Genomic DNA, 72089 nt, shown 5'->3' on the forward strand with positions numbered 1-72089 from the left:
AAAAAGAAAAAACAGAAAAAGAATAAAAGATCCTTGGGTGAAAACCTCTTGGAGGTGCCCAGGGCAGGTAGTGAGGGTGAAAACCTCCTGGAGGTGCCCCGGATGTCTCAAAAAAAAGAAGAGAAAAAAACAAAAAACAAAAAAAAGAAAGAAAAAACACAGAAAAATAAACCCGACTTCTGTTGAACAAATTGCAGGTTAGGAGGATCGCACAAAACAAGGACAGAGGTCAGCACCAGGCTGCAAGCATCCCTCATAATCAATTCCTCCATGACCACTACCCTTTCCTAAGATTTGATCTCATTCGGGCCAAGATTTCACCTTCTACAGGAAGTTTTGTGTCTTCTACAGGAAGATCCTGTAGAACCCAGACGAGCAAAATTGATCTCAGAAGGGAATCTGAAGGTTGGGAATCTTCCTATCAGACCTGCAAACATACCTGTTTCCATCCATCGCCATATGTCACCCTCTTCCATCTCTATACACCTCCATTGCACCCATTTTTATTTTGTTCCTTCACAGTCACACACAGAAAACCCTGTTTTCGTCATACTGCCAGCAAAAAAACTTTTATTGACAAATCAAGCAACAGTTTCTCACTCACCATACTTGTCAATATCCATCTCGACTCCTCATCAGCCGAAATCCTCATCAGTGGTATAGCCCTGCTCATTCTAGCTTGCATTCCAGGAGGAGAAGCAGCTACAGGACATCCTACGGGAATCCTGTAGGAGCTGATCCCTGTGGAAGACATACTCTGGAGATAGGGACAGCCAAGAATGGAAAAAGAGACATGCAAAGAGCTCTTCTTGAATTTCATAATATCAGCAGCAGCCTAAGCCAAGCATGCATCATGCATGCAGCGACAACAAACGAAGGAATGGGTTCCAAAACTCGTGCATGCAGCAACAACACACGAAGGAATGGGTTCCAAAACCTGAAATCTGCATAACGTGGCCGTGACCACGCAGGTAAGTGCCTAAACTCATTCTTCAATTGCATAAATCATATTTTAAAAGTTGCATGCCTATGGGAATGGTTTGGATTGAGTGGAATTGGTGACTAGTCAACTGACCACCCTCGGCCAATTACATATCCTCGTGTGATCCAAACGAGCCCCGTTAAATTCAAAATTGCTGACGAGATGTGCAACCAGCACATGTGGAGTGTCCATTCAGGGAGAAATCATCGGGACTAGTAGTGGTGGCAGCGAATAACAACAGAGAGGAGGTGATAGCGGTTAGAAGCACGCCAAAACATTATGGCTGTGACGTCGAACCAATAGTCCAGTCCAGCCACCTCATCCCCTCACCACAAATCACACCACAGTTAAAAGATGTCCGGCCGAAACATGCACCACCTTCTGTTCACTCTGCACTCACAACGTCCTCGACTGGAGTATGCATCCACCACTTCCAAAAATAGTGAACCAATCGTCCTCCACCAGTTTTTCTACCTATGTTCGAAAATATCCCGCGTATCGGGCTCGCTCAAAAGTACATTGTCATTCTATAGGAACCAAGGGCCTTCTACAGGAAGGATTCTACAAGAAAGGCATAATAGCTTGACGGAGCAGGAAAACCTGGGATTTTCACTGAATTTGGAGCTCCAACCGAGGTAGGCTCGAAAAAACTCCTTTATGCATGGTGTGTTTATGCAAGGTGGAGAATTGAATGGCATCAGATTGAAAAATCAAAGGAAAAGTCTGCCTGTGTACTGGAAGTAAAATATTTTCCTGCATATTGCATTGATTTTCCTCAGTTTCTCTACATCAAAAATCTCCTCCACGTTTTCTTTTTAAATTCTCCTGTAAGAAAGATATATACAGCCGTAGAGGCTAGACTGTGTGTGAAAAGTTTGAATTTGCATATCTATGTGTGTGTTGAGAAGGGAACCTGATCCTTATGCTATGTTTGTAAAAACAAAATTCTTCCTTTCATAAACAGACAGTCGAGTTCTAGGTGACAGCGGTCGTAAAACAAGGGAATTGTTGCTAGTTGATATTGAACATGAGAAATTCTTTCTTGAGTTCAGGAGAGACCAAATTCAGCTATCCTCTGTTTCAGAATGACTGTTTGGTTGCCTAATCATTTCCTTTTTTGATTAAAACATAAAAAGAGCACTCTCACCATGCTAAGAGGATTCATAAGGAAAGAACCATCGGACTCTAGCAAACTTCATGAGCATCCTGAGGTGGTGGACCTTTTCACCCGAGCAAATTTGGTATCCTTCTTTGACAAAATTCAAGGTCATGATGAGGAGATAACTGAGGAGTTTTTAATGTCCCTGAGACCATAGTCAAAAACACATGCCACAGTTAGTTTTAGGGGTTTGACCCTAGAACTCACCCCTGCGCTCATCAGTGTAGTTACTGGTCTACCATTCGGGCTCCCTTGGAGCAAAGAAGAGAGATCATTAGGCCAAATTGCTAAGAAGTCATTCTTTCTGCCCTCGGAGCATCTTGTAAAAGACAAAAACGAGGTTAGAAGAACTAGCTTGCCTCCTCTCTGGAGTGAAGTCAGTTCCAAATTATGAAGTACTTCACATGTGAAGGGAGGTTTAGCATCATCTATGGATATCATTTCAAGTTGTTGTGTGAACTAAGGCATGGGATTGACTTGCCTCCAGCCAAGAAACTGAGCATCCCCTATTTCCTTCCTCAGTCACTAATTGAATGTGGTACAAAGCTTAATGAGGGGATCCCAGATCAGTTGGCCCATCATGGGCTCATCAAACTATTGGTGGAAGATGCTTTGCACACCTACATTGTCCCCATATCTTGGGAAATCTTCCAAAACATGTCCAGGGATGACAACATTAGAACTTTGGCCGAAAAAATCACCCCATCTAGCAGTGAGGAGGGAGAACACACTTAGGAAGGTGAGAAAAATAATGATGAAGGAACACAGGACATTCAAGCACAGAAAGAACAAAAAGAAAAAGGGGAAATGGGCCAGATTGCTGAGCCTAAAACAGAGGAAGAAACAATAGCAAAAACACCAAGGGAAAAGAGGATGCAGAGTAGAACAGAGAAGGCCGAAAAAGCCCAAATGAAGGCTGCCACAGCCAAAGTAGGCACATAGAAACAAAAGGAAAAGACACACCTTGAAATCTCAGCAACACAGACAAAAACAGTTGACACAGGGATTTCTTTAGGAAGCAAGGAAAGAGGAAAACAAGAGGAGAAATCACCTGAGACATTGTCAAGGGAGGTAGCAGTTGTGCTTGCTGCCTTAAACACACCTCCAAAACAAAAATGGAAGAGAAAGAGGCAAACCTCCATGTACTTTAAAGCAAGGAGAAGCACAAGGATCAAAATGGGCAGACCACAGCCACAGTCAAAGGAGCAAATTGTCATTGAGGACACAACAACTAAACCAAAAGAAGAGTCTCCTTCAAAGATGTCTATCACCTATGAACGAGGAAGCCCAAAAAGCTCCACCTGGAGAGAGAGAATTAGGATGATGGACTCAGAGACAGCTCTACAGGAAGCTGAGACATCTTTGCATGAAACTCTGGCTAAGTTAAAAGAGACCAAGAAATTGGAGGAAAAGGTAGCCAAATCATCACAGGGAGAGGAAAAGACCGAGGAGATACTGGAACCAAGCCCTCAGCCTAGCTTGGGCTCATACTACAACTTGTTAGAGGGTGGGAAAATCATCCCACAGAAATTTACTGTGCCACTCTTCTTTGCATTGGAACAAGAGAGGATCAGAATGCACACATGGATGAAAATTGCCAAATATAAGGGAATTGAGGACATAGGCCACATGGAGGAGAAGTTAAAAGAATTAAGAGGAGAACTGGCCATGGTCAGGAATGTAGGAGGAGACTGACCTTCTAAAAAAACAGTTGCAGCTACAGGAAGTCCACAAGGAAGGTAGCTCGTCCATTTTGGGAGGGCAACAACAGCAAGAAGGACCTCCAGCAGACAAGGACACAACTGAGAAACAACAGAAGGAGGCAGAGCTACAAGCTAATGTGGGATGCTCGCAAAACTGCTGCAAGAACAGGAGTCTCAGGCAGAAGAAAAGATACAGGGTTTAAAACAATAGTTGCAAGAAAAAGACACCCAGATGGCCTGCATGGCCAGCTGGGCAGTAAAAGCCTTACAATGTAGGCAACCTGCCAAGTCATATACCTTATATCTTAAAAATCAATGGTTGCAATTTCAAATTAACACCTTGGCCCAGAGGAGCACCATTCCATTTCAAAACTACCATCAGTTTATGGACTTGTGTGACAGTAGCTCAGCAGAAGATAAGGCCAAGTTATAAGAGTTCTATTTACACAATTTGGCCCTTCCAAACATGAATCTGTGGGACCCCAATGCTACATTGGGAGATGTGCAACTCATGGCCATGGCCTCTTGTTTAAACCATGAGGAAAATAGGGCAGCAGAAATTCGGAATGTTATGGACTAGGAGCTATGGGAGCCACTCATGATCAGAGAAGAACCAGAAGATCCCTTAGCTTTAGTGTATGCCCATCAACACCTTGCCAACAACCCCCAGGTTCTCCCAAACTACATTGAAAGACAAGCTCAGGCCATTGCTCACTTTGAGGACATGGAAAGACTATTGGGGGATAATAGCATTCATGCTTGCACAAGGAGATGGAACACACTGTCCCACAATCTGAAAATCAGAGAATACTACTCCCCAACAAGGATGAGGGAGGCCTTGGCAAGAGTACCACTCTATAAATAGTCAATGCAAAATCTGCAGGCCAATTGGATCGGCCTAAAGTTCAGTCCTCCATTGCTTTTAGGACTACTGGAAGGGGTCAAAGAAGAAGAAAAGCACAGGAAATGGGAGGAAGTAGAGAGAAAAGCAGGGTTTCATGACCAAGAAGAGGACATCACCTCGGAAGCCTGGGATGTTAGAGAGGCAGTCAAAGCAATCAAGGATGATGAGCTGGATTAGTTGCTCAGAGGATAAGCAACACATTTAGCAGGGGGGTGATGATGAGCCCCAAAAATGGGTAATTTATTGGGCTCATTTTGCCTATTATTCTTGGTTAATCCACCATTCTTCATAGTTTATGAATGCTTTTGAGTATATTTATGTTAATTGAATGAATGAGGATAGTCACTTGACCATGAAGTCTAATACGTGCTTATTGTAGATTTTTGGACATCTTTTGGACCAAGGTCAAGCATTTATGAGCCAGTTGACAGCCAAATACGAGGGAACAAGGCTGAAGATTAGTAGGAAAGGTGTCTCCTACACTAAATGGCCCCTTCCTTGAGTTCTCCACCATCAGCTCAGAGTTCAGCAGCCCACCAAAGATGATTTCCAGGGGCAATAGAGCAACTTTCGTGAAGTGGATGATTACTTGCAGTTTTGAGCAGCCAAGCCCCTCGAGTTAAGGAGGGATGTTGGAGGTCCTCGTGGTTCATAAGTAGGAAGGCTTCAAGCCTTGATAGTTTAGCTCTTGAATAGTTGTTTTTCACACTTTGGTGCTGCTCTGCCTTTCAGCTCATTTTCGAGCTTTTGCTGTAAAAATTTCTGTGACATGGTTATTTTTTGAGTAATGGAGATAAATTTCACTTTGCACCAAATCTAAGCTTTTATTAGGAGGCTGTAGCTCTTGTGGTTGGGCCCAACCCAAGTTCCAATACCTCCTTTGTGTACTATTATGTGTTTTCTTTGCATTCATAGAATAATTTCTGCTAATTAGGTTAAGATCTTGCTTTGTTACTTAGGTTGTTGTTGATGATTAAAATAGCTTTTCATGCTTTAGGTTGATTTGACAATTTGAATACAGAAAATATATCAAAAAATGGCCATCGAGCAACCCTTGACCTCACCTCTCCCTCCTTGGAAGCATGAGCTGAGACCAAGGCGTACTTGCTGCCACAAAAACACTGTTTTGCCTTTCAATGCAATTGCAAGTGTTAGATTTTTCGTTGAAAAAGTTGATACCAGTTGTGCTTGCATATTTAGATCTATTCTTTCTTAGGTTTCCATAGTTCTCTTGCATGATTTCCTGTGCATAGCTTGTTGTTCATCATGATTCTGGTTTTTAGGTCATATTAGGTCAAAGTAGATAGATCTCTGATTTTTTAGTCTTTCTTTGATTAGTTTTGAGAGATAATGTGCAGATCACCTGTAATCGATACTTGCCTATACCTCCTTCCTCACACAACCTGCTCCAACCCCAAATTCCGGATTGCTTCCCTTCATTTGCCACACTTTGCCAGTTTGACCTAATTTCTTCATGTTTGTGCAACATTTCTCCCTCCATCCTTGAACAAATCCAACCATCTTCATCACTCCTTAGCCTCATTTACCAGGTCCTAGATCTCTTCACAGCCTCATCCATCCTCCATTTCCACTTTCCCACCTTTTTGCCCTCCATCAATCCTAAAAATTCCTCTCTCGGATCTTCCTGTAGAACATCCTGTAGAACCCCTACAGACTTCCTGTAGAAGAACATGTGAGCAGTTTCTCGAGATTTGATCACTGTGAAACTCTCTAGAAGGGTGCTAGGGACCCTGTAGGCCCTCCTCTCACCTTCCCAACCTCCTACAACTGCACACTCCATTTCCTTTCGCCAATAAACCCCTGCATATTTAAACATAGTTAAAGCACATGCATAATAATTCTGCAAAATTACTCAAAAATACAAAAAGATGTGTTTTCCATATTTTACTTCAAAATTAGCTTAGTCACATGCATTTCACCTTTCCAAGAGTCGATGGCATCCATTTCCACAACGTTCATCTCTTTTCTTGCATCAGTAGGGTTAGTCAGTAAAACTAGGGTTTGCTAGGGTTTGCATTTCCTTTCAGCCTTCAGCTTCTTTCTGCAAGTATATTAGCCTCCTTTGAGTTAGCTTTCATCCATCAAAACTAAAAGCTTCTTATAAGAGCTCATAGAAGTTGGCTTAAGCTCCTAGCGGACTTGTGCCAGCTGATTAAGTGACAGCCTGCAGCAAGAGCTAGTACTTGTGCATATAGCACTGTCGCTTTCAAGTTTGTTATGAACTACCGGGTTGATAAACGTAAAGAAGGGAGTCCCAAGAGTTGCAGCATCATTGTTGCAATACTAGAGCCCACCATTCGACTACATGCATTTATGCATATGTGTATTTGATTAGGCATTGCTTATGCATGTTGTTGGTTGCATGTGGAATGTGTACAATGGAGTAATGGTTGTTTTCATGCATGAGGTCATAGCATGCATTGTTGATATGGCCTTGCACTGATGACTGGACCCTAACTACGGTGATGTTTTATGTTGATATATTTATCTATGAATGTATATATTTTTTTATGTTTATGTTATATATGTATCATGATGATTTGGTGATCTTACAGGCAAGGTATCCTCCCCTGAGCTATCCTAAGGCGCGTTGATTTATTGTGATTTGGTGTATATTACATATTATTCATTACAAGAAAGAGATCAAATGGCTGGCAAGGTAGTAGACTACATAGAATCTCCCTATGCATCAGATGGGCAGCATGGTGTAGGGCATACTTTTGATTTCGCAGATACATTGAGGAGCTTGAAGGAGGAGATAAGGAGTTTTAAGGCAGATAATGACCAAATTATATAGGCACAATAGAAGAAAGAAGAGGTTGATGCTATACTTATTTAGAGTTTGTAAAACTTGTAGTGACAAGGGCTGCTTTGGATCAGCCATGGACATGAGGACAGAACTAATGGGGCATATGGAAGTAGATCTCCTGGTATACATAGTTCAAATAGATCCGATACAATGAGAGATGGAAGGTTGTTGGATGCTCTAGATAGGAGGGGAAATGAGTACATGTATTATTCTAGTTCTAATTCTTATATAAATCATGATCGTCATTGCTATCATACTTATAGGAGGAATGATAGGGGATACTTGCCGAATGAATTCAAGAAAGAAAAACCACCTACTTTTGATGGAGATGTGAAGAAGACAGAAGAGGAAGAGGCTTGGATACTTGGGATGAACAAATTCTTTGAGTTGCATGAGTACACAGATAACATGAAGGCCAAAATAGCTATCTTCAGCTTGAAAGGTAAATCACTCATGTGGTAGGAAGATGTTAAGTGGATCAGAGACATCAGGACAGATGAATTGAGTTGGCGGGAGTTCAAGAGGCTTTTCAAGAAGAAATACTTGTCAGAAAAATACTACGATAGTAAGGCTAAAGAATTATATGAGCTAAAGATGGGATCAATGACAAATGAAGAGTACATGACCAAGTTTCTAGAGCTATTGAGGTATGTACTGTATATTACAGATGAGAAGGCTAAAGTTCAGAGATTTGTTAGTGGATTTCCATTAGCACTTAGAGATCAGATTGAGTATGATGAGCCTCTGTCACTTGAGGAATTCATTGGGAAATTGAAGCATTACTATGAACATTCAAAATGTAAGAATGGATCTCAGCATGGATGAAAGGGAAAAGAAAAAGGTAGAGGTAAATGGTAGCCTAAGAGAACAAGGCATTAGAATGCAAATGGGAAAGAAAATGTGGCACCGCAAAAGAGATTTACTACAGCGGCGGGGACATGGATCACAACAACAACAACAACATCATAAAGGTGAGGGCACCAGTCAATTGGAGTGTTGGACATGTGGGGAGGAACACCTTAGGAGAGATTGTCCATAGCATCAGGGTGGAAGGCCTAAGATATAGAATGCACAGGAGGCGTAGACTATTTGGGATGTTGGTTGAAATATTCTATGTATCTATGGCAGAACACCTGGCATCTATCATTGAGATAGATGGTAAGCTTTGTGATCAAGTTATTTCTATTTTGATTGACCCTAGATCTAATTAAAGTTATGTTAGTCCTGACTTGGTGGATAGGTGTGGTTTTAGTAAGGAATTTCATGCAAAGTCTTGGTTAGTGCAGTTGGCTACAGGTACAAAGAAGTGATTTCATCATTGGGTAAGATCTTGCACATTTGACTTGAGTGGTATGCCTACCACAACACATCTAAATGTATAACCATTAGGACCATACAATATGTTGTTCGGCATGGATTGGTTGTATGTACATAGAACCAAGGTAGATTGTTATGACAAATCCATTGATTGTGTTGATGACAATGGGGAACCAAGAGTCTTACAGTGTAAGAAGAAAGCCACATCAATTAGGATGGTGACAGCGATGCAAGCAAAGCGTAGCCACAGGAAAGGGTGCAAGCTATTTGTAGTACACATTTCTAGTGATAAGGGTAAGGAGGTTGAGGATGTAGATGTGTTGAGTAGGTCTCTAGTTTTGCAGTAGTTTCAAGATGTATTTCTTGAAGACATTACATAGTTGCCACCTCACCGGGAAGTAGAATTTTCTATTGAGTTAGTGCCAGGGGCAGCTCCAGCATCAAAATCACCTTGCAGGATGAGCACACCTAAGTTGGTTGAGTTAAATTTGTAGTTAGAGGAAATTTTGGACAAGGGATACATTAGGCCAAGTGTATCACCTTAGGGCGCACTGGAATTGTTCATAAAGAAGAAAGATGGTACTCTCAGACTATGCATTGACTACAAGAAGTTGAGCAAAGTGACTATCAAGAATAGGTACCTTTTTTCGAGAATTGATGACTTTCTTGATCAGCTGAAGGGAAAAGCAGTGTTCTCGAAGATTGATCTCAGATCCAGATACCATCAGGTACGCAGCAAAGAGGAGGACATTTAGAAGATTCCGTTCATGACTAGGTATGGGCATTATGAGTCTGTTGTTGTTCCATTTGGCTTTACTAATTCTTGAGCTACATTCATGTGTCTGATGAATAGTTTGTTGCATCCATATTTGGATAAGTTTGTTATTGTGTTGATTGATGATATACTGGTATATTCTAAAAATGAGGAAGAGCATGTCAAACATTTAGTAGCAGTGTTAAGGTTGTTGAGAGAGCATTAGTTGTATGCTAAGATCAGCAAGTGTAGTTTCTTTCAGACTGAGGTACACTACTTGGGACATGTTGTCTCCAAGGAGGGCATTACAGTAGATCCAAAGAAGATAAAGGCCATCATGGAGTGGGTAGCTCCTAAGAATGTGGATGAGGTGAGATCTTTCATGGGTTTGGCAGGCTATTATTGGAGGTTCATCAAGAACTTCTCATAGATTTCTTATCCTATCACATCATTGAAAAGGAAAGGTAAGAAGTTTGAATGGACATAGGAGTGTGAGGCTAGCTTTGAGAAACTTAAGTAGTTGTTGACACATGCACCAGTGCTATAGATTGCATATCCGGACAAAGAGTTTGTGGTATGCATAGATGCTTGCAAGAGAGGACTTGGTGGAGTCCTTATGTAAGATGGACAGGTGGTATGCTATGAGTCCTGGAAACTAAACGAGCACGAGCATAACTACCCCACACATGATATTGAGTTAAAATCGATCATACATGCATTGAAGATGTGGAGACACTATCTTCTTGGCAAGAGGTTTGTACTGATGAGTGATCACATTGGGTTGAGGTATTTGTTTGACCAGCCGAATCTTAATGCCAGGCTGGCTAGATGGTTGGCAACGATCAACAATATTGATTTCAAGATCTAGTCCATCAAAGGTAAAGAGAACAGGGTGGCAGATTCTCTCAACAGACAAGTACAGGTACATCACTTGGTAGCAATGAGCTCCTATGGGATGGACTTATAGGATAGGATCTTCTAGGTAGGTCAACAAGATGTCAAGTATATGGATATTGTGCACAAGTTACAGTAGGGTGTTAGTACATGTACAAGTGATATTATGGGTACAAGTACAGGTGAAAGTATAGGTACATGTAGTGTATAGGTACAAGTGGAAGTACAAGTACAAGCATAGGTGCAAGTATAGGTATAGGCATAGGTACACAGGGTTTGGATTATTGTCTTACATCAGATCGATTGGTCAGGTTCCAAGATAGGATATATGTACCAAATAGTAGTGAGCTCAAGAAGGATATATTGAGGGAGTTTCATGTGAAGCCATATGCGTGTCAGTACCCAAGTTATCAGAAGAAACTGACAACAGTGAATAAATTCTATTATTGGTTAAATTTGAAGAGGGATGTAGCAGAGTTTGTGGTGAGATGTTTCGATTTTCAGCAAGTGAAAGCAGAGTGTAAACATCCAGGTGGACTGATATAGACGATTCCAAAGTGGAAATGGGAGGTAACTTCCATGGATTTAATCATAGGGTTGCTAAGGACATTGAAACAAAATGATTCCATCATGGTCATTATGGACAGGTTAAAAAAATATGTACACTTCATTCCGGTGAATTCTACGTTCTCAGCTAGTGATGTGGCATAGGTATTCATCAGAGATGTTGTTAGGTTGCATGTTGTTCCAAAGAAGATTGTTTCAAACAGGGATGTGAAGTTCACTTCCAAGTTTTGGAAGAAGTTATTTGCAGGTTTGGGTATAGAGTTGGAATTTAGCACAACTTATCATCTGCAGATAGATGGAAAGATAGAGAGGGTCAACAAGATATTGGAGGACATGTTGACGATGTATGTCATGCACTAGTAATGGAAGTGGGAAGAGTATCTCCCTTTGGTAGAGTTTCATACAAAAATGGTTATCAAGATTCATTCAGGATGATTCCTTTTGAGGCATTATATGGCCAGAGTTGTAACACTCCCATCAACTAGAGTGATCGGGTTAGTAGGGTATTGATTGAACTAGATATGTTCGCAGACATGGAATAGGAGATGTAGGTGATCAAGAATAATATAAAGGAAACATAGGATAGGAATAAGAGTTACGAAAATAGGAATAGGTTTTTCAAAGAGTTCCAAGTTAGGGAACAGGTGTACTTGTGCATCGAACTGAAGAAGAGATACTTGTGGATTGGATCATTTCCCAAGCTGGCACCATGGTTTTGTGGACCCTTTAGTATCATTAAGAGGATTGGGCCAGTAGCCTATAGACTTTCATTGCCTCAATTCCATGATTTTTTCCATGCATCATTACTTAATAAGTATGTTAAGGTGTTGATCATGTGATTGAATAGTCTGTATTGTAGGTGGAACCAGATGGAGAATTCTAGCCGGAGCCTCAATGTATATTGCAGAAAAAGGTGCTCACGCTCTGGAACCGAGCAATAGAGCAAGTTAAAGTGCACTAGAAGAAATTTGGGCCCGATGAAGCTACATGGGAGACGGTGGATCAGATGCAGGCTATGTCTCCTTCCTTGTTTCTCGGTTAAGGCAAAGCAGCTTTGATATGGTGTTTTGGTATGTGATTTATGGTGTTTGGTATATGCTTTATGGTGGTTGGTATATGATTTATGGTGGTTTGATATGTGCTTTATGGTGGTTTGGTATCTGTTTTATGGTGGTTGATATATGCTTTATGATGGTTTGGTATATGCTATATGATGTTTTGAGATATGCTTAGATATGGCATTTAGTATGTGTTTTGATATATGCTTTGGTATATGATTTAGTATATGTTTATGGTATATATTTTTGGTAATGTTTCTATATGTACACATGTATATGGATATAAATATAGCCATGAGCTATATTATGAAGCTTTACTATGCTGTATGAGTGTTATGTAATTATGATTATGTTGTCATATTACTATCCTATCATGTCGTTATGTTATCATGATGTTATGATGTCATGTGGATTGGCACTCAACAGGATCATCATTGTAAATACCATAATGAGTTGTGTTATAAAGCTCCGCTATGTAGCATGTTGTCATGTTGTCATGATGTTTTGTTTGGAGAAAATATTTCATTGTAAATATTGCTTCAAGTTGTGTTATAAATATCCATTAGCAGTGTGTCTTATTTCAGCAGGTCGCTGAGATATATGTGTCATTGAACACCAAGGACAGCGTCCCCCAAGGGGGAGGGTTCTATAAGAGCCCTGGTGAAAATTCCATGTAATAAAAGTTGAAAACAATAACCACGGTCGATGGGACACTTATTCCAAGCTAAATGTTTGGCAAGACATCCTAGGGGGTGTTCATTTTGTTGTTTATGGCTAACGAAATTTGCAAAGGCAATGGCTAAGGCTTTGGAAAGGCAAAATGACATTTTTTGGCACAATTATTTATGAAAATAATGGAAATTAGGAGAAAAAGGAGGTGAAAGGTCATAGGTTGCATCTGAGGAGTAAAATGAAGAAAATAGTGGACTCATTCATAAAAAGGCTTTTGAGGACCAGTTGGTAACATTTTGTCAGTTGATTTTTGGAGCTCTCTCATTATTCTCTTTCTATATCTCTCTCACTCTTGGACACTTAGAGTTTCCTGGAGTGATTTTAGCATTGGATCAAGAAAGGTAAAGAAGGAAAGAGAAAGAAAATATCAAGCAGGGAAAGGTAGGATCAAGCAGCTACAACAAGCTTCATTATAGGTATCAACTTTCATGTGTATTTTCCTTGCTATATTTTCCATGCATGGGGTTGCATGTATTTCTTTTCTACCATGGCATGGGTTTTTTTCAGGTGTGACAATATTTTTAGCCTAGCCTTGCCATTTCCTTATAGCTTTGATGAGATGGGTTCTCTCATACAATTTATGTGGGATGGCCAGATTGGACTCGAAGCTAAGTGGGGTGGATCTCTGAATTGACAAACACATGGTCCGAGTGGTCCCTGAACTGGACTAAGGATCACGAAGCCACTGGCCTAATAACCCCTAAACTACACTGTGGGTTGTGATAAAGCCAAATTGTGCCTTGGTGGGCCTAGGAATCCTTGCCGGTGAATGGTGGGATATACAATAAAGCCAAGAGGTGGATTTTCTCTTCATTGGATCTAGTGGTCCCAGGATGGGATGCATGGTAAATCCTGGAGAGTGTGTCTCAGTGTAGGGCCTGGTGATCCCTAGATCAGACTGTGGATGCATGATAAATCCTGAGAGACTAGGAGGCACTCAAATTCCTCATGGTGTAGTTGGAGAACTCCGGTGGTATCCATGTTTATTGGTGTTTTTGGTGTGTTCTATGAGTCCCACATTCATGCCTGGAATATGGCACAGGGGTGATTGGCTGAAGAGAGACTTGGCTCAGCCAATATATGGTCGGTAGGAACGTGGTAGTCCCATCTCTGGTTGGCTTATTGCATTCATTAATGGGAAATTCATTCCCTTGATTTTCATGTGTAAACGTATTGATGTATATGTGGATTTTGATGGCTGATACGTTTATGGTATTTTTGTTCCTATTATGTTGGTTATATGTATATTTTATGACAACAGCTATGTATGGCTGTCAGCATGTTTCTACTTGTAAATGAATGGATAGTGTATCTATGGACTAATAGATGATAATGCAGGAAATGACATGAGGTAATAATGGCTCATAGACATTCTCAGATAAGTATGAGATCCCTACACTTAATTATCTTGTTTACACCTGTAGGTTACATTTTGATGATATGTTTGACAAAATGCTTGGCATGGATAGTTGGGGTTTGATAAAGGTCTTGTTCGACTTATTTATTTTGCATCATTTTTTCCCAATAATATTATTTATTTCAAGCTATCGCTCCATTCTAGGTAGTGGCATGGACTCTGAGCCTAAAAATGTGGCTTAAATCTCGAGGTTGCAGGCACAAAACTTGTAATTTCGGTCTCTAGTCACTGGCAAGCAAGCTTATGAGAGACTTTGAGTTGTTGGACACTCCCTTTCCCATATAATGAGAGCGATTGTGGCCTAAGAGATCCAGAACAGTTGTGGGACCCAGGGACAGGTTGTCTGAGTGGATGACTTGTCTCTTGAGGGTTATGTTGATGATGTTGGATGACTATGTGTGATGTTTCCATTGATTCCACTTCCTTTAAGTCACATGGGAGTTTGAATATGATCATAGTATCCTCTTATCTCATGTTCACCCTAGTTGGCATGGTTACTTGGGTGGTTGTGGGAGGATTGTGGTACACATTCATTAAGATACAAGCCCTTGCCTCCACACAGCAAGAAGAGACACCAATATCTAGTGCTAGGGGTAGATAAGAAGATAAAAAGGAATAAGAAAATACAGAGGAAGAAGAGAAAAAGAAAGAGGAAAAAATAAAGGAAGGAAGAGAAGGAGAACAAAAAATGGGAGAAGAGATCCTTGAAGAGCCCTCTAGATCTCAAAAGACTAGAAAACAGGGGAAATAAATAAGCCTCTCAGCAGGGAGCATAGAAAAACAGGTGGCTGCTACCTTGGCCACACTTAGCACCCATTTCAAGCTCGCGATAAGGTAGCCCAAGCAAGGCCCCTTGTAGTTTAAGAAGAGGAAGAGCACCAGGATCAAACAAGGGAAACATTAACCTCCTTCAATTGTCCCAATCAAAATTGATGAATTAACCAAACAAGTAGGAGAACTAGGACCTGCTAAATGGAAAATTGAAGAGATCACCTCCCCTAAAGTAAAGGGCAAATATTTTTTGCCACCAATAAAGATTCCCACCACTAGAGAAATCACATCTAAGAGGCTCAAAGCATAAGGTACCCAACTATAGGAGAAAACAAAGGAGATATAGGAGAACATAAAGGAGTTATAGGAAAAAATAGGGCTGCTATAGAAGGAGCAAATCTACTATAGGAGAAATACGGAATGCTACAGGAAAGGGAATTCACATCAAAAAGGGAAGAAGAAGGTATCCAAGAACTACAGGATCTTGAACCACAACCTAACCTTGGATCCTACTACAAATTTTTTGAGGGAGGTAGGATTATACTCGAGAAATTTGCAATGCCCCTCTTATTTGGCTTGGAAAGAGAGATGGGTAGAACTCACAGATGGATGCAGATTGCAAAATCAAAGAAGGTAGAGGATGTGGGTCTTATGGAAGATAAATTGGAACAAATGGGCAGAGAAATGGCTAACCTAAGATTGAGGGATTCAAGTATGAGAGAACAATTGTAATTAGAAAAATAGAGACTAAGGGAGAAACTGCAAGAAAAGGAGGTACAACTTGCCACTATGGCAATTTTTTCCATGGAAGCCATATAATCTAGACAACCATCCAAGACCTATGTCATATCCCTCAAGGATAAGTGGTTGCAATTCTAGACAAAGGCATTAGAAAAATATGGCTCTCTACCATTCCAAGATTATAGGAAGTTTGTTAACATTTGTTAGAAGGAAAGTAACGAGAATAAAGCCAAAATGGTTTTGTTCTATATGCACAATATGATCCTGATAGACATGAAATTTTGGGACCCCAACTCAAGATTGGGGGACATGCAACTGATGGCACTTTTGGGTTGTGTTATATTCTTTCCACGACCCTATATTAGGTTGGGCTGACCTATCTATGGTTTTGTGCATGGTTTTCGCACATGGTTTTGGTCACGATGGTTTTCGGTCCATGGTATTGGATGATTTAGCATGTATAAATATGTATTGTAACATTGAAAGGAACATAATGAAAAATCAAGCTGGTAGTCCTGGTTTTGGGATCCAAGGGAAAATCTCTATGTATATGTGTTTTATGTGTTATGCTCTTGCATTGTTTATTTTCTATGTTTTAAGAATTCATATGCAGGTAATTTCTGTACAGGGTTAAAACCTACAAGCACTAGCCTCTTGGTTGACCCATGAATAAATAAGGGTTGAAGAAGTGAAGAGGGTAAGTCCAAGGAGGAAAGTGAACCTTTGTACATCATAGCAGAGTTGGTGAGCCCAAAGGCTGTCATCAGTAACCACGACCTCATCTCCAATGATCCCCAATTGGATCCTCAATACATGGCGACACAAGAACAATACATCCTCCATTTTGAGGACACCTTTAGGTTGTTTGGGACTAAGATATTTCACATTTTCCAAAGAATATGGCATGCTTTGCCTCACATTTTGCAAATCAAAGAATATCACTCTCCTAAAAGACTAATGAATGCCCTGGAGAAAACCCCACATTACAAAAGGATTATTCAAAGATTAAATATCAATTGCATAGGGCTCAAACTCATTCCTCCCTTACTGTTGGCCCTACAGGAAAGAAGAGACCAGGAAGAAGATAGAAAATAATGGGCAGATATAGAAGTAACTACAGGGTTCTATCCACAAGAAGGGACACCATCTGAGGTGCCTTGGGATGTCAGAGAGTCCACTAGGACCATGAACAAACTTCATACAAGTGATTGAGTTTCTTAGAGGGTGAGAAACACATTCAGCAAGGGGTGATGATGGGTCCCATCAATAGGTATATTTTGAGGCCCATTGTGCTATCCTCTAGCCCTTAAACTCTCTTTTTCTTACATTAATTTACATTTTGTAGCCATAATGTGCTTAGTAGGAAGACTAAAGGGTGCTTGTCATATTTCACGTCATAATGTGGTTAATATGCAGGCAAAAGAAGCATTTTTTGAAATATTGGAGGCATCCAAAGATAATATAGGAGGCTTTCCCACTACATTAACTCTCCAAATCGACTTGAGTCCTAAGATTCCTCACCAACAACTCAAAGTCCATTAGCAGTCAAGGAACTCAAGTGCATGTGAAGATCCAAGGGAACTAAATCCACCAATTTCGACATTCTAGAGGGAAGTAGTCCTCCTCGCAATGGAGCTGCTCCTCAGTCACTTTTTGTATAAATAAACAAGCCTAAGGTTTCATTAGGATTCAAACTTTTGTTGGAGATAGGAGTAGCTGAGCCAAGAGCTTGACACTATTATTTTCGTCTTTGATATGATGTATGTGAATCTCATTTTGTGTTAATGGAAAGCTTATTGTTGTTCTGCATCTAAGTTAACTTTGGAGGGCTGAAACCCTTGGGTTTGGGCCCAACCCAAAGGATTTAGCCCCTCTCTTGTATTATTTTCTTATTATTGTTCATGTTATTGTATTTCTTTCCTTGCTTAAGCAAGCATTATATTGCAAAAATTGTAGTTTTTGTTTGGATCATGACCTCTCTTGTCGGAAGTGTGGTTGAAGAGTCTACCAAAAGAAGCCAAAAATATGTGTTTATGATTTCTTGGAAATTTTTATGCTTTATATTGAAATCATCTTACATGCTTGGTTTATGCACCTTAGGAGTTAACAACATGATTTGGCAATTAGATTAGATGCATGCTATAGGGAATGATAGATCTTGAAGGAATTCAACTCATTCTTTCCACTTTAAATAATTTCGCTACAATATTGATGTATATCCTTGATTACTAGATTGAAGGAGATGCCAATGATTTTAAGGGGTTGACATACTCATGCACATCCACCTTCTCATATCCATCCTTCCCTAAGACACCTCATACTACACCAAAGACCTGTCACCGAGATCATCCTTTCAGGGTTAATGAAGGACATTGTGGGCATGAAATTTTGTGCGAGATGGGCCTCTAAGGGGTGCTAAGCTTGGAAAAATGCCTTAAACATCCTTAGTTCACCCCTTTCCACCTTCCTTCACCTTCAGAACACCATTTTTTCCCTCATAAATCTCTCAGACCCACTCCTATAGCAAAACAGGGCACTCCTGTAACTGAGCCTCATGTAGCACCCTATAGGAATCATGTAGCACTACCCGAATTCAGCCAGATTTGTCCTTGGATCTTGAATTTTGCATTTTGAAGTTGAATAATGGCCCCCAGGATTTTATTTCATGATTAGGGGAAATCCAAGACTACTCCAAACCTATCCTTCATCCTCTGAAAGAACAAAACAATAAGTAGATTAGACTTAGTTTTTTTTAATTCCCTAGTAATGTGTTGTGGACTGAATTTCTTCTCCTTAAGTAATTTTCAATGAGATTAACCATTCATGCAAGTAGAACACTTATTTGATTAGTTTGCAAATAGAGTAGTATGGTTTGTTTCTGTAGTTGGTGTAGCCTTTTTCTTCCTTGCAGTTTCATGTATCATATACATCTAATGAATGGTGTTTTCATTTATGCAATTAGAGTAATGTTCATTTCCTTGCAATTATGATATGTTGTCATAAAAATTCTCTTTGTAGTTAGCTGAAGGAGTGGTATCTGCATGTCTTGACCTAATCCAATGACTGAGGGTGACATGAGTAGAATTTAACCTACTTTGCATATAGCACTGTCACCTCTAAGTTTGTACAAACCCCAAGCTGATAACTTAAGTTGACAACCCTGGGAATTGCAACATCCTTAATGCAATACAAAATCTCATCAGTGATCTACGAGGTTGAGTCATGTCATAGAAGCCCTCATCTCATGTTTACCCTAGGAAATTCGGTGAAAGTGGGTAGATATGGGATGAGGTATGACAGGGTGGTATCAGAGTGGGTTAGGTTCTCTTTAGGTGACACCTGATACCACAAAGTGGTATCAAAGCATGGTTCAAACAATTGGACTAGATGGGCTAGATGCATGTTATGCATGCATAGTAGGTTAGACACGCATTATGGTTGTCATCGTATGTATTTTATGTCATCATGATGTTGTTGGTATGGTATGATGTTGATGTGTTGGCTAAGATGTAGTAGGAGATGCATATCATCAGAGCGAGGTGGAACCACTAGACCTCGGGGTAAGAGAAGATCATCATACAAGTTTTTATGTTGGGCATGTAGGTATGATGGTTAATGGTTGTTATAAGAATTTTGGTTATGTACATGTTTGTCATTCTATTGTTGTTGCGGTCACTTGCATGATATATGTTAGTTAATCAATGTGGTCATACGCACATGCATCAGATAGTCGTGAATGATAGTAACTCATTGTTATATGCATTGTGGTCATATGCATGATGATTATGGTTATTGCAGCTGAGACCTTGATATTATGTACTATGTGTTGGGTTGTGTTATATTCTTTCCATGACTAGCCCACATAGTTAACCGGGGGGTTATAGGGGGCACGGAACCCCCCTTCGTTGTGCCAATTGTGTAGCGGGAGGGGGTCACAGGGGGTTTGAGGTGTACCTGTAACCCGACTTTATGGGGTCTGAGGGGTTATAGGGGGCGCGGAACACCCCTTCATTGCATTGATTGTGTAGCGGGAGGGGGTCACAGGGGGTTTGAGGTGTACCCGTAACCCCACTTTATGGGGTCCGGGGCAGCGCCTAAGAAAATTTTGGTTTTGAACCCTATGTTAGGATGGGCGGACCCACCTATGGTTTTGTGCATGATTTTCACACATGTTTTTGGATGCGATGGTTTTTCGGTCCATGGCATTGGATGCGATGGTTTTATGTCCATGGTATTGGATGCTTCAGCATGTATAAATATGTATTATAACATTGAAAGTAACATAATGAAAAATCAAGCTGGTAGTCCTGGTTTTGGGATCTAGGGGAAAATCTCTGTGTATATGTGTATTATGTGTTATGCTCTCGCATTTTTTATTTTATGTGTTTTAGAATTCGTATGCAGGGAATTTATGTACGGGGTTAAAACCTACATTTGGTATCAGAGCAGTTTTGGCTTCAAGGGGACACTTTTGTTGTTGAGGGGTTTCGCTCGGGCCTGTGGTTGACCTTGTTCAGTGGGAGATCTGCGAGATCAATTCTGGTGGTGAAAGAATATGGTGAGCAATGGAAAGATAGAGATCAATAAATTTAATGGTCAGAGTTTTGAGTTGTGGAAACTCAATATGGAGGATATGTTGGTGGATAAAGATCAGTGGATCGCGGTAGATCCGGGTACTAAACCAACAGGAGTGTCCGATGAAGAATGGAAGAATTTGGATCAGAAGGCAAAGAGCATAATACGATTGTGTGTCTCAGATTCAGTATTGTTGAATGTATCAGGGGAAGCTACGACAAAGGCTTTGTGGGACAAGTAAGGGACTTTGTACCAATCTAAGTCTCTGGTGAATAAACTGTTCCTACGGAAAAAGCTGTATAACATGAGGATGAAAGGTGGAGACTCGGTGACAAAGCATTTGAACGCATTTAATACTGTGGTAAGTCACTTAGCATCTATTGATATTAAAATTTCAGATGAGGATAAGTGCATAAGTTTGTTGTGTTCTCTACCAGATTTGTGGGATAGTCTAGTTATTGCAATAGGTAGCAATGTGACTGCCTTGCAGTTTGATGATATAGTCTCATCCTTGCTAACGAAGGAGATGAGATGGAAAAATATGGAGAGACAGAATGGTGATGCTTTGTCTGTACAAGGATGGTCCTAGAATAGAAACAAAAATAAGTCATCGAGTGGGAGATCTAAATCTAGAGGGAGACCTAAATCTCCAGGAAAACCTATAAAGGTGGTGTGCTGGAAATGTCAAAAAGAAGGGCAGTACAAAAGGAACTATAAATCTAAAGCTCCTAATAAAGGAAAGGGATCTGATGATGCTCTTTCTGCAGAGGCGAAAACCACCTCACATGAAGGTGTGGATGTGAACTTGGCTTCTTCAAGTACACATGTAGATCATGAGGCATGGTTGATTGACTTAGGTGCATCCTTTCACTTCACTCCCCATAGAGAGTGGTTCTGCGAGTATGAGAAATACGATGGTGGTGATGTCTTCTTAGGGGATGATAGGAAGGCTAGAATCATTGGTCACAGAAAGGTAAAGTTGAAGTTGCAAGGCAGAAGGGTTAGAATGCTTCCGGGTGTTCTGTATATTCCTGCATTGGCCATAAGAAAGATGGATGATGCAGGTGTAAAGACAGTGTTCGAGAAGGATACATGCAAAATGGTTCAGGGAGCACCAGTATTGATGTGGGGAGTTCGAATTGGAACTCTGTACAAGATGCAAGGTAGCACTGTTATTGATGGGTGCAATAGTTCTGTGGTTCCTGAAAGTGGAGCAGAAAATCTAGTGGTCTCTGGAGAGAAGACCATGTTGTGGCATCAAATGCTTGGACATATTGGAGAGAAGGGCCTTCAAATACTTCATGGTAAAGGTATGGTAGAAGGTATGAGTAATAGCTCTCTGGATTTTGACTTCTGTGAAAATTGTGTATATGGGAAGCAGAATTGGGTGAGTTTCCCCTCTGGTAGTAAGAAGGCGAAACAAATATTAGAACTTGTGCACAGTGATGTGTTTGGACCTGTGAAGGTTCCATCACTGGGTAAGTGTGTGTACTATGTATCATTTATAGATGACTTCTCAAGGAATACATGGATATATTTCCTTAAGAAGAAATCTGAAGCCTTTGATAAGTTTAAAGAATTTAAGGCTCTCGTGGAAAATCAAACAGAGAAGAAGATAAAGGTGCTGAGGATAGATATTGGTGGAGAGTTTTACAGCAAGGAATTTGAAGAATTCTGTAAGAAGTGTGGGATATTATGATAGAAGACTACTCCATATACACCTCAACAAAATGGAGTTGTAGAAAGAATGAATAAGACGTTGATGGAAAGGGCAAGAAGCATGCTCAGTGGTGTCAAGTTAGGACAAGAATTCTAGGCAGAAGCGGTGGATACTGCATGTAACCTAGTCAATAGGTCACTGTCTAGTCTGTTAGAAAATTATATATTACAGAGCAATGGAACACATAAAATATTGTAGAAATATAAACACAGAAAACACACAAAACCAGAGAGACACAGATATACGTGGTTCACCCAGTTTGGGCTATGTCCACCCCGAACAACCAGTCCTTCCTTTCTATTATCCAGCAAAATGAAGAGACACAACCTACAACAAATCCGCTGTAATATCCTCTGTTTTCTCTCACAGTCTCACCTCTCTGTTTCTCGCTCACAGAATACACATCTATTTCACAGCCTCAAATACAATACCCTCATACAAAGACAGGGGTTGCCTTTTAGGGCAAAAATCCCTAAACTAAACTTAAGTTCTACCGTCAGATCATCCGCCTAATGAACGGCCCAGATTGACTAGAAATTACTATACTTTTACAAGGAAATTTTACAGCTGTTTTTAGCTTCGGGGGCACGGCCCCCGAGCCCCCACCGGGGGACCGCTGGCCCCGAACCCCCCAGCCGGGGGGGATCGGCCCCCCCGGACCCCCGCGGGGGGGACAAGTCCCCCCCGCGTGGAGGGGTGTACAAGACTTCCTAGGTTATACATCTGGCTGAAACAAAGACCTTTGAACAATCATGCTCCACACACAACATAGTCAATTTAACGTCTTAAATTGCTCTACATAAATTGTCAATCCGGGTATCGTAAACTGATGAAGTGTGGTGCACCATATGTTCTTAGTTAACCTTTTTCTTACTTCGTTGTTTTATAGATTTTATTTTGTTTTGGGGTTTTGTTTTTTTTGGTTTCCTAAAGTTTCTAATGCAAATGGAAATCCTATTCTAAGGTCTTAAGAATACTTTTAAAGGTCAAGTATGGATGTATATTTCAAGACAAGGTTTATGTCCCTAATGGTAACTTCCAAAACTTAGCACTTCAAAAGATCTCAAAGCATGTTATTGATGGAATTAGTACTTAAACAAAAATGTAAATATGTAGCTACTTCAATCAGACAAAAGATGAAATACTGATCATGAAATCACTGTCTTTGCTGCTTGTCTAAATACAAAAGAAATGAACTAAGCTGCTGTGCTCAAAGAAATCCAAAAATTGCAAGTAAAGTAAAGCTAAAATCAAATCACATCAATTCATATTCTGACCCCTCGCCAGTTAGTCTCGCTATGGCTTTCGGAGGTAATCATAAAAAACTTGAGCAATCTGATATCTAATTTGCAGAAAGGTAAACTATATCAAATTACACACGCATACTTCAATCCCTCGCCATTAGTCTCGCTATGGCTTTCAGAGGTAATTGAAAATGACATGAGCAATTTAATATCTAATTTGCAGAAAGGTAAACTAATATCAAATTACACACTCATACCTCAATCCCTCGCCATTAGTCTCGCTATAGCTTTCAGAGGTAACTGAAAATGACATGAGCAATTTAATATGTAATTTGCAGAAAGGTAAACTAATATCAAATTACACACTCATACTTCAATCCCTCGCCATTAGTCTCGCTATGGATTTCGGAGGTAACTGAAAATGACATGAGCAATTTAATATCTAATTTGTAGAAAGGTAAACTAATATCAAATTACACACTCATACTTCAATCCCTCGCCATTAATATCGCTATGGTCTTTGGAGGTAACCGTCAATGATATGAGCAATTTAATATCTAATTGCAGAAAAGTAAAACTAAAATCAAATTACACATTCATAATTCGATCCCTCGCCATTATCCCGCTAGGGCTTTCGGAGGTAACCGTCAATGACATGAGCAAGTTTATTTATAAACTAACTAACAAAGCAAGTAAAGAAGACTGGAATCAAAACAGAACTAGAATTAAAAAAAACTAAGAAAAGCAAAGTCAGTAGAGAGGTTAATCTCATGTCACTAGTTGATGCAAAAATATGTAAAGAAAAACTAATATACAATCAACCAGTTGAACACACTTACATGAATTAAAATTGCATGAATGGAAAATCTAATCTATCAAACTTGAAAGCAATCAAATGACATAATGAAATCAAAGAAAAATTACAAAATGAAATCTACTCTACCTTACATTCTAATGTGCTCCATGACATCTACTTCACATCTCCTTCCATGTTGAGAACATCAAAGCTTTATTCAAATTCTTCAAAATCACAAAGTACAACAAAGCTCTCCAAAGCTTTCAAAAGCCATCAAGGAAGAACTACAAAGTCCAAGCTAAAGAACTCTAAACTGAGACTTGAGAACTAACAAATGAATGAGAGAGATCTCCTATTTATACAAAAAAATGAGAAGCCATCTCATTAATGAGAGTCCATGAATCTCTCCCTCTACCTCTAGAGTCCTAATCAAAATAGGAACTGATAAGATACATGTCTTCTTAGAGTTACAATATAATTAGGAGATGTGACACATATCCTCATGATCCCATGATTCTTTCCACTCAAATTCGAATTTGGCCTTAGAGTGCCACATAAGGGTTTTCTAGAAGCCTCCTTTCAACCTTCATATGTCAACAATCTCAACCCATTTGTTAGGTATAAGCATATGCACATTATTTTCTAATTTCTAACCACAAATTCACTTAAAAGGCTTAGAATGAATAAAGTTTGGAAAAACATAAATGTGGCCCAATGATAATGAAAGTGGGATGAATGTGGTGACATAGTAGTGAAATGGAGGTGATATATTGGACATAATAATGAAAGTGTAATGGAAATGAATAACATTTTCAAAACTCAACATACCCCCCAACTGAAGTTATTGCATGTCCTCATGCAATATATATTACATTAACTCTTTTGATCCTTGAGCTTTGGTTTAACTTTGCATGATATCATTTGATAACTTCATATTTCTACAAAGTGTTTTACTTGAATTGCAACATGGTTGGTTCTTCTGTTACAACCATTTTTTTTTATTTTTTTTGTTGCATTCTATTTTGATCTTTGAACTTTGCATAATGATATTTTAATTATTTTTTTGCAAAGTATATCTTTATTGGATTGCATGATGGTTGGTTCTTGTGTGACAACCATAATTTTGTTTGTATCCAATTTGTCCTTTAAGCACTTTTTTGAAAAGCCATTGTATAGCAATGTAACAGTTAATATATGTTGGAAGTATGTGGGCTCATGAGTATGGACATGGCAAGATATGAAGATGAATGTATCCCCCCCCCAACTGATGGTATTGGCAATTTTATGAAATGAGGAAGAGAAATGTTTTTCCAACAATTATCATTCTAGCTTTTTATGGAATTCTATGGTCAAAAGTTAGAAAATGACGTACCTTAACTTACCCCTTTGGAATGGATGAGTTGTATGTGTGGCTGCTGCAAAATTCTGATCATGTTCTTCTTCAAGTGGCTGAACAAGAGGAGTCATGGATAAAGAGATAAGATTACTTTTTATTGCTTCTACTAAAACTTGTTGAATCTGCTCCAAAATGCTAAAATAATAGTCTTCATAGTTATAAGAAGAATTTCGGCGTAAATCACATATAGAAAGACCTTTGTCGACGCGTTTCGAACCAACTAGTGTGGTTCATCGTCAGGACAAGTTGAAGAAACAGATCTAGTCTAGCATGTTAAATAGTCTAAGCAGAGACTCCAACGGCTACAAAAGATTAACGGCTAATTTTTTACTCTAGGACCTAGGTCAAATTTTCATTTATTAATTTAATATTATTATTATTATTTATTATTTTATTTATGGAACCAAGTTAAATTAGGTAAAAATAAATAAAACAAATTAATGGTTAGTTTTTTAAAAAATTCATTTATTTCTTTAAATTATTACTTATATATATATATATTAAAATAATAATATTCGGTTGATAAGAAAAGGTTAGGATTAATAAAATTATATAAATAAATACCAGGTTAGTATAAAAAGTTAATTTATTTGTTTATTAAATTATTCATTAATTATTATTTATTAGTTATTATTATTATTATTATTGTTATTATTATTATTATTATTATTATTATTTTATTTATGGAACTAAGTTAAATTAAGTACAAATAAATAAAACAAATTAATGGTTAGTTTTTTAAAAATAATTCATTTATTTATTTAAATTATTAATTATATATATATATATATATATATATATATATATATATATAATAATATTAGGATGTTCATAAAAATATATAAATAAATAACATAATTTTAATGGTTGGTATAAAAAGGTAATTTACTTGTAAATTATTTATTAATTAAAAAAAAATTAACATATGTATATATATAAATAAATAAAAAAAAAAGGAATAAGGAATAATAATACTAATAATAATAGTAATAATAAAACATCAATAAATATATATATATATATATATATATATATATATATATATATATATATATATATATATATATATATATATTAGTTAAGATTATATTTACTAATATCAATTAGGAAAAAAATCAAACGGGAAGAGCGACATAGAAACAAAGAAGGCGAAGGACTGGAAAAAATCCAATAGAAAACCAAAGATCAAGGAGGAAAAGGAAGAAAGGAAGGCACCAGCGCAAAAGATAAAAGGGGGGGGGAGGGGAAGAAACACTAACACGAAAGGGTAGGGATCCAACATCTACTAAGCTTCCAGCCGTCATCTCTGTTGAGATTGTTAGGCCTTCTTTCAATTTCAATAGCTTCCCTGAATTTACGATGATGGAACTGAGCAACTTTGGCAACAACCTTGGCCTCCTCTATACAGACTTGATGCTTGGTCTTATCCACATGCTCTGCTAATGCTGAAGACTTGGTTCTCCCATGTCTCAGATCAGCTGCATGTTCGCAAATTCTTTGATGGATGGAGTGCCCTGTTTCCCCGATATAGGGTGTCCCACAAGAACAAGGGACCAAATACACACCCTTCATGTCTTTAGGGTCAACAGGATCTTTCACCGATCGGAGGGAATTACGAATGGTGTTGAGGGGCCTAAAGGTTGAGGGAATATCAAACCTCCTAAGGATCCGAGCAATCTTGTCTGTAGTTCCTTGGACATAGGGAAGATGGACACCTAGTCGGCACTCCTTTGGTTCTTTCTTAATTAACACATTTCTAGAGGCTTTAAGGAAAGCCTTCCGACCAAGGCGCCTACTATATCCATTATCCACAAAGACATCAAGGAGATGGGATCTCTCCTTATCTAAGCTCTCATTATCCGAAATCTTAAGGGCACGAGTAGCGAGGGTGTTAAGAACACCCATCTTCTAAGCCGGGAAATGATGGGAATGGACATGAAGATACTGCTCAGTATGCGTTTTCTTTCGGAACACAGAGTGGGAGAGAGAGCCATCCTTATTCTTAGAAATAAGAATATCCATGAAAGGGAGGCAACCATTGACCTCTTTTTCCATGGTGAACTTAATGGTAGAGGACTGACTGTTGAGGTGATTGAAGAAGTGATCCAGCTCCTCTAGGCCATGGGACCAGATGACATTAGTGTCATCTACATACCTTTTCCAAAGCTTGGGAAGGAGACGAGTAGAGGCTAGAGCTTTGGCTTCGAAATCTTCCATAAAAAGATTCGCAACAATCAGGGAGATGGGGGAACCCATGGCAACACCACAGGTGTGTTCAAAGAACTCACCCTCAAAACAGAAAAAAGTGGAAGTGAGACATATCTCAACCAGATGAGCGGTATCGGGATCTGTTAGGCGATAGATCACTTCCAAGGCCTCCTTTATAGGGATGCAAGTGTACAGGGAGACCACATCAAAGCTGAAAAGAATTTCCTCTGGGTTAAGCCTAATATCCTTGAGCTCCAGGATGAAGGATGCGGACTCCTTCACGAAGGACTCAGTGTGGCCAACCAGGGGCTTAAGTTTAAGGGCAAGAAACTTGGCTAGAAGGTAGGTCGGACCACCAATGGTGTTGACGATAGGCCTCAAAGGGGCCCCTTGTGAATCTTAGGCACCCCATAGATCCTAGGAGCGATGGGACTGCTCTCAATGAGTTTGTGGCACAGGGAACCCACTGAGCTACTAGACTTGATGGCGAGAGCCACTGTCCTAGAGATCTTCTTCAGAGGGTTCTTGGGCAGTTTTTTATAACTGCCACTATTGTGAAGATGATCTAACATCTTCTTACGGTAATCATCTTTGTTAAGGATGACCGTAGCCCCTCCTTTGTCAGCTTTTAGAACGACAATATTTTCATTCTGATTTAAGGACTTTAGGGCATAGAATTCCTCCTTGCTGAGGTTCCTCCGAGGGGGCTTAGCCTTCCTAAGGACGACAGCACAATCCTGCCTAATAGTGTCCTTGATATTATCCAGAAGATCTCTAATCCCATATTCCACGTCACAAATAATGTCATCCACCGAGATTTTCCTCGGGGCAAGGGCAAAGTTTAAGCCCTTGCTTAAAAGACTAAAAATGGACAGGGAGAAAGAAAAGCTCGAAAGGTTAACAACTTTATTATTTCGAAAAGAAGAGGGAAGAAAAACCTCCTTGCTGAGGTTCTCAGTACCACACAAGTTATTATCATTATTAAAACAATTATTCTCCTCCATATTATTATATAAATAACTATTACTAATACTATTGTTATTCTTACTATTGTATAGATTATTATTGATATTAATGTCCTTCTTGTTAATATTATTAATAATAATACTCTCATTATTATTATTATTAATGTCCCTATTATTATTATTATTGTTGGTGTTATTAATATTATTATTATTATTATTAAATAAATTATTATTATTGTTCCTAATATTGTATAGATTATTATTAATGTCCTTATTATTATTATTATTAATACTCTCGTTGTTATTATTATGTAAATTGTTATTATTACTAATGTCCTTATTACACTCATCATCATTATATAAATTGTATAGACTATTATTAATATTCATATCCTTATCATTATTATTGTTAATAATATTAATATTCATACTCTCATTATTATTACTATACAAATTATTATTATTATTAATGTCCCTATTCTTATTATTGTTAAAGTTGTTAATATTATTACCCTCATTATTATTATATTATTATTAATGTTCTTATTATTATTGTTATAAAAACTAGTATTAACAAAATTATTATTATTCTTGCCCCTATTATTATAATTCATATTATTATCAAAACATCTCTTATTATTACCCTTATGCCTATTATCATTACAGCTGAGTTTAAAGTCATAATTATGAAGATTATTGATATTAATATTACGACCCTCCTTAATAATACTACCCATATTATCGAACCTACCACCGCTATTAACCCCAAACGCCATATGACAGTCAATGGAGGGGAGCACCTTGCTGCCAGACTGCCTCCCGCACCTGGTGAATGGAAACCGACCTTGATCCACGGACACTGAGATAGAAACACTACTCCAGCCAGCCTCACCACTGCTCGATGGTGAGACAGCACCAGTCCGCTCAGCACTATCACTGATCTGGTCCTTCGAGCGCTGAAGCAGACATCCAATGCGTGAGGGCAATACCGAACTATCCCTACGGACAACCACTTCTCCATGATTAAATGACGGCTGGAAAGAATCAATATCCTCTCCATCATGGTTACGCGATTGAAAGCCAGAACCAATACTTTTGCCAACACCATCAGCACTCCGAGCAATCGAGTAACTGCGCACCGGAGAACTACGCGCGCAGCTCAGTAACAGACCCTGGTCATGAGAGGGAGAGGCAGCATTTCCCCTCTGGTCAGCAGCCCCATCACCGATCATACGCTGAAACGGAGCACCTGAGGGCCCCGTAAACCCAGTGACTAGCTTGCCCACCGCCTTTGAAGCCTGACTAGCTGAGCGAGGCAGTTTGGACTGGCTATATTGGTGGCTTCCAAGTTGCTCAGGAGAAACTAGGGAATAAACCAAGCAAGAACCACCTGAAAGATCTGTTGTGCCAACCGCTGACGGGGCAGGCCTGCAAATGAAAACCGCCTGCTTGGACGTAGGAACCACACAGAAATCTCCAGAGAATTCTTGACCTACGAGGGGTGAGGAGAAAGAATAGATCGACGGAATGGACGAAACCCAAGAACGGAGGGCTGATTTCTGAGAAGCAGAAATACGGCTCAGGGAAACACCATCCAATGATTCACCCCTCGCAGATTTCTGAGCTAAGATCTGAAACTTCGCAGCTTGCTTTTGTCCCCTGATCTCCTCCAACTGTAACAATTTTAATGCAGAGCATGCATCTATTCTGGCCCACAGGGAGGGAGAAATCGAGTTCGAAAGTTCCAAGTGGAGACCCAGAAGACCCTGAGAGAAACGACAGAGGTCTCTCCTAACCCTATTAATTTCAGATCTCAAAATCGCGAGACTGGCTTTTACAAACACTCCATGGTTAGAAGGAGTGTGGAGGCGATGGCTGATCTGGGCGAAGACTGGGATAACTACAGAATTTATGCATCTCTTCAAAAAAGCTAGATCTGTCTTCAACTTCGAGACCTGCAAGCATGCCCGTTCAAAACGGTGAACCTTAGATGTAATGGCTTTACTGTGCAGGGAATCAATTGTAGAATTGAGGCTTCTGTGATCCATCATAGTTATAAGAAGAATTTCGGCGTAAATCACATATAGAAAGACCTTTGTCGATGCATTTCGAACCAACTAGTGTGGTTCATCGTCAGGACAAGTTGAAGAAACAGATCCAGTCTAGCATGTTAAATAGTCTAAGCAGAGAATCCAACGGCTACAAAAGATTAACGGCTAATTTTTGACTCTATGACCGAGGTCAAATTTTCATTTATTAATTTAATATTATTATTATTATTTATTATTTTATTTATGGAGCCAAGTTAAATTAGGTAAAAATAAATAAAATAAATTAATAGTTAGTTTTTTAAAAAATTCATTTACTTCTTTAAATGATTACTTATATATATATATATATATATATATATATATATATATATATATATATATATATATATATATATATATATATATATATATATATATTAATTAAAATAATAATATTCGGTTGATAAGAAAAGGTTAGGATTAATAAAATTATATAAATAAATACTAGGTTAGTATAAAAAGTTAATTTATTTGTTTATTAAATTATTCATTAATTATTATTTATTATTATTATTTATTTTATTTATGGAACTAAGTTAAATTAGGTACAAATAAATAAAACAAATTAATGGTTAGTTTTTTAAAAATAATTCATTTATTTATTTAAATTATTGATTATATATATATATATATATATATATATATATATATATATATATATATATATATATATATATATATATATATATATATATTAGGTTGTTATATTTACTAATATCAATTAGGAAAAAAATCAAACGGGAAGAGCAACATAGAAACAGCGAAGGCGAAGGACTGGAAAAGATCCAATAGAAAACCAAAGATCAAGGAGGAAAAGGAAGAAAGGAAGGCACCAGCGCAAAAGATAAAAGGGGGGGGGGGGAGGGGAAGAAACACTAACACGAAAGGGCAGGGATCCAACATCTATTGATCTTCCAGCCGTCATCTTTGTTGAGATTGTTAGGCCTTCTTTCAATTTCAATAGCTTCCCTGAATTTACGATGATGGAACTGAGCAACTTTGGCAACAACCTTGGCCTCCTCTATATAGACTTGATGCTTGGTCTTATCCACATGCTCTGCTAATGCTGAAGACTTGGTTCTCCCATGTCTTAGGTCAGCTGCATGTTCGAAAATTCTCTGATGGATGGAGCGCCCTGTTTCCCCGATATAGGGTGTCCCACAAGAACAAGGGATGAAATACACACCCTTCATGTCTTTAGGGTCAACATGATCTTTCACCGATCGGAGGGAATTACGAATGGTGTTGAGGGGCCTAAAGGTTGAGGGAATATCAAACCTCCTAAGGATCCGAACAATCTTGTCTGTGGTTCCCTGGACATAGGGAAGATGGACACCTAATCGGGACTCCTTTGGTTCTTTCTTAATTAACGCATTTCTAGAGGCTTTAAGGAAAGCCTTCCGACCAAGGCGCCTACTATATCCATTCTCCACAAAGACATCAAGGAGATGGGATCTCTCCTTATCCAAGCTCTCATTATCCGAAATCCTAAGGGCACGAGTAGTGAGGGTGTTAAGAACACCCATCTTCTGAGCCAGGAAATGATGGGAATTAGCATGAAGATACTGCTCAGTATGCGTTTTCTTTCGGAACACAAAGTGGGAGAGAGAGTCGTCCTTATTCTTAGAAATAAGAATATCTAGGGAAGGGAGGCAACCATTGACCTCTTTTTCCATGGTGAACTTAATAGTAGAGGACTGACCGTTGAGGTGATTGAAGAAGTGATCCAGCTCCTCTAGGCCATGGGACCAGATGACATTAGTGTCATCTACATACCTTTTCCAAAGCTTGGGAAGGAGACGAGCAGAGGCTAGAGCTTTGGCTTCGAAATCTTCCATAAAAAGATTTGCAACAATCGGGGAGAGGGGGGAACCCATGGCAACACCACAGGTCTGTTCAAAGAACTCACCCTCAAAACAGAAGAAAGTGGAAGTGAGACATATCTCAACTAGATGAGCGGTATCGGGATCTGTTAGGCGATAGATCACTTCCAAGGCCTCCTTTATAGGGATGCAAGTGTACAGGGAGACCACATCAAAGCTGACAAGAATGTCCTCTGGGTTAAGCCTAATATCCTTGAGCTCCATGATGAAGGATGCAGAGTCCTTCACAAAGGACTCAGTGCGGCCAACTAGGGGCTTAAGTTTAAGGGCAAGAAACTTGGCTAGAAGGTAGGTCGGACCACCAATGGTGTTTACGATATGCTTCAAAGGGGCCCCTTCCTTGTGAATCTTAGGCACCCCATAGATCCTAGGAGCGATGGGACTGCTCTCAATGAGTTTGTGGCACAGGGAACCCACCGAGCTACTAGACTTGATGGCGAGAGCCACTGTCCTAGAGATCTTCTTCAGAGGGTTCTTGGGCAGTTTTTTATAACTGCCACTATTGTGAAGATGATCTAACATCTTCTTACGGTCATCATCTTTGTTAGGGATGACCATAGCCCCTCCTTTGTCAGCTTTTAGAACGAAAATATTTTCATTCTGATTTAATGACTTTAGGGCATAGAATTCCTCCTTGCTGAGGTTCCTCCGAGGGGGCTTAGCCTTCCTAAGGAAGACAGCACAATCCTGCCTAATAGTGTCCTTGATATTATCCAGAAGATCTCTAATCCCGTATTGCACGTCACAAATAATGTCATCCATCGGGATTTTCCTCGGGGCAAGGGAAAAGTTTAAGCCCTTGCTTAAAAGACTAAAAACGGACAGGGAGAAAGAAAAGCTCGAAAGGTTAACAACTTTATTATTTCGAAAAGAAGAGAGAAGAAAAACCTCCTAGAGTCAAAAATTAGCCGTTAATCTTTTGTAGCCGTTGGAGTCTCTGCTTAGACTATTTAACATGCTAGACTAGATCTGCTTCTTCAACTTGTCCTGACGATGAACCACACTAGTTGGTTCGAAACGCGTCGACAAAGGTCTTTCTATATGTGATTTACACCGAAATTCTTCTTATAACTATGATGGATCACAGAAGCCTCAATTCTACAATTGATTCCATGCACGGTAAAGCCATTGCATCTAAGGTTCACCATTTTGAACGGGCACGCTTGCAGGTCTCGAAGTTGAAGACAGATCTAACTTTTTTGAAGAGATGCTGAGATTCCGTAGTTATCCCGGTCTTCGCCCAGATCAGCCATCGCCTCCACACTCCTTCTAACCATGGAGTGTTTGTAAAAGCTAGTCGTGATTTTGAGATCTGAAATTAATAGTGTTAGGAGAGACCTTTTTTGTTTCTCTCAGGGTCTTCTGGGTCTGCACTTGGAACTTTCAAACTTGATCTCTCCCTCCCTGTGGGCCAGAATAGATGCATGCTCTGCATTAAAATTGTTGCGGTTGGAGGAGATCAGGTGACAAAAGCAAGATGTGAAGTTTCAGATCTTAGCTCAGAAATCTGCGAGGGGTGAATCGTTGGATGGTGTTTCCCTGAGCCGTATTTCTGCTTCTCAGAAATCGGCCCTCCGTTCTTGGGTTTCGTCCATTCCGTCGATCTGTTCTTTCTCCTCACCCCTGGTAGGTCAAGAATTCTCTGGAGATTGCTGCGTGATCCCTACGTCCAGGCAGCCGGTTTTCAGTTGCAGGCCTGCCCCGTCAGCGGTTGGCACAACAGATCTTTCAGGTGGTTCTCGCTTGGTTTATTCCCCAGTTTCTCCTGAGCAATCTGGAAACCAGCAATCTAGCCAGTCCAAACTGCCTCGCTCGGCTAGTCAGGCTTCAAAGGCAGTGGGCGAGCTGGTCACTGGGTTTACGGGGCCCTCAGGTGCTCCATTTCAGCGTATGATCGGTGATGGGGCTGCTGACCGGAGGGGAAATGCTGCCTCTCCCTCTCACGACCAGGGTCTGTTACTAAGCTGCGCGCGTAGTTCTCCAGTGCGCAGCTACTCGATTGCCCGGAGTGCTGACAGTGTTGGCAAAAGTATTGGTTCTGGCTTTCAATCGCATAACCATGATGGAGGGGATATTGATTCTTTCCAGCCGTCGTTTAATCATGGAGAAGTGGCTGTCCGTAGGGATAGTTCGGTATCGCCCTCACGCATTGGATGTCTACTTCAGCGCTCGAAGGACCAGATCAGTGATAGTGCTGAGTGGACTGGTGCTGTCTCACCATCGAGCGGTGGTGAGGCTGGCTGGAGTAGTGTTTCTGTCTCAGTGTCCGTGGATCAAGGTCGGTTTCCATTCACCAGGTGCGGGAGGCAGTCTGGCAGCAAGGCGCTCGCCTGCGTTGACTGTCGTATGGCGTTTGGGGTTAATAGCGGTGGTAGGTTCGATAATATGGGTAGTATTATTAAGGAGGGTCGTAATATTAATATCAATAATCTTCATAATTATGACTTTAAACTCAGCTGTAATGATAATAGGCATAAGGGTAATAATAAGAGATGTTTTGATAATAATATGAATTATAATAATAGGGGCAAGAATAATAATAATTTTGTTAATACTAGTTTTTATAACAATAATAATAAGAACATTAATAATAATTTATATAATAATAATGAGGGTAATAATATTAACAACTTTAACAATAACAATAATAAGAATAGGGACATTAATAATAATAATAATTTGTATAGTAATAATAATGAGAGTATGAATATTAATATTATTAACAATAATAATGATAAGGATATGAATATTAATAATAGTCTATATAATTTATATAATAATGATGAGTGTAATAAGGACATTAGTAATAATAAGAATTTACATAATAATAACAACGAGAGTATTAATAATAATAATAATAAGGACATTAATAATAATCTATACAATATTATGCTAAGACGACTTGTAAAACTTTTTATATTTCCTTAATAAAAAGTTTTAGCTTTTTTCTCCGGAAAAAAAAAATAATCTATACAATATTAGGAACAATAATAATAATTTATTTAATAATAATAATAATAATATTAATAACACCAAAAATAATAATAATAGGGACATTAATAATAATAATAATGAGAGTATTATTATTAATAATATTAACAAGAAGGACATTAATATCAATAATAATCTATACAATAGTAAGAATAACAATAGTATTAGTAATAGTTATTTACATAATAATATGGAGGAGAATAATTGTTTTAATAACGATAATAACTTGTGTGGTACTGAGAACCTTAAGGAGGTTTTTCTTCCCTCTTCTTTTTGAAATAATAAAGTTGTTAACCTTTCGAGCTTTTCTTTCTCCCCATCCGTTTTTAGTCTTTTAAGCAAGGGCTTAAACTTTGCCCTTGCCCCGAGGAAAATCCCGGTGGATGACATTATTTGTGACGTGGAATACGGGATTATAGATCTTCCGGATAATATCAAGGAAACTATTAGGCAGGATTGTGTTGTCGTCCTTAAGAAGGCTAAGCCCCCTTCGAGGAACCTCAGCAAGGAGGAATTCTATGCCCTAAAGTCCTTAAATCAGAATGAAAATATTGTCGTTCTAAAAGCTGACAAAGGAGGGGCTATGGTCATCCTTAACAAAGATGATTACCGTAAGAAGATGTTAGATCATCTTCACAATAGTGGCAATTATAAAAAACTGCCCAAGAACCCTCTGAAGAAGATCTCTAGGACAGTGGCTCTCACCATCAAGTCTAGTAGCTCGGTGGGTTCCCTGTGCCACAAACTCATTGAGAGCAGTCCCATCGCTCCTAGGATCTATGGGGTGCCTAAGATTCACAAGGAAGGGGCCCCTCTGAGGCCTATTGTCAACACCATTGGTGGTTCGACCTACCTTCTAGCCAAGTTTCTTGCCCTTAAACTTAAGCCCCTGGTTGGCTGCACTGAGTCCTTCGTGAAGGACTCTGCATCCTTCATCATGGAGCTCAAAGATATTAGGCTTAACCCAGAGGACATTCTTGTCAGCTTTGATGTGGTCTCCCTGTACACTTGCATCCCTAGAAAAGAGGCCTTGGAAGTGATCTATCGCCTAACAGATCCCGATACCGCTCATCTGGTTGAGATATGTCTCACTTCCACTTTCTTCTATTTTGAGGGTGAGTTCTTTGAACAGACCTGTGGTGTTGCCATGGGTTCCCCCCTCTCCCCAATTGTTGTAAATCTTTTTATGGAAGATTTCGAAGCAAAAGATCTAGCCTCTGCTCATCTCCTTCCCAAGCTTTGGAAAAGGTATGTAGATGACACTAATGTCATCTGGTCCCATGGCCTAGAGGAGCTGGATCACTTCTTCAATCACCTCAACGGTCAGTCCCCTGCCATTAAGTTCACCATGGAAAAAGAGGTCAATGGTTGCCTCCCTTTCCTGGATATTCTTATTTCTAAGAATAAGGACGGCTCTCTCTCCCACTTTGTGTTCCGAAAGAAAACGCATACTGAGCAGTATCTTCATGTCGATTCCCATCATTTCCTGGCTCAGAAGGTGGGTGTTCTTAACACCCTCGCTACTTGTGCCCTTAGGATTTCGGATAATGAGAGCTTGGATAAGGAGAGATCCCATCTCCTTGATGTCTTTGTGGAGAATGGATATAGTAGGCGCCTTGGTCAGAAGGATTTCCTTAAAGCCTCTAGAAATGCATTAATTAAGAAAGAACCAAAGGAGCGCTGACTAGGTGTCCATCTTCCCTATGTCCAGGGAACCACGGACAAGATTGCTCAGATCCTTAGGAGGTTTGATATTCCCTCAACCTTCAGGCCCCTCAACACCATTCGTAATTCCCTCCGATCGGTGAAAAATCCTGTTGACAATAAAGACATGAAGGGTGTGTATTTGATCCCTTGTTCTTGTGGGACACCCTATATCGAGGAAATAGGGCGCTCCATCCATCAGAGAATTTGCGAACATGCAGCTGACCTAAGACATGGTAGAACCAAGTATTCAACATTAGCAGAGCACGTGGATAAGACCAAGCATCAAGTTTGTATAGAGGAGGCCAAGGTTGTTGCCAAAGTTGCTCAGTTCCATCATCGTAAATTCAGGGAAGCTATTGAAATTGAAAGAAGGCCTAACAATCTCAACAGAGATGACGACTGGAAGATCAGTAGATGTTGGATCCCTGCCCTTTCGTCTTAGTGTTTTTTCCCGTTCCCCCCCTTTTATCTTTTGCGTTGGTGCCTTCCTTTCTTCCTTCTCCTCCTTGATCTTTGGTTTTCTATTGGATTTTTTCCAGTCCTTCACCTTCTTTGTTTCTATGTCGCTCTTCAAGTTTGATTTTTTTCCCAATTGGTATTAGTAAATATAATCTTAACTAATATATATAGGTATATGTCTATATATATATATATTATTAGTATTTATTTATTTATTGATGCTTTATTATTACTATTATTATTAGTATTATTATTCCTCTTCTTTCTTATATATATATATATATATAATAATTTAATAAACAAATAAATTAACTTTTTAAACTAACCATCATAAGTATGGTATTTATTTTTATTAATCCTAATTTTCTCTTAACAACCTAATATTATTATTTTAATTAACACACACACACACACACATATATATATATAATTAATAATTTAAATAAATAAATGAATTATTTTTAAAAAACTAACCATTAATTTGTTTTATTTATTTGTACCTAATTTAACTTAGTTCCATAAATAAAATAATAATTAATGAATAATTTAATAAACAAATAAATTAACTTTTTATACTAACCTAGTATTTATTTGTATAATTTTATTAATCCTAACATTTTCTTATCAACCGAATATTATTATTTTAATTAATATATATATATATATAAAAGTAATAATTTAAAGAAATAAATGAATTTTTTTAAAAACTAACCATTAATTTATTTTATTTATTTTTACCTAATAATAATATTAATATTAAATTAATAAATGAAAATTTGACCTGGGTCCTAGAGTCAAAAACTAGCCGTTAATCTTTTATAGCCATTGGAGTCTCTGCTTAGACTATTTAACATGCTAGACTCAATCTGTTTCTTCAACTTGTCCTGATGATGAACCACACTAGTTGGTTCGAAACACGTCGACAAAGGTCTTTCTATATGTGATTTACGCCGAAATTCTTCTTATAACTATGATGGATCACAGAAGCCTCAATTCTATAATAGTCTTCATGTCTTCAAAACTCATTGGCACAATTCCTACTATGTGAAAAGATGTTCTGATGTCGAACATAGTAGAAAATTGTTGACTTAGTGACCATTAATGGATGCCACTAGTCAACACGAAAACTCTCACCATTGATGACAATGAGAGTCAAGATGCCCAAACACATCTTGCTAGGAATGAATTTGCCGATGTCGAGTCACCTAGAAGATCTAACGAACAAGGGACATTAATATATTCCCATTGTTTGTGAGCATGAGGACTTGCCATTAAGGCATGCAAGCCTCAAGGTGTTTTTACAAAGAACTTAGACTCAAAGGACTATGGACTCAATAATTTGCATTGAAGCAGGGCTTATTTGCAGAATGAAAATGACAGGAAATGGAAGATGAAAATGGAATATAGCAATGGAGAACAGAAATGGCAATGGGCAATAAGCATGTGAATGAGCCTCTTGCTTTTATTTGTGGGTTATGAATCGACAAAAAGAGATGGAAAGTGTATGTGAATGTAAATGAGATGAATGGTTTATTATGAGGTATGGATGTGATGGAGACAATAGTATCTGAGAGCTTTTCAAGTGTTTGGATCTGATTTTGCATCAGCATATTTCCTCTTTGTTGTTGATCATCCTCTTATGAAACAAATTGGTCTCTTAGAGAGACACCATTCTCTTGTAGTCATTTGTCCTTCCTCCTGGAACCTGCAAAAAAAATAATACTTTTTCTGCAATGGAATGTAATATTATCAAAGGAGAGAGATGGCCAATTTCTCTAGTTATGGTATTTACACACAAAACTAAGAATTTCTATTAATGAAACAAGTTCTCAAAGGAAAAATCAAAAGAATTTATACCTGATTTGGAATTAGTGCCTCAAGTTGATGTTGCTTCTTTTCAGCAATTTATTTCATTATTTGCCATTTCAAACTCTAATGATGGATTTCTCATTGTGTAGATCTTGTTGAGATCTTTCCAATGGTACTTAAATCATCAAAATCTGATTTCGTATGAAAAAGTTAGGCTGATTTGAACAATGAGGTTTTTTTTTTAGTTTGCGGAGTTGGACTTCAGCTGCAGAATGTGCACGGTTTCTGTAGCTAAAAATATTGAATACAAAGTTAGCCATTCATCTTTCATCATCAGTCCAAAATTAATCAATACCTTTAGAAAAGTGAGCAAATAACTTATTCATTTCATTGATTCAAAATTATTATTTTTTCTTGACATGCAGCGACTTAGTGTGGCGACTTAGTGATAACACACAATTTGACTTCCCTTTGACCGGGGTCTTTTTCATTGAATTGGATCAAATGAATAGGACACCATCCATGTACTAACATTCCCCCAGCTACCCATGTGGCTTGTTTTGCTTGATGACACCTACAACCTAGAGTTTAAGAAAAACAACTGCGGAAAGTTGAACCAGCTGCGAAAAGTTGAATCAGCTGCGGAAAGTGGCTGAAACAGTCAACCATCAGTTTTGAATTTTTTTTTTTCGACTACTCTTCAGAATTCCATTTATTGTCTGAGAAATGGCGTGACTGCAGGGATAGAGACTAGACATTTATGGATATGGAAATGGAATGAAAATGTATATGGAAGCAGATGAATGTGACTAAAGCAATTGTATGTATATAGTATGTGAAGACAGAGTGATTATATGCGTAGGCTGTGTGAAAACAAGGTGACTGAGTATGTAAAGAGGCTGGAAAAAAAACTCGGTGTAATGAACAACTAATAAGGGACCCTCCACAAAGCATGGCTCCACACAAGCAATTTCATTATTTCTAAAGCCATGGTCACAGTTTTCCATAAATCCTGAGAGCAATGAATCTGCGAGAGGCTCACTGTCCCCAGACAAAGTCACATATGGAAATGCCATTGAAAAGCTAGAATCTGTAAAAGATGCAACAAGAAGCCTTCTAATATTGATTTACAAACAACATCACAGTAAGTCGAATTTGCAGAACCATTCTCAGAATCATTTGAAATAAGAAACCTTTCCAATTTATGAAATCCACTAAGTGGAACCATTTCATATGGCTCTGATGTGTACAAAACAGTGTATATAATCCCATCTTGTTGCAGGTTCTTGATAATATCAGCTAGCATTTTGCCTTTAACTTGAGTCTTTCCAGAAGCTTCAAACACCGAGGACTTATCATTGCATATCGAATCATGCAAGGCGTGTGACTATGCAAATAATAAAATCCATCCGAGTAAAGCATCGAGCATTCATAGGGATAGCTGTTAGATGGGTGCTTGGAGAAGTGTTGTTATACATTAAAGTCAAAATTAAATGCTAAAAAGCTTCATGCCACATCTATCAATCGGCTGTGAAGAGCCGTATCCAACCGGTTCACGTAATGGAGAGCTGTCTTCAATTGAGATTGCTTGTTAACAGGTGTTAATGAATTGCAAACAGGTGGCATTAAGGGCAGAAGACGTGGTAGAGTAAGTGCCAGCGCATAATCAAATTATAATTCCCCTTTCTCAGGCACGCCGAATTAAATCACACCCTGTTCATTTAATTGAAATTCCATTTTTTACACGCGGCAAGCAAAAATGGGTTCCAAAGAACCGAGGATTTCTCCCAGACCGCCACAAATTTCTTAAAACGGTTTCTGGGTTATCCAATTGACCCTGCTGGAAAAAAAACCCATGTTTTCTTTTTTCCAGATTCATCTCTGTTTGGTCAAATCGTGCTCTCAAAGTTTGACGTGTTTCTCTATTTACGTTTTTCTGAATTAATGTTTTTTTTTTTTTTTAAGTTATGCATTTTATGAATTGTTGTGGCAAATGTGTTTGTAATATCTACAGTAAACCAGTGGTAGTGAGTGAAGATTTTCTATAGTAATTATCCCATGTTTTCGTAGAAACAAACTAAGTCTAAGCTATGGGTAGTTTTGCAATTTTTAGTATAGAGAATAGTTGCTTCATCGACGACAGAAACAACTACTGTAGCATAAGATGGTTTGGTTTTTGGCTTGACTGGTTTTCCTTCCCTTCCTCCAGTACAACATCACTTCAAACAGAGGTGCACTCTCAGAATAATTTGATCAAGGAATTGTAAATCAATTAACCCCAAATTCTAAGTCAACGATTACATCACACTCCTGAGAAGTTCTTGGTTGATGAATTTGAGCTTGTCAAAGATATAATTTGTTGATTCGAATGTGCTTTCCCCTTGTTTTAAAGCCAAAATGAAGACAATGTCTACAAGTAGGGCAGGAAGAGTTAGAATGAATCCATTTGTCTACGCATTCTGTGTGGAAGCCATGGTTGCAATTCAGCCACATAGATAATAGATAATGAATTCTGCCAAATAGATAATGCATTCTATTCCAAGCTATGGCATAATTATTTGAGTTGATCTTAGTTAACTCCATAGATCTGCAGGGGTTTTTTTTTTATACTTTTGCAGGTTTGTTTTAAGGTCTAAACTTGAACAGAGATGCAGATTTTCTTTTCGAAGCCACAGTGAAAGCTCAGATTGAAGATAGCCATAGATTGTTTTTCTTTTCTCTCTGAAATTGTAAATTTATAAGAAGGATTAATGATTTTCAATTTCAGGCAGCAAAGACTTCAAGGAAAACATGCTAAAAGTAGGACTTTGACTGAGGTCTTAAGCTCATTTTTTTATCAGTCTGGGCTGGGTGACAAGGATAGGATCCATGTCGGGACAATTCTGGAGATGCCCATGTGGTAGGTTTCTTCATTGGATGCCTATAGCCTTCTAAACCTTGAAATCAGTTGCGGAATTCTCAACTAGCTGCGGAATCAGGCTACATTCCGCAGCTAAGTTGCAAAACCTTATTTGAACAGGATACAGTGTTTTGAGGACCACTACAAACCATAACCAGTCAATTTTGAAAAATTTGAACCTATCAAAGCAGTTGGGTTTCATTTTTTTTTTTTTATTGAATCAATTGAAATGATGAAGTTTATTTTGTCTCCTTTTTTTTTTAACATAAAAATTCTTTTTCTGGTCCTCTAGATCACACAAAGTGCAGGAGGAAAGCATACTCAAGAATTATTAATTTTTTTTTTTACATAACAATCCTTTTTCTGATCCTCCAGATCACACAAAGTGCAGGAGGAGAGCATACTCAAGAATTATTAAAAAAAAATTTAGATGTAAGAAATAAGGTCTCTTAATTACACTTCCCCGAAAACAGTGCGAAAATGTCTAGTCAATTTAACGTCTTAAATTGCTCTACATAAATTATCAATCCGGGTACCGTAAACTGATGAAATGTGGTGCACCATATGTGCTTAGTTAACCTTTTTCTTACTTCGTTGTTTTATAGATTTTATTTTGTTTTGGGGTTTTGTTTTTGTTGGTTTCTTAAAGTGTCTAATGCAAATGGAAATCCTATTCTAAGGTCTTAAGAATACTTTTAAAGGTCAAGTATGGATGTAGATTTCAAGACAAGGTTTATGTCCCTAATGGTAACTTCCAAAACTTAGCACTTCAAAAGATCTCAAAGCATGTTATTGATGGAATTAGTACTTAAACAAAAATGTATATATGTAGCTACTTCAATCAAACAAAAGATGAAATATTGATCATGAAATCACTGTCTCTGTTGCTTGTCTAAATACAAAAGAAATGAACTAAGGTACTGTGCTCAAAGAAATCCAAAAATTGCAAGTAAAGTAAAGCTAAAATCAAATCACATCAATTCATATTCTAACCCCTCGCCAGTTAGTCTCGCTATGGCTTTCGGAGATAATCATAAACAACTTGAGCAATCTAATATCTAATTTGCAGAAAGGTAAACTAATATCAAATTACACACTCATACTTCAATCCCTCGCCATTAGTCTCGCTATGGCTTTCGGAGGTAACTGAAAATGACATGAGCAATTTAATATCTAATTTGCAAAAAGGTAAACTAATATCAAATTACACACTCATACTTCAACCCCTCGCCATTAGTCTCGCTATGGCTTTCGGAGGTAACTGAAAATGACATGAGCAATTTAATATCTAATTTGTAAAAAGGTAAACTAATATCAAATTACATGCTCATACTTCAATCCCTCACCATTAGTCTCATTATGGCTTTCAAAGATAACTGAAAATGACATGAGCAATTTAATATCTAATTTGCAGAAAGGTAAACTAATATCAAATTACACACTCATACTTCAATCCCTTGCCATTAGTCTCGCTATGGCTTTCGAAGGTAACCGTCAATGATATGAGCAATTTAATATCTAATTGCAGAAAAATAAAACTAAAATCAAATTGCACATTCATAATTCAATCCCTCTCCATTAGTCCCACTATGGCTTTCGGAGGTAACCATCAATGACATGATCAAGTTGATTTCTAAACTAACTAACAAAGCAAGTAAAGAAGACTGAAATCAAAACAGAACTAGAATTAAAAAAACTAAGAAAAGCAAAGTCAACAGAGAGGTTAATCTCATGTCACTAGTTGATGCAAAAATATGTAAAGAAAAACTAATATACAATCAACTGGTTGAACACACTTACATGAATTAAAATTGCATGAATGGAAAATCTAATCTATCAAACTTGAAAGCAATCAAATGACATAATGAAATTAAAGAAAAATTACAAAATGAAATCTACTCTACCTTACATTCTAATGTGCTCCATTACATCTACTTCACATCTCCTTCCATGTTGAGAACATCAAAGCTTTATTCAAATTCTTCAAAATCACAAAGTACAACAAAGCTCTCCAAAGCTTTCAAAAGCGATCAAGGAAGAACTACAAACTCCAAGCTAAAGAACTCTAAACTGAGACTTGAGAACTAACAAATGAAGGAGAGAGATCTCCTATTTATACAAAAAAGTGAGAAGCCATCTCATGAATGAGAGTCCATGAATCTCTCCCTCTACCTCTAGAGTCCTAATCAAAATAGGAACTGATAAGACACATGTCTTCTTAGAGTTACAATATAATTAGGAGATGTGACACATATCCTCATGATCACATGATTTTGTCCACTCAAATTCGAATTTGGCCTTAGAGTGCCACATAAGGGTCTTCTAGAAGCCTCCTTTCAACCTACACATGTCAACAATCTCAACCCATCTGTTAGGTATAAGCATATGCACATTATTTTCTAATTTTTAACCACAAATTCACTTAAAAGGCTTAGAATTAATAAAGTTTAGAAAAACATAAATGTGGCCCAATGATAATGAAAGTGGGATGAATGTGGTGACATAGTAGTGAAATGGAGGTGAAATGGAGGTGATATAGTGGACATATTAGTGAAAGTGTAATGGAAATGAATGACATTTTCAAGACTCAACAGTCACCTTCATTAGCATTGGAGGATAAGACTCCACAAGAGGTATGGACTGGTAAGAAACACTCTCTTTCACATCTGATGGTATTTGGATGTGATGCATATGTACATGTTCCAAAGGAGAAATAAACCAAGTTGGATAGTAAATCTGAAAAGTGCATCTTTATTGGGTATAAGGATGGTTTAAAGGGTTATAAGCTTTGGAACCCAGTCACACAAAAGTTTGTGTACAGCCAAGATGTGGTGTTCAGAGAGGTAAAAGATGTTATTAAACATGGAATCCAATCAAAGGAACCTGAGAAGATAGAGTTTGAGCTTAAGGAAGAAGAATCAGACTCTACAACAGAGGAGGAACCAGAAGATGAAGAGCCACAAACTTTGTGTATGAGAAGATCAGTTCGAGAAAGAAGGCAACCAGAAAGGTGTATTCCATTTACTTTCTATTCAAATTTTGTTTTATCTACTACTGATGATGATCCTATAAATGTGAAGGAATCAGTAGATTCAGAGGATGGAAAACTCTGGAAAGAGGCCATGGTTGATGAAATGGCATCTTTGCATAAAAACGATGCTTGGGATCTAGTGGAGTTGCTGGCTGGAAGGAAACCCATTGGCAGCAAATGGGTGTTCAAGAAGAAGACACATGCAGAAGGAAAGGTGGAGAAATACAAAGCTTAGTTGGTAGCAAAAGGTTATTCCCAGGTGCCGGGAATTGATTTTGGTGATATTTCTTCTCCTGTTGCCAAGGTAACTTTTATTAGATTACTTTTATCTGTTGCTGCTGCTTTTGATTTTGAGGTAGAACAAATGGATGTGAAGACAACATTTCTTCATGGGGATCTGGAAGAGGAAATATACATGAAGCAACCTGAAGGCTTTGCGGTGAACGGTAAGAAAGAACTAGTATGCAAGTTAAAGAAGTCTCTGTATGGGTTAAAACAGTCACCAAGGATGTGGTATCAGAAATTTGATACATTTATACGGGAACTTGGCTTTACCATAATCAAAGCATATCACTGTGTGTATTTTAAACTAATTGGTGACTGTTTTATTTATCTGGTCTTGTATGTGGATGATATGTTGCTATTTGGAAATGACAAAGAAATTATCCAGGATTTGAAGACCCAATTGTCCTCCAAATTCAACATGAAAGATCTTGGTGCTGCAAATTATATTTTGGGCATGGAAATTAAAAGAGATCGGGCAAAGAGGAAACTCTGGTTAAACCAAAGAAAGTATTTCGAGACAATACTGCAGAGGTTTAATATGCAGGGTAGTAAACCGATGAAGGTTCCTATTCCTGTAGGTGTGCGGTTATCTGCTGAACAGTGTCCTAAGACACACGAAGAGGAAGAGGACATGTCCCGTGTTCTATATGAAAGTGTAGTTGGTAGCCTGACATATGCAATGGTCTATACTAAACTAGACATTTCACATGCATTGGGAGTATTGAGCAGGTTTATGTCAAAACCAAGGAAGGAGCACTGGACAGTAATGAAGTGGGTTTTTAGGTATTTGCATGGCACTAGTGATTATGGTTTGTGCTACCAAGGAAGATCAGGATTGGACAAAAGGTTAGATATTTGTGGCTTTGTTTATGTAGACTGGGCTGGAGATCTGGATCAGAGAAGATCTACAAGTGGGTATGTGTTTAACCTATCTGGAGGTGCAGTCAGTTGGATGAGCAAGAAACAATCCGTAGTGGCATTACCAACTACAGAGGCAAAATACATGGCAACCACTCATGCAAGCAAGGAAGCAGTCTGGTTGCAGAGATTATGTTAAAGTATGGGGTTAGTATAGGGAGCTATAAGGATAGACTGTGATAGCCAAAGTGTAATTTTCTTAGCAAAGAACCCACATATCATTCAAAGAAAAAGCACATTCAGTATCACTTTGTGAGGGATATGATAGAAGACAAAAAGGTGTTGCTGGTAAAGGTGGACACTTTGAAGAATACTGCAGATGCATTGATAAAATCTGTGAGCTCTGAGAAGTTCTCTTGGTGTAGAGAGACAATGGGTGCTTCAAGGCTGGAAAAATGACTAATCTCTCTTGTGGCCCCCTGTGGAAAGAAAACAACAAGTGGGAGAATGTTGGGTTGTGTTATATTCTTTCCATGACTAGCCCACGTAGTTAACCGGGGGGTTAGAGGGGGGGCGGAGCCCCCTTTCGTTGCATCGACCATGTAGAAGGAGGGGGCACAGGGGGTTTGAGGTGTACGCATAACCCCATTTTATAAAACTTTGGTTTTGGACCCTATGTTAGGATGGGCGGACCCACCTATGGTTTTGTGCATGATTTTCGCACATGTTTTTGGACGCGATGGTTTTTCGGTCCATGGTATTGGACGCGATGGTTTTCGGTCTATGGTATTGGATGCTTCAGCATGTATAAATATGTATTATAAAATTGAAAGTAACATAATGAAAAATTAAGCTGGTAGTTCTGGTTTTGGGATCCAGGGGAAAATCTTTGTGTATATGTGTTTTATGTGTTATGCTCTCGCATTGTTTATTTTATGTGTTTTAGAATTCGTATGCAGGTAATTTCTGTACGGGGTTAAAACCTACAATATGCTAATCTGGATTGGCCTGTGCAGATGGTTATGGTTATAATATTTAGGTATGAGTCAATATACTTATTATATTGTGTCATACTAATTTGGACTTACTTGTGTAGTTGTGATAGCCTCCCGTAAGATACATTGAGGTATGATTTGATTATGTTGTCTATTTGGTTTATCTAACATGGTATATTTACAGGTTGTTTAAATGTTTAATTAGTTTCATGATATGAATATGTGTATATAATATTTCATGAAAGAATGATCCTTTTTTAAGATGTTTGTACTAACACATTATGTGCTCAGACAACTTATATGTACTTGAATGCAAGTGGGTTTTAGTTGTAGTATTATGACTTATGATTGTGAGTTGATTATGATATGGTTGTTAGTCTTGATAAAGGTTGATTTCAAATTCATAGACATGATGCCTTGATATTTATAACATGTGACTTACATGTGCAAATAATTGTAGGGAAACATGCTCGATATTAGCATTACAAGGTAACAATGGATTTGTTTATATAACTAACAATTGGGTGATGTGACAGTACATAGTAAGACTCAATTGTGGCAAGGAAAAAGATAAAAGAAAGGAATTGGGTGAGAATTCCTTTGGCTATGTTTATAAAACACAATTCCAAATGAATGAGTGTTTTGCATGAATATAGGAAGTCTTCTTAACCTTGATTTCATATGACATTATGTGGATATCTGCTATATTCATAAACATGTATTTAACAGGTATAACAATTGGTTTCTAGTTATAGCTAGATTCGTCAAGAGAATTGGAGTCCTTTGAGAGATGGCATGGATGTGTTAAGCAACAAGAAAACATGCTTAACATAATGGGGTAAGATAATTTGTATATTGTTATGGTTATTTATGCACTTATAGCTATGTGTTTATGGTAGTATGATGTAAGGAATTCCATGGAAAAAAGAGACTGCCATGAAATCTTGAAGTAGACTCAAGTTGAGCTTTCCCTTGGAAGCATTGGGAACCCATGGGGATTGAATCATGGTGTCTTTTGAGAGTTTTATGCTTTCGGTGCTTTTTGATTTGTTTGTACTTCATTGTAGTTTTGTTTATGTTTGGAACAAGGCCTTGCCACTTTGTTTATGTCGGATTGTTATTGGTTTTCATGGTTTTCTTCTTGTTTGTTTCTTGTTCTTTTCTTTCGTGTTTTTAGGGACTTGGAATTGGCTGGGAAAGAGGAAATTTAATGGAGCTTGGGGAGAGCTTAATTAAATACGATAGGTAATCAAAGTCCTAGATGAAGCTCGGTGCATGAGCAAATGAAGGCAAGAATATGACAACCAGTTGGATCGGTTGAGTCCATTGGGGTAAATGGATGGTGGCAAGACAATCATGAGAAAGGTAACACAAAAGGTAAAGTAAATGGATTTGAGTTGTCATATGCCTTGAATGTGTTGGGAGTTGTTGTTCTCAATGTTGTGCATGTTGTGCATGGGTAAAGGGAGTTTTATTAACCTTGACCTTATGATGTATGGTACTGATGTTGTGAAAGGGTCATCAAAGATTGTGATTGTTTTATGCTAACGTTTATATGTATGTATGTATGTATGTCATTGTTTGACAGGGTCATCGGGGATCATTCTTGTGGAGGAATGATTTATTATGCAAATGAATGGCATGAAGCGGTTCCTAGTTTATCAAGAATCAAATGGGAAGAGTAACCCTAACAGATCTGCGAGGTCAGTATAATGTGGATATGTTTTGATATTGTTTTCTTGTACTATGTCTATGTTTATGTTATGGACAGGAAATGTTGAGGGATACATTAGCGGAATGAAAGCATTGTGATCTTCGACATATTTGGAAAAACATGGATAAGACACTAGAAGCAAGGTTTCTTGGTAAGGACAGTGTGGTCTTAGGATGTGCAGTACTAGTGTTGTGTACATGTAGCATATGAAGTATTGTGTACATATGGTGTTTTTTGCATGTTGCATATGTGAAATTGTGTACATATAGTTTTGTGTGCATGTTGCATATGTGGTGTTGGGAATACATGTTGCTATGTACATTGTTGAAAATGCAACAAGATGATGGAGCTTAGTGAAAAGAAGTCGCCTTCACTAAGTGGGCCCGTAGGCTATTTTTGGCGCAAAGTCTATTTTTAGCCTGCCTGTCTAAAAATAGAACAGTCGAATATTATTAGCTCTTAATAATATTTGGACTATAAACATTATCTTATCCTCTTGCAGCACTTCAGTTCGAGCTACGGATGTGGCACATGCAACTACCAGAAGGAAATATGCTTTTCCTATGGTTAGTTGAGTTATTGCATGATGGACTTCAGTTAGAACTCAAGTGAGTGAGTTTGGTGGAGTTGATTGAGGAGTTGATGGAGTTGTGTTCAGTTTGACTTAGTTGAACTAGTTGTATTTAGTCTAACTGCCAAATACGCTAGTGATGAGTGATGTGAATTAATTATTAATTAATTCACTAATTATTAATTCATAAATCAACTAAAGAATACATCAGTTAACTCAGTGCATGGACAGTTAAGTGGAGAGAAGTGTTAGAGGTGGGTGAAAGGTTGAGACTACTAACAGTTGTGACTATAGCTGTGCATGACATTTGCACAATCATTGATGGAGATTGCCAATGAGGATTGCACAGTACAACCAAAGGGAAAACAAGCTTGGATCAGATCTATTCTCAACTTGGATTGCGCAGTAGAGGCAGGCAAACAATGGAGGAGATTTGAACCTGTGACTTGATTCAGATCTGAGCTAGTTTGTGTGTAGCAGGTGGAGATAGTACTGAGTACTTGTGAGGAGTATTTTACTATGTATTGTTACATGTTCTCTATCATCATAATATACAGATAGTCAAGGGTTTTCAGCTATATGCTTTCCCCATTACATACTGTGTTGATATGTGTGGTTGATGTTTCAATGTGCGCATGCGATTGTTTCTTTAATTCCGCAAATTGATGATCAATGGTAGAGGAGGTTATGTATTATGCATGCATTCCGCAAATGGTGTATAATCAGGATAATCTCTGTGAATAAGTGTTATATTATTCAAAATTTCTACATACATGTCGTATATTCAATGTGTTGACAGTGTTGGACCCACCAACATTCAAGGGATCACCCTGGTATGAAGTCCCAACTAGACCCCACACCATTTGGTGTGGGAGTCCCATCCAGTATGATGGCCCAGTTGCCATTATCTTGAGGATTTTCCTCAACTCTTGCTTGTAAGCAGAGGATAGTGGTCTGCTTTGTCTTAAAGAAGTGAGGTTCGCGTGCCTAGTGATTGTTAGTGATACTTGTGTCAATGGTTATTTCTCTGTAGAGGAAGAGGGTGGAAGTGAGTCCCAAGATGGTTGGGAGGAAGCCCCAACTCTGCTAGGAACACACAACACAATAGGATGTGCACAACTTTTGGAGGAGCAGTCCACATGGATGCGACAGTCGCAAAACACAACAGAAGATAACATGTATAACACTCAGTGGATGAGTTTGCATGAGTGAAACAATTGTTATAGCAAGTTTTATGTGAAAGGTATGTCTGATTTCTGAGGAGGTAGCCACCAAGAGCAGGACAACATTGACAGCATATACAACACATTTTCATTAATATACTATGTATTACAACAAATGAATGAGTTCAAGTGTTAAACATAGGTTAAAGCAACATGCATCACAAGTGTTCAAGATTAGTCTTACAATAGTTACAATACATGTGTGAAAATGTGTTGGCCTGTTAGCAGGCTTCTGAATTAAGAGAAAGTTCCAAGACACATCGTTACACCATACATCACTAACCCCGTAGGCAGGGTGTTGGAGCCACTACTTACTCCTCAAAGAAAAGATTACATACTCTCTTGGCTATGTGGGAGGAGTTGAGGTGAAAATTCATTTGCATGTACAAATGAGGGGGTATTTATAGCCAAGGGTGAAACTAACCCTTTTGGTTGTTCAACTACCCTCATGATTGTTTGACTTCCATGACTTTTCGACTTTACATGATTCTTTGTACAACAAGTGGGTCTCTTGGACTTCCACGCTACATTACATTGATTGATAGGCCCACAATAGAGATGTGGATGACATGACTCGACATGACAGTGTTGGTACATTCGTGTTGTTGGTGGTGTGCATGTTGAGTTGTAGTGCTTCTGGGTGATGGATGTCCTCATGGTGTGTCACAGCTTCACCTCCACATGGAAAAGTCCATGGAGTCTTTGATGGTCATTGGTTTGCTTGAAGTTTCTTTTACATGTTTCTCCTTGCTTGTATGTTGGAAGGCTTGACAGGTTCATTTGTTTGTGAAAGGTGCATGTTCATTCGTCCATCCATCTGTGAGCACATCTTACATGTTTACTTGTTCTTCCATCTGCGAACACATATTTTCATGATCATTTGTTCATGATCACATCTCTTCACATGCATCATTTGTTCATCCATTAGTTAACCTGTCCTTCTGCATGTGCTCCCTTCATTCATCCCATCTGTCATCGCACCATGTGTTTTTTATGTACCTGCAGTCACTGATGACGAGACAACATCAAATCCAAAAACCTCCTAGTCTACCATGATACATGATCATTTTAGATGCAGGTGATCGAGAGAGGTGACAAGGTTGCAAGGCGGGATGGAGGCTTCAGGAACTACTGATGAAAATTGTGCAAGAGTCACTAGGTGATGAAGATGGGAAATATGGATCGACAGTGACTGTCCGCAGGGTCTGGCTCATCTGGAGGACAAAATTGCACAGTTTTTGGGAGGAACAGTCAGGGCTATAGGAAGGCTGGGCAGGAAAAATCTTTGCAGTTTCATGAACGAGCGGGCAGTGGGATCTTGACAGCCAAAACTGTGCAATTCCTGGAGGGAATTGGCAACTAGCTGCGAGACACTGGCAACAAAAACTACACAATTCCTGGAGGGAACTGGGAATCTTTTGCTAGGTCATTGGCAGCAAAAATTACACAATTCCTAAGGGGAACTTGGCAGTTAGCTGTTGGAGCTTGGCAGCAAAAACTATGCAATTCCTAAGGGGAACTGTTAGTTAGCTACCAGGAGCTACTAGCGGGAAAAACTACGTTGATGCTGGGAGGTTGGCCTGTTGATCACCTCTGCGCAGTTTCTGAGCTGAGCGGACTATTAGGAAGCTAAGGGTTTCCTCATGAAAAATACACAATTTTCTTAGTGAGTAGATGGTCGACTGTGGGGAGGCTTGGCTAGAAAAACTATGCAATTTTCTGAGGGAGATAGGGGTAGGCACTGTGTGTCTGTCTGGCCTATCTGTGCATTTTTCCCGTCATCAAAGTGAGCAAGGTCTGTAACCTCTATACAATTTTTGAAGGGAGTGAGTCCCAGGGTGGCTATCAATTCAATCTCTCTGGTTGACCAACATGAAGGCTGATTAATTTTCTTGTGAGGAGCACAGCTTGAAATGACTTTCTTGGTGCTTTTGCACTATTCTAGGTGATAGTCGATTGATTCACTAGTGGGGTGATGGTCTAAATGTCAAAGGGGATTCCGGTCGTCAGAACTTCAGCAAAAATGACTAAGTGTGTGAACGAGTGAAAGATGCATATGTGATCCTACAAACACACACTTACATGACTCGATGACGAGACAACTCAAACCATCCAAACACACATGTTCAACATGGTTGACCGATGGTGTAAGCAACAAGAGCGACACTTGCGATTGATAGTTGGTCGACTATGACGACGCTTGCATGATAGTGAATGTGACTCCGTGTGTGAGTGTGACAGATGTTTTCATAGCGAACACAACAAGTACACATGAAGTGAAGACTTTGAGCATGACCAGAACATGGTCACAAGCATGACTTTGACATCAACATGAAAAAACTTGGGTGAAATGAACAAGCAAGGTGGATGCGAAGACTCACACGAGCTCACGGAGTGAACCCGAGTGTGTGCAGCCATCAAGTGAAACTCTCAAGGGAGGCTCTGAAATTGGTTGCAGGCCAAAATTTTGGAGGGTGGTTGTAGTTGCTACAACACTTGGCGACACACTAGTAGAACTCCAGCTTCTCTATTTTGGTTCATTGCTAGCACAGGGCCTTGGTCTTTTGGGGAGTATTGAATCATTATGCAGGTTACTCCGGCTTCCCCACTTACCCCATGGACATACATGGTTCACCTTTTTCCAACTCAATCAAACACAATCAAAAGTTCAGCTTGATCACAGTGTTTTGAATTCGGGAAGGCTAGTTTAGCTCACAAGTTGAAGATTTTCATAGTATAAGTTTTCATCTCTAGTGTTGCTCCGGTGCCAACAGGCTTGGATAGTACCCTGACGGAGTCACGTAGGAACACACATATTGCTCCACTACCAGCGAGCCTTGTCAGTACCCCGGTGGAGTTGCATGCTTCACCTCTCTGCATAGGAAGCCTTTCTCTTATTTCGCCTTTATATTTTTCAAGAGGACTGTGCATAGCCTATTATTTAATTTTGGGGTGGAAGAGGGATCCAGACTTATTGAGAGTAGAAGAGGTTGTTCCTTTAGAGAAGCATGTAAGACCTCTCATAGAGGTTTTCTCATTTAGATTTTCCCCTTCTCCATTTCTACTAGTTGGATGAGCTTGAAAACATAGAGCAGAAGGTTGAGTACAAGCATCGGGCTTCCTAGTGTGGACATAGGTTCATGGTTGGACAAAAACCTCCCTTAAAAATAGTTCATATTTTCCATCAAGACTTCATCAGTTGAAGGTTATAACCAAGCACACAGAAGATAGACACAAGACTAGCCAAGTGTTGCAGTGTAACAAGTCTCTTCAAATTTTAGCCACATACTCTATTCAAAATCCAGAACGTAGTAGTTTGCAACACTTATTAACGAAAAAAAAATAATAAGGTATTAAGAAAATAAACCAACAAAACAAAAATAGTAAGTGAAACAACCAAATGAAAATAAAGACAACAAGCAAGGCAAACAAAATGAAACAACAAGAAACAAGCAGACTATGTACATGGCACAGGGCACAACCGAACCTACTGGAAGTAGTGCTTGAGGTCTTAGTCGTTGGCAGGAAGGTTGTCAATCCTCACATCAAGTGATTGCATATGACTTTTGTGTGTGTCAAGCTTCTCACAGACTAGTATAAGGCTACCAGGTTCTGCTACCGAAACCTGGGGGTATTCCAAAAGACCTTTAAGTGAAGACGACACTACTGCTTCAGATACTGCGTGTAGCATAGGATATGATGATGGCATGGGGTAGTTGTTTTTATGCCGAGAGTAGTTCAAGTTTTTGAAATCAATGCATAAGCAAATTTCCCTATATTTCTTATGTGAAAAACTTAAATTAGAAACCCATGTATGATGACGATATTTGTAAGTAATCCAAACATCCAAAATATTAGTCAAAATTTTCTGTATAAGGAGTTCAAACGACATATGTGTTTTACCTGGCTTTTGACGGAATGTCTTGGCTCCTCCTTTACTTGGAATACCGTGTTGGATTATTTGTGTATCGTATGTACTCAGTTTGTCATCTTCCCACGCGGACACATACTGGTACGATTTGATCAAGCGGTCAAAATCTTGTCGTTGTTGTAGTGTGCATTTTGTACCGAGACTAACTATCTTTGGGTCATGATTGGTTCCTAGGTTGCTTTGTTCGTTCATAGTGGTGGACCTATGGGTTTTGCTATTTCTTGGCCCTTGATAGAATTTATGCAAGTCATAGAGCTCTTTGAGAGAAACCACACCCTTAGGGATGGGGTTGCCTTTCTTGCTGTCAACTATAGTTTTCAGGGGCTGTTTGTGCTCATGTTCATCAGTTGTTGTGTCCTTGAAAGCATCAACATTGTTGGTAGGGTGTAGTACCATTTTGAGTGCGACCACGTTGAGGCTGATATCCCTTTGTAAGACCCACATGAGTGCTTCATACTCAGCAACATTGTTTATGCACTCAAACTTCAAGCAACTTGAAATCATGCATTTTCTATTGTTTCGAGAAACTGAGATATACCCAGTTCTTGAGCCTTCATGTATCTTTGATCCATCAAAATCCATTTCCCCCAACTTGTCTGTACACAAACTGTTTGAGATGCTAGTACTGCTACTACTATTGTTACTACTGCTACTGCTACTGCTGGTACAATGCACTGTACATGTTTCATTACCATCAGTTGGGTAAAGAAGGAGTCCCAACTACGTGCCTGGTGGGATTGGAGTTGGTCGTGCAGGATAACACCCCAATGCTATTTCTAGGAGGCAGTGGCCAAACATGAGTTCTATGAAGGCCAATGGTTCATTACCACCGTTAAGGGGGGTAACATTTTGCTTCATATACCTCTTGTACAATACCCTGATTGTTGGCATTATGATTCTGGTATGGCTCTATGTTACAGGTGTTGTACTTGATGGAAACGTGGAAATGCTCTGTTCAGGCTCTCAAAATGTTGAAAATTAAGAGGTACGCAGGTGAATGGTTCAAAAGGTGCAGACCCGCAGGTTCGCCGTCCAGGAGATGCGGTTATACCCGCAGGTTATCCATTCAGAAGGTGCGGACCCCAGTTCACTCACTTCAAGGTAGAGAAGCACGCTCACGTGGGGTTTCTTATGTTTTGCCCGTGGTATTTAGCCCGTCGTTCTTGATCCTATGGTTTTGGCCCGTGGTATAGGATCTAATTTAGTCCCGGTTTGGATCCCTTGTATTGGTTATTGATGGTTTTGTCCCATGGTGTGAATAAGGACTTGACTATAAATAGGGAAGGAGATCACTTGGCTAATGCATCTTTGCAAACTGAATATCTTAAGATTTGAAATATTGGGTTATCGGTTTAAAAAGCTTGATCTATATAAAAGTGAAGTTGGAAGTGAATCTATGAAGTGTGATCTATCGGACACAAGATCAGATCTGCGAATCTGAATATCAGTGGCACATAGGAGGACTATTTAATTGGGTTCTAATCAGAGGTACGCGAACCATTCACTGTGAAATTGCGGGGGTACGCAGCAGAGCGGAAGTCCCGGTGCGGGGGAACGCAGGTGGTACACAGTGAAAGTGTTAGTTTATGCAGCGAAGCAAAAGTCCCAGTGCGGAGGTACGCAGCGTGATAGAGGTTCAGGTGCGGAAGCACAGTAAAGGTACGCAGCGTGACAGACGTTCAGGTGCGGAGGCACAGTAAAAGTACGCGGAGCTACAAAAGCCGCAGTGCGTAGCTATGCGACGCGATAGAAGCCGAGGTGCGGGGACACTGTAGAAGTACGCAGCGCGATTGAAAAGCACAGTGCGTGGGTATGCAGTGCAGTGGAAGGCTCTCTGCGGGGATACGCAGAGATGCAGAAGGTGAAGTGCGAGCCCTCGCAGCCCAGATAAAGAAAAACTGCGGATCTATCTTAAAACATTTGTTGGTTATCTTTTATCTATTGCAGCAGAGTTCTGGGTTTATATTTCTGGTACTATCTTTCTGTTTACAGCATTCTGAGAAGTTGGGTGACTCTTGATTGATTGTATAAGGAGTTTGGGTGATTTTGCATGTACTTGATGATTATTTGATCTTCTTGGATCCAGTTTGAAAATTTATGAAAAGAGAAGTAAGGGGGTTGTAGCTCCCTTCCAGGAGAGACTGGAAAACGAGAGAGAGTTGTAGCTCTCTGCAGGTTGCAGCCTACGTACTGGTAAAGGACTGCACTAGTACAAAATCATTGTAAAAGGAGTTTCTAATTGAAAGAAGACAGAGACATATTGCAGCAGGTGGTTTTCACCCACATTGGGTTTCCACCTTATATCTGGTGTTCTTTGGTGTGACTATCTGTTTTTCTTGTTCATGCTCATTACTTTATGGTACTGACATACAAAGTAACGATCAATATCTGAAGAATAATTCAAAGTATAAATAACGAAGATATATTGAAAATAATTTGATAATACTGATTCACCCCCCCTCTCAGTATTATTTCCAACAATTGGTATCAGAGCAGGTCCTTCTGAAGAAGCTTGATCGCTTGAAGGAATATCTAACATCATGAGCAACTACGAGAGGGAAGCATCAATCAGGCCACCGATTTTTTATGGGACAAACTTCGTATATTGGAAGGTAAGAGTTACTGCCTATCTTCAATCTTTGTGTACAGATGTATGGGACATTATAGAAACAGGGTATACTTTCCCATCAGCTACTCCTACAGATCCAGCTGAGAAGAAGAAATATGAAACAAATGCAAAGGCGGTCAATACTCTTCTAGGATGTCTATCTCAATCTGAATTCGTGAAGGTTATGCAATATAAATCCGCAAAAGAAATATGGGACAAGATTGTTTTGAGCTACGAAGGAGATGAACAGGTAAAACGTGCAAAACTTCAAACCCTCAGGATTCAGTATGAGAATCTCAGAATGTATAATGATGAAAGTGTGGCTAACTATTTCCTTCGGGTAGATGAGATTGTTAATTGCATGAAAAACTTGGGTGAAGAAATAAAAGAGGCTGTTGTGGTTGAAAAAGTCCTAAGATCATTGTCCCCCAAGTTTGAATCTAAAGTGTCTGCAATAGAAGAAAAGGAAAATCTACGAACTCTTACTATGTCTCGGCTACACGGAATTCTAACTGCTTATGAAATGAGAAAAGGAGGTCCATCAGACAGGAGAGAAGCTGCTTTTAAGGCTTCAGGCAAAGGAGACTACTATGAATCAAGTCACATGCCAGAAGAAGAAGAAGAAGAAGAATCAAATTTTGTCAGAAATCTTCAACGGGGTACTGGAAGGTTCAGAGGTAAGCTACCTTTTAAATGTTTTTCTTGTGGAAGAGTAGGTCATTATGCTGCCAAATGTCCTCATAAGGATAAGATTGACAAAGGAAAGGAACCTGCTAGATGGAACAAGAAACAGAATGTAAATAAGAAAAGCTACTACACTCATGAAGACAGTGATGGTCTATCAAATAGTGATGAAGATGAACGAGGTAATGACTATAAACTTTTAATGGCATTTGAAGATGATGATTACATGGATGCTATAGATGTGGATAGTTTTTGTGAAGATATTTCTAGACTCAAGACATGTATAGAAGAAAAGAATATGATCATTGATACTCTACAATTTCAAATTGATGAAAAAGAAAAATATCTTGAAAAGTTAGAAGGTGAAATTGTTGGTCTTAGAAAAGAAATTGAGAAAACAAAGGCTATTAATCTTAATTTTGTCAAAGGATCTGAAACTCTGGATGAGATCTGTTAGCGCTTGGAATTCACCTAGGCTGAGATAGACAAACTCTCAAGGCTACATCAAACCATTTCACCTCGTAGCTAGCCCTACGAGGTATGAGAAGGCTCTCTCGGGTCAGATTCGGTAGATCTTTCAATAGGATAAGCTGACCAATTAGGAATAAATATTTTAGGCTAGTAAATTGATAGGGGGGTTGATTTAATGATTTTTGGGTTTTTGGTGGCAATTGGAGGGAGTGCAATTCAGGGTGCGGGGATTGAGCACAGTTTTTGCAGGGGGATCTTTGGGGCAAGGTAGGAATGAGCGCTGATGCCTTAATCTGAGATGGATGATCAGGGATGATAGAGGAGGAGCTAAAGAGGGCAAACAACCATTTTGAATCCTCTCTAGACAGTAGAAAACATAAATATTGAACAAACTAAAAAGCTGAGCATGTCAAAGCATGAATTCAAACTTTACCACTTCATCTGTCCAATTAGAAGCAAAAGAGAGATGTGGAATACATAAACAAACTTACAATAACATGTAGAGAACACACCATCAACACAACAATCCACAAGAATCCACAATGATGTCTGCAAAACCCTGGCCTTCCTTTTCCTTAAATTGCAGTAATAGATGTACAATATGCAATAATACTTCTCCCACAAGAGTCCAACCATGAAAATGAGCAAGAGAAGGCATAATATAGACCATCTAACTCCTTTCCCCACCTCTAGGGGTCGAGCTCAGCTTCCTAGGAGCAGTTTGAACTAATTCTAAATTAAGCACTAGATAATAGGCAGTCCAACAACTTGCCTCTATTACTTAGCTAACTGATCCATGCATTAATTATTCACTTTTTACATCAAGGAAGCTTCTAGAAGGGTAAAGAGAGATAAAATCTATCAATGTGCCATGAAAATTATACATTCATCCATCATCTACAAGTAAAAATCATCAACCAAGGTGAAAACAGTGTTTTCTAGGCTGAAAAGTCAAAACTGCCAAAATTCAGCTCGAGTGGTCGCGCCCCCTGCTCAAGTGGTCGCGCCCCTTTGCAGCAACTTTTGAGTGGGTTCCACTGGTCCAAATCAGGTGCAAGATGGCTCATTGGAAAGCTTGGTCTGTCTACTTTCCATCCCAAGTGGAATTTCTGGATTTGGAGTTGATTTGACCCCTCAAAAGTCAATTCTCCCAAGGTCACTTTCTGCAACTGAAAAAGTGGGCAGAAAGTCATTTTTTTGATGTATTTTGAGCTTTTGGAGGCTCAAATCTCAAAATCAGGCTTCTCCCAAGTATAGGTAATTTTAGTCTTTGCATGCCCTTTCCAAAAATGTCAACTTTTCCTCATTCTGAGCTGTCCCCACGAGTGGTCGCGCGGGGTGCGCGACCACTCCACAGGCAAAAACCTGTAAATTTCCAAAAAATTGCCAAAATGCTCCAAAATTCTCAAATTTTTTTGATTTTGCTGCTGGATGAAGGCTAATGAGTACCATGGTGAGTGAGGGATGCCTCAGCCAAGATACGGAGTGGGTTTGTCCTCTTCTTCTTCTGGGCCTCTGACAGCTTCCTTTGGAGAATTTTCATTTTAGCCTTGCAAACATGCAATCTTGCCCAATAGTGTGTTTTCATGTTGCGTAGCAGCTCTTTGTCACGATTTGCCTTCTCCAACAATCTCTCCAAGTGTGCATTCACACGGATAAGCATGGACTCCCGGTCAGCAGGCAATGGGTCACCGGGCCTCCTACGATTCAAAGTTCGATCATTGCGGATCCTCCATAGCTCATCAAGTTCTTTTTCTTCTTCTAATTGTTTGGTGCGCTGTTCTAGATAAGTGATGGTCCATTGAGCCATTTGGAGCTTTTGCTGCAACACAAGGTTCTCCTCCTCTCTCTGCCTGATAATCTCATAAAAATCTGAAGAAGGAGAGCGGGCATCACGACCAATGAAATCATCATGTGTATCACCAGCTCTCTCATCCTCAATCATGGGCTGCTTGCCCTCCCGTACTGCCTCTGCTGATGAAGAATGCGAGGCCCCTTCCACCTGGTGTGGAGATAACACTCACTGATCTGAAGAAGATGCCGAGACCCCTTCCACCTGCTGTGGAGAAAATACTCGTCGAGCTGCTGCAAATAAGGTCCTAGGACCTCTCTGATAGGTGACCCGAGGTGAAGAAACCACATGTCTCGGAACAATAATCTCGGGCTGGTGTGATGGACCTCCCACCTCATGAATGACCTCTGGCTCTGGCTGTGGCTGTGTGAAGAACTCACGGGAGATAAAATCTGCCCAAGAAATGCCCTGCTGACTCAGCTGATGGGAAACAACCAGCTGGATGAGACCATGATGACACAAGCTCCTGAGCTGCTGAGCTGGGGACTGCCTCTGAAACATAGAGACTATCCTCTGAATGTCATGAAAGAGATAAGCCGGGATGTTCATCATCCTCACCCTGGTGAAGTGCATCAGCATGCGGATGTGACAAGCAAATACCCGTGAGAATCTCCCCTCGCATGTGAAATAGTGCATAATAAGCCTCATGATAGCTGCATATTCCGCTCGGAGGAATCTGATAGGAAAGTTCCCTGTCAAGTTGTGCATGTATGTTGGCCTGACATAAGGCTCGAAATATACCAAATCCAGCCACTTGCGCTTTGGCCACACCTCACCCACATTGGGTATCCCGGTAGCCTGTGAGATGGCCTCTGGAGAAAACACAAAATTCACTCCTGCAAGAGTGACCTGCCCGTCATGAAGGTGTAAAACAAATAGCCGGGCCAGCTCCCTATGATGCTGAATCTGTGCAAGCCTCTCGCAAAACTGATAGCATGACATGTACTGAAAGCAAGTCACTGCTAATGGGCAAGCCTGCAACTCTGCCAAGGATGTGGGCTCTTCTCTCTTGTGATGACCACTCTTGCCACCCTTACGAGGCCTCCGCTGTGTCTCAACCTCCGTGGATGAAGATCGGTCATCACTTTGCTCATTAGTCTCAGTGGTTGACATGATGTTATTGAGCAAGGTGGAACAAATAGGCAAAGATGACTGCTGCCCTGCCTGCAAAATGCTGAGAAGTATGCTGTTTTCAAGGGGAAAAATCATGAGGGAAATGTTAGGGGAGGGAATTTACATAAGGAAAGGGAAAATATATATAATCAACAGGGAATTTTGAAGGAAATATTCACACAATGTCAAACATGTCATTCTATCTCTCATCATTTGCAAATCAATACTTTATTAGGGAAAATGTGTTATGATCACCAAGGGAAAGGACAATATAAATTTTCATGATGGAGGGAATGAGGGCATGAGCATAGGGGAATAGGGTAGCATCAACCATGAACAATTTACAGGCTGTTCCTTTTTATTTTGTCTTTGAATGTCTTTTTATGAACATACTCTGTTTTTTTCAACATTTTAAAATGGCCATTGATGCTAATGGGAAACAGGGATCTTGTTTATTTGATCGTAGGGGATGGGAAGGGTCCTTATGACAGTTTGAAAAGGAAATGGGATAGCATGTATCAAGGGTATTTAGGGAAATGAGAGGATAAAAGAAATTAGGGTTTTGGGACAATGAAACCTTTTAACAATGCTTGCCAACCATATTTTATAACAGTAGTTCCTTTGACAGTGCTGGCAGCTTCATAAATGCTTTTGTCATAGGTGAAATAGGGTTTCATTTACATGCTTTGACAGAAGGGAAGGGATATCAATTGCATAGGGATTTTAGGAAGGGATTAATGAGCAATTGAATTAGGGTTTTCATGAGAGGAATAGGTAGGAAAACAGAGTCTAGGGAAAGGGAGATGATACCATGTTAATGCACAAACCCTAGCACAGCAAAACTGCTCCTTTTTGATAGCTAGCAGCTGGTACATTTATAAACCTTGTCATGGACACTTCTCACAGCTATCTAACCTCTGATTTTTATACAGCAACATGTCTTTTTTGCTCATGTCTTTTACTAGGCTATGCATAATTACATTACTCTGTTTTTTATGGTATTCATGTGCATGCCTTTGCTATCATTTTTCTTTCTTCTTTTCACAATGTTTCTTTTCATTTTGCTGTGTTTTTTACATATATTTTGCTGTGTGTAATAGTGTAGGGTTTGGGTAGGACACATGGTAGAATTTAGGGTTTGTATAGGGTTTTAGGGTTTCATGGAATTGGGCTGGGGTTTTAGCATTAATTTTGCAAATGAGATTGATAAAAACAACATTCTAACATTTGTGAATTTATAATGGGAAAAAGATGGAGGGAAACAAAGGAATAATTAACCTTGAAAAGCAAACAATACTCTAACATAAGCTTGCAAAACAACAAGTCACTTAACCTATCTTTTGATAATTTTTGCATGATAAAATGAACACAAACCAATCATTGAATCCATGGCACCGTCATAAAAGTTGTTTGGGAGGCCTACCTTGAAGAAACCGCAAGCAATTTGGAAGAAATTTGAAGTTTTGATGAATTTCTGGGTTTGCTGGACGAGTGGTCGCGCACCTCCTTCGAGTGGTCGCGCACCCTTCGAGTGGTCGCGCCCGACCAAAATAACAAAGAAATTTTGCGCTGGAGTGGTCGCGCACCTCCCAGGTGGTCGCGCACCCTGGTGGAGTGGTCGCGCACCCTCCAAAAGCTCGAAATTTGCTGCAAATTGCCCAAATCGCTCTCTTGCTTCTCTCCTTGTAATTTCTTGCTCCCAAATGCACAATGAGGGTCTTCAAAGAGGGAATTTACCTTTATATGCTTACATTTGAAAAAATTTAACTCAAAAACCCACTTTATAATGTTTCCACTTTGACATTCTTTTTTAACACTGTTTTGGAGTCATTTTGTCCTGAAATTAGCTCTTTGAGGCGTTTGACTTCGTTCTTTTTGCAGGTTGACCATCTGATGGGCTGTGGCGAAGGAACCAGGGTTGTTGCCGGCACTTTTGAAAACTTTTGAAAATTTCTTTATTTTTACAAATTTCTCATGACCTTGGACTTAAAAACAGGGTTTTTAAATCCAAGGCATTAAATGACCTGTAGCTGATGAAAATAACATTGAAACAGATGTACATACTTCCTTCTGGCTTGCTGGGCACTCACTGGGTTTGGACTCATGACCTTGGAGTGATTTTTGACTTAAAACCCTAGACCTAAGACCATGGGACCTCAAGACAAAAAACAAAAACAAGTATGACTCAATTTCATTGTGGTATGATTTAATCCAGCTAAGCCAAGAAGGGAACAAAGACCAGCTCCTCCATTCAGTGTTATGGCATGCCTAGTGGGATGCAAAATTGACACTGATGAGACATCTAACTATGCATATGCAAAGAGCTATTGATCACTGATGGAGGGCTCAAGACCGACACTAACATTGGCTCCAATGGGGATGACAGCTCCTTGGAGGTGCCAAGAACCTCAGACCTCTTGGGAGAGCAGACCAGTGCCTTATTCATTGGGCAATGGAGTCAACTAGTACACAAAAATAACCATACTCGAAAAGACTTTATTTGACTTTGACTATAAACTGAAAACTCTCAAAGGACTATGACTCAAACAAACTGACCTTTTGCAGAAAGTAAACAAACTGAAAATCCCACACCAACTAATCTTCATCCTTGGAATTATAACCTTCACTTCGGGCCCCAAACCAAGAATGAAAGATCAGTTCACACTTGTTGTAGTAAAGTAAAATGATATATACAATGAAGATGATTTAGAGCAGCATTGCTCAAGCATGATATCTCTTGAGAAGCCGGCCATTCACCGACCCACCGGGACATTCATCGCCATTCAACTCCTTGAGAATGAAAGCATTAGGACCACGATATGCAGCAATCTTATAAGGACCTTTCCACAAATTGTCAAATTTACCGTGCTTACCTTTGTCCTCGTTTCGAGCATCCCATCTCAAAACAACATCTTCTAGCTGAAAATTTTCCGACTTTGCCTTCTTATCATAGATCTTCTTGATACGTTCTTGCAGCTTCAAAGAGTTTTGGAGAACTTCTTCCCTTGTCTGCTGTAAGTGGACCATCTGACTGATTCTCCGTTGCATTGGATCCATATCTTCTCCCGTTTCTTGAATTAATTTTGCGACCGGTACACTAAGTGATGTTGGAAAGACTGCATCAACTCCGTAAACAATCTCAAATGGCGACATTCCTATGGATTTCTTTTGGCTCACCCGATCAGCCCATAATGCATTGACCAACTTCTTGTGCCAGCTTTTCTTGTTAATTTCCAGCATCTTTTTGATAATGTTCACTAGTGACTTATTTGACGATTCGGCCAGCCCATTACCTTGCGGATGATAAGCTGTGGAGTGACCCAAGCTGATGTTGTACTTATAGCAAAAATCCACCATCTTATTGGACTTAAAGGCAGCTGCATTGTCTGTGATTAATTTGAATGGACAGCCGAAACGTGACAAGATATTAGTTTCAAGAAAAGAGATAATTACCGAATCTGTGGCCTGCCGAGTAGGAATTGCCTCTATCCACTTTGTGAAGTAGTCAGTGGCAGTCAAGATCCATCTATGCTGCCCGGACGAAGCTGGGTGGATTTCACCAATGAAATCAAGGCCCCACTGCTGAAATGGCGCACTAATCTCCACCGTTTTGAGTGGCAATGGCTGCAACTTTTGTTTTCCTTGAAATATTTGGCACTCATGGCAGCTCTTTACTGCTTTGTACACATCAGAAAAAAGAGAAGGCCAATAAAAACCAGCTCGCAAAATCTTGTTGGCTGTAGTTTTCCAAAATAAATGACCTCCACAGTCACCTTTATGGAAGTCTTCTACCGTCGCTTTTGCTTCCTCTTCAACCAAACAATTTAGCAAGATGCCCCCGGGATCTTTCCAATACAATGCTGATTTCATAATGCAAAATTTAGCAGCCTTTAATTTCAAAGTCCTCGCTTTGTTTTTTGACATTCCAGGAGGCGCGGACACATTCTGAAGTACAAACACTATATCAGCATACCAAGGAGAATTAATAAAATATCTGATACCTGAACCGCTGAATTTTCTCCTTCACCATCGGATAAGGCAGCGATCAAGTTGATATCAAGGGCATGAAGGTTTGTTTCAGCCATTAGTTTAGCAAGTCCTTGTCCTTTAATCAGCTTGGTGGGCTTGATTTCAACATCATATTCCAAGAGAGCAGCAATCCATTTACCTCTCCTACCTTCGGTTCTGTTTGTACCAAGACATCCTTTACCGCTGCACTAGGAACATAAGCTAATACATGAGAGTGAAGAATATAAACCCGGAAATCTTTCAATGCCTTAATCAGGGCCAGCACTTGTTTCTCAATGATATTATAGTTTAATGCCCCATCTCTAATGATCCGGCTGAAAAATGCAATTGGCCTTTCAACACCCTCTCTTTTTTGCATTAATACGGCTGCTAATGTATGCTCGGAAGCAAAAGAAAACACAATGAAATCCTGAGTATAATCAGGGTTGATTAAGGTCGGGGCTGAAGACAAGAGTAGCTTGATTAAATTGAAGGATTTGACTGCCTCCTCGGTCCATTTGATCTCGCTGTCCTTCTGAAGCATGTTGGTCATTTCTCTAAGGTGCTCTGCAAGATTAGGAATGAAGCGGCGCAGAAAATTTAATTTACCATTAAAAGATTGTATCTCCTTCTTATTTCGGGGCTGCTCTAGCTGCTAAATTGCCTCCACCCGTGCGGGATCAATTCGTATACCGTCTTTGGAAATGATATGTCCTAGCAATTTACCTTCACTCATGGCAAAAAGACTCTTTTTTGGATTTAAAGAAATGCCATATTTTCTGCATTTTTGGAAAACTTTCGTCAAGTGAAAAAGATGCTCCTCATCGGATTCGGAAAAGACCGTTAAGTCATCAAGATATACAACTAAGAATATGTCCTTTTCATTGGCAAAAGCCATATCCATAGCTCGCTGAAATGTAGCACCTGCATTCTTCAAACCGAATGGCATTTTGGCATAATGGAATGTTCCCCAAGGCGTAGTGAAGGCTGTCTTATCACGGTCATCCTCATGGACTAAGATCTGATTGTAGCCAGAGTATCCATCTAGCAATGACATCTTTGAGGCACCCACTACCCGCTGCAATATGTGATCCATCTTAGGCAGCGGATAGTTGTCCTTTAGCGACACTTTGTTTAAATTTCTGAAGTCTATGCACAAGCGAATCTCACTGGTCTTCTTTCTCACAGGCACTAGGTTGGAGATCCAATCTGAAAAGCGAATGGGAACTATGATTCCGGACTTGTAGAGCCTATTGACCTCTTTCTCAATCAAAGGCAGCAACTTGGGATTGATCCTCCGCAACTTTTGCCGAAAAGGCTTTTGATTTGGCTTTATAGGAATAGTGTGCTGGATGATGCTTGTATCATATGTCTTTAAATCTGAATAATCCCAAGCGAATACATTAGAAAATGATGACAGCAATCTAATGTATTGATTCTTTACCTTGAGTGGCAGAGCCTTTGATAATTTCACCATCTTTGGATGTTCCTTGTCCCAAGGTTCACATCTTCCACACCTTCTTCTGTTGGCATCAAAGTTGGCTTGCGAGCCACATCATCTTGATCAAAAAGTTCTTCTAAAGGAATCAGCCCTTTAGAATATGATTATCTTTCAGCTGCAAAACATCCATTTGATTAACTCCTTCTGGCTCCATGTCTATTGAAATTTCTTCAAATTTACCTTCTCCATGCAAGAAGTCTTTGATTTCCTCATCATCCTGAAAGACTTGCCAACTCCTTTGGTTGTCCGGGACTGTAGGGCGATGCTTTACATAGATTTCAAACTTGTTGCTCGAATTCATTGGTATTTTCAAATTACTTGTTGCCCTGGCCAATGCATCCGCAACTCCATTTTGTATCCGGGGTATGCATGTTAAAGTATGCTCTGAAAACCGCTTCAAAATGTCTAGAACAGCATTGCGATAAGCCCGCATACGAGGATGTTTAGCTTGAAATTCCCCCTTTACTTGTTTGATCACTAACTCGGAGTCGCCATAAACTGCTATCTTCTTTGCTTTTAATTTCCGGAGGATTTTCAAACCAGCTATAAGGGCCTCATATTCTGCTTCATTATTCGAACAATCAAAAGCCAATTTATAAGAGCACACTTGTACCTTGCTTGGGACTTGGTTAGGGACTGAAAACAGGCTACGAATCCATACACCTATGCCAGCTCCATGGCTGCCCACTGCACCATCAAAATCCATGGTCCAAAGACCATCTTCATCATCGTCCAAGGGCTGCACTTGTGATGTTGTTGCAGTCATGACTTGTTGCTCATTTGTTTCGGCAATTGACTTTATGACAACAGTCCTTTCTTTACTGTCCGTTCTCAGTACTTCCCTGAAATTTTCTGCCATGCCTGGGATGTCTTCTATCTGAACTAATTGACTATCTACCTCATTAAAATTATCAGCAAATAAAACAAAGGATTCTAAATCTGTTTGTACATAATTTACAGGATGATTTACTGGCTTTTCCTTGCTAGTAATCATATACTTCATCTTTTGCTCTCGGTACACCTTTCTCATTTGGCCAAACACCGGAATAGTGGCATACGAAAAGTCCAGCTGTAAAGTACCTTTAGGTTTTGATCCCCATGACCTTGAAAGGAGCATACCAAACCTTGGAGGAATGTCCGCCACTACCACATCCATCAAGAGATTCTTTGCGGGAATTTGATCCAAGCTAACAACCAAATCTTTAATCAAACCGATGCATCTAACTCGGCTGGAATCAAATGAATATAGATCATGGTAGTTACGAGTTATATCAAGTCCCAACTTCTCCATTATTGCCTTGGGCATTAAATTGTGTGATGCTCCCGAATCGAACATAGCATTATGAAGCACATAATCATGAATTCTTAAGCTGATATAAAATGGCGGGACATCACTTTCCGGAGACTCACCGTTTAGAGCTGGCCCAAAGATTAATTCCGGCTGATCATCCTCCACATTTACCGCATCTAACATTGGATCAGTATTGAACATCTTAGAAATTTGTGCTCTGTAGGTAGTGTTCTTCATGACTTCTGTTAGTGGAATGGACAATTTCAATTTCGAAACTTCGTTCTCAATGCTGAATGCTTGACTTTTCTCACTTTCTTTTGCCGGATTATCTCGTTTTTCTGCTCTATCTTTGGGTACATTTGATGGCTGATCCATCTTGTTTGCTGGAACTGTTTGAGTTGATGGGGGATCCATGACTTCTTTACCCTTTTTTGTGGAACAGCAGCACCATTCTTTGCCAAATTTTCTGCCCTCTTTTGAATTGGATGTATGGGAACTGTCCGGTTTCTCAACTGTCTCTGCTGGCCTTGTTGAGCTGATAAAGCATGTAAGTAACCTCTTTGATACTCTTCTGACTCTTCTTGAAGTACAACATCATTAGATAGAATGTAATGCTCATCTTGAGGTGTATAAGCATTACTTACCAGCTCTTCTTCTTCCGTGATGTATGTGGGCAGATCATCAGGAGTGAAGAAATGATTTTCTTCACCAGGACCTTCACCCTCATCTTCAGATTCTTGAGTGACATAATTTTGCTGAAATGGGGGTTGGATTGGCTGCTGCACGGCCGCTTCTTGTGCTCGTGTTTCCCGCTGTTTGATTCTATATTGGGGCTGCTGTTGTTGACCTCTGAAGTTTGGGTTTCGGACTTGTGGTTCCGGTTTGCCAAGACTAAGATTTTGGAATGCCTTTTTCATCTCTTCCACTGTACGAAGAACCTGAGAAGTGGATGCTGCCTCTTCTTTGATTGTGACCTTTTTCTCCGCCTTCATTCTTGCTCTTTTATCATTCAAATTAGCCTCCACACTGACTGCAATTTTCTGCATTTCCTCCAAGGTAGGAGGATCTCGGTCCCGCAGTGAGTAGGCCATCTCCGGATCGAAACCATCCGGGAACTTAAGCAATGCGAACTTTCTTGATGGTTTCAAATCATCGGGTATAGCGTTATACACTGAATTAAATCTGATGATATAATCTTGAACCGACTCACCCGGATTTCGCTTGAGGTTGTTGTATTCAGCGTTGATTTGCAGCGGATCTTTTCTTATTTCCCATCGGTCCAAGAACTGAGTTTGAAGTGCTTCCAAGGAAACAATGCTACGAGCTGCCAACCCTCTGAACCATTTTCTTACTTCTCCGGCAAATGTCTGCACGAACAACCGCATGGTAACATCTTCTTCATCTAACTCATATAGATCAAAGAAAGTGGTCATTTTATCAATGTGTTGCTGCGCCGTGACACTTTGAGGAGTGCCGTCAAACATGGGAATCTTGCTTTGGTAATCAGCGGGCATATCATGAAGGTTTTGTGGTAAAGCAAGAGGGGCAAAACGGGCAGCCATGGCTCTAGGTGGAGGAGGCGGGGGAGTAGGATGAGTTTGAGGAGGGGGAGGTGGAAGTATGATAACAGGAGCTGTAACAAGGGGAAGAGAAGTTTGTGGAGATGGAGGGGTAGAAGGAGTGCGAGGTGTGGAAGGAGAACCAGCCGAAGATTCGGGGTAAGTGATTATCGGTGAAACGGAAACAAAGGGGGGGGACGATGCTTCATGAGCCGTGATAGTAGCTGCAATATTCTCAGAGATATTCTCAAGTAGATCAGCAAGAGTAGTGGTATGCAAGTCGTTTTGGAGATGTCTCAAAATGAAATTGTCGATCAGCTTGTTGTGTCTTTCGTAAGCAAGAGAAGCTGCAAAATCAGGGTCAAGGACTAAAGAATCGAGAGCACTTTCAGATTTAGCTTTAAACAAAGATAACTCAAAACTTTCGTCGAATTCAAGATCTTCAAAATATTTAATAACAGCAGGCGATGAATTAGATCTAACAATTGGTCTTGAAACAGAAGCCAACTTGCTTTCACGAATAAACTAGGAAAGGAAAAACCGCTCAGCCGTATGAAAACTCTTAGCCTATCATCCAAAGCTTAGAGTTCCATAATGATACTGGGATAAAGATGTCAATGAAGTGCAGATTTCAGAAGCTCACGGAGATCGACTGAAGCAGCGTTTATCTACTAATGCTGATGTAAAACAAGAGCGTGTTCGAAGGCTACCTGGCGTATCTTCAGACTCCATCTAAGACTTAAGAAATTACACAACAATGAGCAAATAACAAATTTGTTCTCCCCAGTATGGTTGCCACTATGTTAGCGCTTGGAATTCACCTAGGCTGAGATAGACAAACTCTCAAGGCTACATCAAACCATTTCACCTCGTAGCTAGCCCTACGAGGTATGAGAAGGCTCTCTCAGGTCAGATTCGGTAGATCTTTAGATAGGATAAGCTGACCAATTAGGAATAAATATTTTAGGCTAGTAAATTGATAGGGGGGTTGATTTAATGATTTTTGGGTTTTTTGTGGCAATTGGAGGGAGTGCAATTCAGGGTGCGGGGATTGAGCACAGTTTTTGCAGGGGGATCTTTGGGGCAAGGTAGGAATGAGTGTTGATGCCTTAATCTGAGATGGATGATCAGGGATGATAGAGGAGGAGCTAAAGAGGGCAAACAACCATTTTGAATCCTCTCTAGACAGTAGAAAACATAAATATTGAACAAACTAAAAAGCTGAGCATGTCAAAGCATGAATTCAAACTTTACCACTTCATCTGTCCAATTAGAAGCAAAAGAGAGATGTGGAATACATAAACAAACTTACAATAACATGTAGAGAACACACCATCAACACAACAATCCACAAGAATCCACAATGATGTCTGCAAAACCCTGGCCTTCCTTTTCCTTAAATTGCAGTAATAGATGTACAATATGCAATAATACTTCTCCCACAAGAGTCCAACCATGAAAATGAGCAAGAGAAGGAATAATATAGACCATCTAACTCCTTTCCCCACCTCTAGGGGTCGAGCTCAGCTTCCATGACCAGGCTCAGTACGTGCATGAAGGGCTGCCAGCATTTGCGTCTGTGACTTCGTGGCAGCATTCTCAAGCGGCTTCATTGTCAGGTTTACTTGAATGGTTAATATGGCATTTTAGCATTACCTGATCTATTATTTGTATAGCAGATTAGAGTAGGTTTTGTAAATAAATAAGCAACCATAAGGGCAGCATCATGTTTCAGTTGGCTTTTAGTTTGTTTGAGTTCAGTTTCAGTTTGTAAATTAGTCAAGAGTTGTGTTGATGATGACTCCATTGCCCAATGGGTGGAG

The sequence above is a fragment of the Pinus tabuliformis genome, chromosome 7 (assembly GCF_031772625.1).
Source record: "Pinus tabuliformis cultivar Carrire ecotype Pingquan chromosome 7, CPIR1, whole genome shotgun sequence".
In the NCBI taxonomy this organism is placed as follows: domain Eukaryota; kingdom Viridiplantae; phylum Streptophyta; class Pinopsida; order Pinales; family Pinaceae; genus Pinus; species Pinus tabuliformis.